Source organism: Lolium perenne, chromosome 2, assembly GCF_019359855.2.
Source record: "Lolium perenne isolate Kyuss_39 chromosome 2, Kyuss_2.0, whole genome shotgun sequence".
Taxonomy (NCBI): domain Eukaryota; kingdom Viridiplantae; phylum Streptophyta; class Magnoliopsida; order Poales; family Poaceae; genus Lolium; species Lolium perenne.
In genome coordinates this window covers 103,707,689-103,779,777 of record NC_067245.2, presented here as the reverse complement: position 1 = coordinate 103,779,777, position 72,089 = coordinate 103,707,689, and positions in this window count along the sequence as shown.

Sequence of the window (72,089 nt, the reverse complement as noted above, 5' to 3'; positions counted from 1 at the left end):
CATGGTAGGGATTCAATTCATCAAATTGCTCCCAAAAATGGCACAGCTGAAAAAGTACGCTATTTAAAAGATTCTATCGAACTAATGTGCCCTATTCATATACCGATTTAAAATAAAATGTAGGCCATGTTTACTATTTTCTCCACATGGACCGGGTTGTCCCACATGTCAGGCTCATTTCAACTCAAGGATTTTAATGATTATTAAAAATAGAACAGTTACTCCCAAATATGGCACAAACTGAGAGAACACGTTCCTTAAGGAATGTAAAATATAACCAATCTACCGGATTAACACAACGCACCATGTTTAACTCTTTTTAACTCGACAATTCTAATAAATACATATTGTACCATTTTAGTTCAAATTAATAACTCCCAAGTATTTTGTAATACTAGTCATCAGCCACATGAGGTGGACATATTCACAAGCATTCCATCTCTTCCAATGTAGAGAAAGAATAACTTAGTTCAACGCTAAATTTGGTGCATGATACATAACCTTCAAAAGGGTATCATTTGTCACTAGTGCCATCTCGAGAGGTAGAGTGTGTAATTTGTTGTACAACTTAAATATGGTTACATGTCCTTCATATTAGCTGATACACATCATCGGAAAATAGCTCTAATGGCTGCCAGTATTGAGTATGATAGTCATACAGCCACAATAAACGTCATATTGGTCAGTATTTTGGCCATATTACTCTTTTGGGGCCAAAACGGAGCCCTGATATTCAATATTTTGAACAAGTGTACCTTATTCTGCGTAGCCCTAGAAGGCAGGGGATACTATTTCATTATCTCAGAGCTAAAATTAGATGCAGGCTCTATGATTAAATGAACACGACTATGTTTTCTACGCTATGATCCATATTGGGGATTTTTGGGCCATATGGTGTAGAGCCTGCAAATTCTCTTCCATTATGAAAAATGAAATCTTGTGAGTTTTTTTGTGTTTGAATCCAACATCGCAATGACATCATTTATTTCTCTTTTGAATCATGTGTTTCAAAGGGCCCGTTGATTGCATGTGGAAGGCTTGTAAGTTGCAACAACTTTATAATATTCATTTGCCAAATTTTTAGAAGTCACTATCACACTAGTGAACATAGGACCCTATTGTGATACGTGATATGAGCCATACCTTGGTCTTCCTTCCAACATTCTATACAAATATTCATCAAAACCTTTGAGATTAGCGCAACAAGTGCAGATTTGGTTTTTTTGTGATATGTTCACCTTGGTCTTGGAAGAATGTCAAGATACAAAAGGAGGATTACCGAGAATGGCTTTCAAGATCTTTTTTGAAGCTTTTCTACTGCAGGGTATCTCCCGCAGCCCTTTATTAACCAAAAACCAGAGTACAAACTATGTACAGAAAGAGATGAAATTTTTACAACATGGTGCTAAGCCATGATGACAAGCTGTCGGCAAGAGAACTCTTCACCCTATACTTGAGCATGGTGATATCTAAGACAAATCCTACTTGCCAGCCCTTGAAAGAAAACCTCTTGTGCTCAAAAATACAGTTATTCCTTTGCTTCCAATATTCCACTAAGCTAGAATTGCCACTTCAGTAAAACATGGTCCCTTGAAAGTTTCCTTAGTGAAAGCCAAACTCTCCTCTATGGAATAATCTCTCCACTGAATCTGAAGATAATTCCAAATCCTGGAACTAAATTGGCATGCAAAGAACAAGTGCTTCCAATCCTCAAGAACATGTTGATGACATAGCACACAGTCATTATTATCTGTGACCCTCCAATGCCTCTGAATAATCATATCTTTAGTGTTAATCCTGTCATGGAGAATCAATCATGCAAAAAACTTGTGCTTGATCATACATTTAGACTTCCACATCATTTTGGATGGCAAATGATCATGCATCTGGATAGTTTTTTTTTGTAGAAAGAGCTAGAAGAATATATTCCTTTATTAAACTGCCAAGACCAAATATCATTGCCCTCCTGACTGAACTGAGTGATCAAGATATTATGTAGCTGATTGTACTCATCATAAGCTTCCACAGACAAGGGTAAATGAAAAGCATCATGAGTAGCTGGTAAACTCAAAAAATCCTTAACAGAGATTATTCTATCTTTAGCAAAGGAGTGTAACCTTGGAAATTCTACAGATAAGATATCATCTTGCCACTTGTCATCCTAGAATAAAACAGAGGAGTCAGAGTCAAGCTTGCATAATTTCATTCCTCTCCACAAATCCACTAAACCAATCACGCCTCTCCACCAAAAGGACCCAGATAACGTCACATCATGAGGTATAGTGTCATAATAATAAGCTTCCTTGATCAGCTTTACCCATGGAACATCGGCATTATTATAGAACTTATCCAAGTGCTTGAGGAGAAATGCCTTATTTTTAAGCTATAAATTAATATACCCAGCCCACCCTTGTCATTTGGTTTAAAAAATCCCAAGCAGCCAAAGAATTCACTCTCTCCTTGTTCTTGTCCTTCCTCCACAGACATCTTCTTCTAACTTCGTCAATTATCGTAATCACTCCCAAAGGAATTACTAAAGTGCACATGAAGTAAGTAGGGAGAGATGACAAAAAAGTTGACCAGAATCAAACTGTCCCCGTAAGATAGAAAATGCATAGTAGCTGAAGGCCTTCTTTCAATTCTATCAATAATTGGAGAAAAATCCCTAACACATGGCTTCATGGTTCCTATGGCTACACAAAGGTATGTAAAAGGCATAGACCCCAATTGGCATTCAAAAACCATAGCCATGTGCTCAACCTCTTGTTGAGAAAGATTAATGGGAATCAAAGATGACTTATGATAATAGACTTTTAATCCAGTGTACCCAACATATTTATTCAACAACTCTTTGAATAACAATAACTGATCATCTTCTGCTGGTAACACAATGATGGTATCATCTGCATACTAGACTATTGGAAAATCGACACCAAGGGGAATTGGCAGTCATAAAAGCCCTTCACTTAATGCCAAACAGACAATGGACAATGCTCTGCAAGAGATCTACACCAAGCACATATAAGAGAGGGGATAAAGAATCACCCTGTCTAACTCCCCTTTTGCATGCAAAAATATTTTCAGGAACCCCATTAACAAGCATAGAGGAAGAACGTGAGGATAAAACCTCTTTAATCATTCTTATGACAGGCTGGGGAAAACCCTTACACCTCAATATTTCCAAAATTGTATGGTGCTCAATATTATCAAAAGCCTTCCCAAAGTCAATCTTAATGATCACACATTTCCTTTTGGACTTTTGACATTGATGCATATACTCAAAAGTCCAAGCTAGGCAGTCATGTATAGTTCTAGACTTGATAAAACCATAATTATTACGGTCCTTTTTCTAAAGGTGCTTTTGTAGCTTCTTCACTCCGGCACCTTATTCTGTCTGAAATATTTCTTAACCCAATGCTAACGATTGATTGGATCATCCGATCCCTTTCTTAAAGAAAAGAATTATTACTACTTTCACATGGAGTGAAAGGGACGCCTGCTCGTAAAGCAGGAAAAACGTCTTTCTACGTCTGCGCCTCGCTAGAAGCTGAAGCTATCACACCAGGTAGAACAGAGACACTCGACAAAAGACGAGCAGCCCCCGATCGCGCCCCGTGATCGCAGCCTCTGTTCCCTTTCGTACTCGATCTTCTAGCGTTCTCCCTGGATCCAGGGATGACGGTATCGATTGAACCCGGGGTGGGTTCAAAATGGCATGGATACACCTAGTGATCTCATTTTGGAATCTATTAGCCACCAGCTTGGTTAAGAACTTGATACAAGTATTTGTAAGGGATATTGGTCTGAAATCATTAACAGTCTCAGGGCATTGCTTCTTAGGCACCAAAGTAATAAAGGAACCATTAATGCTTTGTAATGAAATATCTCCCCCATGGAATTCTTTACAAAGTTGAATAAAATCATCCATAATGATATGCAAACAATGCTTGAGAAACATGACATTACAACCTTCAAGGCCTGGTGCTTTATCCAATTTAATATGCTTGACCACTCCCTCAATTTCCTCCAGTGTATATTGTACTGCCAAGGACTGCAGATTTTCAACTGGCTAGATAAACCCATGAACATTAAGAGATTCAGAGGGTGGAAATGAAACATCCATCCTCTATTTGAAACATCGAAGAAAAGCAGCTGCTTTCCGTTGATGATCCTCTAACACAACACCAACTGCAGATTGAATCCCAATAATAGTATTATGCCTATAACGCTCAGCGGCTCTGGCATGAAAGTATTTGGTGTTTCCCCATTTACCTGAACCCATCTAATAGTGCATTGTTGTTTCCAATAATCAGATTGAATACCCATCAACTTTTCATGCGACTCTCCACAATAATTCAAAAGTTGAATTCTAGAACACTTAGTACTCTGCTATCCTCCAATTGATCAAAAAAATAGAATAACTGTATTACAATGTTCAATCAGGATTTTGATACAAGATAAACCTTTGACCCACCTTTTCAATTCATATCTCAAAGATTTAAATTTAGCTGAAATTTTGGCTGCAGGGGATTTAGCAAGAACTTGCTCCTTCCAAACTTTCTCCACCAAAGGGAACAACCAGGCTGTTTTAACCAAAAAAGTTCTCAAATCTAAAGATTTTAGACTTGGGGATCTGAGTTGCAATCTTCACGACACAAGGAGTATGATATGCCAGTGGGAATACCAAAGTATTTGGAAAGGATAAAGTCCATTCACATGAAGTAAAGAACCAATCCAGCTGCTCAAGAAGAGGTTGCTTTTGCATATTAGACCAACTGAAAGCTCTTCCTTTCAAGGGAAACTCAAACAAACCCAAGTGACTGATAATATCATTAAATAAGAAAATTTCATTCATGTCACCTCCTGGTTTATTCCTATTATCTTGAGATCTCATGAAATCAAAATCCCCCACCATTAATCAATTTTCAGTCAAGGGAATATTCAAGTTATACAACTAGGTGACAAAATTATCTCTTTCAAATCCCTTATAAGGGCCATAAACGCACAACATGGTCCAGCACTATGCAGTATCAGCCGAAGAGAAAGCAATTCTGATAGCAGATTGATGAATCTCAAAAACTTTACCATAAAACACTGAACTATTCCATAGAACAATAATTCCTCCAGATGCATCCACAGATGGTGAAAATACAAATTGATAAAAATGTTTTGGACAAAAACTTTGAATAAAATAATGATCAAATGATTCACACTTAGTTTCTTGAAAGAACATGATAGCTGCCCCACTTTCCACAATCTTATTATAAACTGTAGTGCGTTTGTCCTTATCATTTAAACCTCTAATATTCTAGTCAAGAACCAACCAATCAAGAAGCTTATGTGGTGTATTATCCATGGAAACTTGAGAGTGGCATTACACATTGCTCAACATATATAACTGAAAACAATCACATGACATATACAATTATAAAAGATTCGAGGATAAACACACAAGACATGACATAACTGAGTAACACATTGCATATAGTCCAAAATACTATGGGCAAGATCCCCATAATTCCACATGTCCAAAAGATGGCCCAGAATAAAACCACAGGAAAACCACCATAAGGGAAATATAAAAAACAACAACACAGAACCATAAACCCTGACCTTCCTATTCATTGGAACTTGCTGAAGAAGAATCATCTCTTGGAGTAGCCATAAGCTTCTCCAACGCCAGCTCAGACTCTGGTATCTCCACGAACTTCAAAGCCTGCTGCAACACCTTAACTGGAGTACCAGGTGATACCTCACTGTCTTGCCCTTTGGCTTAATTGATCTTGGCTTCTTCCTTGGCTTTGGCTTGTCCATCATAGGTAGCAACTTATAACCACCCTTCTTTGTGCAGCTCCTTGTGTTTCTTCTGGCAGACACATCAACCAAACTCACTACCTTCTGTTTCTCCTTCCTTGCTCTCTTCTTCTTAGGTGTTTCAAGCATAATTTCATCAACTTCCTCTGATCATGTACTGATGGAAACATCATAGACTAACAATGGCATTGCTCCAAACAAATCGAGAGGTCTATCAATCCTTGAGAAAAACAGACTAGACATCTTCCTCTGAGAAAATCATCCCAGAGAACAACTGGACTAGGCATGAGCACCCTAAAGAGTTGTACATTCTGAACAACAGCCTCAAAATTTGTTGTTGCCCCAGAGGGAGAATGGAAAGCTCATTCACTGGCTGTTCCACCTGAGGCATGACATTCACTTGTTGCTGAGGCCCTTGTCCTTGGACAAATTGAACACAAGAAGTACTTGCATCAGAGAACTGAAAAGAAACCGTGGATTGATCCTATGGTGGAATCTCATTAAGATTAGCAGGAGGATCTTATGGAGCATCTACAAATACATCTCTACACCATTATGGTTTTGTGTGTTTGATGACAACATGTGTGATAATCTAATGTGGTTTAGTGTGCAGATGTAATCTATATTGTTATCATATTGTGAAGAAATAAAAAGGGAATATTAATTTGTTGAAAACGAAGGAGAAGAAGAAGAAAGGAAGAAACCGAAAAGTCTAGGCCAGAAATTCCGAGCGAATTTAAGGCCCCCAAAAATCGGCAAAGGACTTAAGGGTCCAGAGCCACTGGATCCCCCCGAAAATTTGGCTGGAAATTTCAGTCGAGGCCAGAAATTGCGGGGGCGGGGGGCAGATATTCTGGCCCCAACTTACATCGGAATTTCTGCCCCCAGTTCTTCTCCAATGGCTCAATTTCGAGGGGGTATAAGTACCCCCTTCTTGCCCAAGCTAAGGTTGCTCGACCAGTTAATATTCTTCACCTCATGCTGAGCCACCGAAATCACTTGATCTCCTCCTCCAACCATCCAAAGCTCTTGATCTTTGGAGAATCGAAGGAGAAGATCCCGATCTACATCTTCACCGAAGCGATTTACATTTCCCCCTCATTCTTGAGGCCCCCTTTGCCAGTGTTCCTTTTGGAAACCCTAGTTGTTGTTGCTTGATTTGATCTTGTTGTTGTGTTGTTACAACTATTGGGAGCCTCTAAATTAGTTGTGCATGTGTGCACCAAGAACCTTGTAAAGGCCCGGTTTCCGCTTCGAGGAAATTCCTTAGTGGAAAAGTGAGCTAGACCTTTGTGGCGTTGCTCACCGGAGAATAGAGTGAGGCCTTTGTGGCGTTGGTTAGGCCTTTGTGGCGACCACACCCCTCCAACGTAGACGTACTTCCCCTCAAAATGTAGGAACTACGGGAATCATCCCTTGTGTCTCCGCGTTCTCCACTCTCGGTTACCTCTATCCTTTATTGCATTATTATATCTTGTCTAGTGATATCTTGCTTAGTTGTATACCTTGTCATCTAGGGAAATTCACATAGTTGCATATCTAGAGAATTTACCTTTGTGTCAAGCCTTAATTGAAAAAGAACTAAAAATTGGGTAGAACCTATTCACCCCCTCCTCTAGGTGCGGCATACGATCCTTTCAGCATCCCATCCCCCATGACATGCATTATCTTCTAGCCCTTCATTGTTCCAATTGCCCCAACCAAGAAGATTAGGAGCAACATTATCAGGTATCCAGTCATCATCATCAACATCATGATCAACGAGACCTCCAGGTCTTCTACGTGGATGGTGTGGATTTCCATTAATTGTGTGGCTCTCGTGATTCATCTCCAGGAAGAGCATCAACATGATCAATCAACATAATAAAAATAGGAACAATCCATGAAACTACAGTGCCACCAAAACGTTGAGCTGCACGAATAACAATGGATCTGAGAATATCACGAGCACTACCATAAGCACATCTAATCATAGTTCTAGTCGGAGAGGGATCCTCCCTGAACCAACCCTTCATCTTGCCAAATTTGCCAACTGACTCACGCAGGAACTCTTCATTGCGATAATCCATAGACATATTAAGCATGATAAGCCAGCCAATATTAGTGTAAGTAGTTGCATGAAAATTGTGGCCTTCATCATGCTTAACAAATCTTTGGGTTCTACCATGACCAAAAACTATGTGAAACAAACCCAACCCTACTGTAGATTCAGCAAAACTGATTACCTGAAACTCCAAGTCTTCAACAATGTGCTGCGCAACTTGTTCGAGCACTTCATCAATCTCATCTCCCACCGGCCGAGGAAGCACTTCAGCAATCACCCAAGATTCATGGCGGTGGGGAGGGGTTACGGACGCAGTCACATACATCCTAGAAGGCCTCTCATCTGCACCCCATGGTTCCAACACTTGCATACCTGTTGGAGCAAACCTCAATGGATCAACTGCAAAGTTTGCCATTGAAGCCGATGGCGGAGATGGAGGCGATGATGGTGGAGGTGGCGAGGATAGCGGGGGAGGCGAAGGCGGCGAGGAGGGAAGGGTTTCTACAAGAACAGGAGCGACGATTGGAATAACTGGCGGTTCAACAGAGGAAGCAGGCAAGGTGGCGCATTGATTTGATCTTTTGATAACCCAACGAAAAGACCCATTTGCCCCTGGGCACTCTTTACGAACATGTACAAGACGGTAACAACCCCAACACCTGAATTGATTAGTGCAATTTAATGTGCCATGTTTAAAGCTTAAGCATCTTGAGCATCTCCAGACCCGATGCACCATAAAATTAATCATACTCTCGAAATCATCCTTAGGCCCATCAGAGAAAACCGGAGGCCCAAATACAGTACCAAAGGATTCAAATCCATGGAACCCGCTAGTGGCACCCCATTTTCACTACTTTGATCAGTTAAATTTTCAAAAGAGCCAAAAGGAATAGAAATCCCATCCAAATTATTCATGACATGATGAGGAAGGATGACTCAAGAAGTGAGCCTAGCTCACTTGGTTAGGGAAGTGGATGTACAACCCAGCCACCCAGGTTCAAGTCTCTAGGGACGCGAATTTGGGTTCTTATTATTTAAAAAACAAAATCACTATAGGGGCTTCCCCTACTGTATTCCTTTCAAAAAAAGAAGGAAGGATGACTCAAGGCTTTCGAGCAACAAATAAATGATTAATTACATGTACTGTCCTCTTAGCCACATCACATGGCTGTCTATGCTTCCTCGTCGGCCCAACATACTTCCATTGCTCCTTGCATTCCTTCTGCCACTCACATAATTCATGTTGCCAATTCGGGCCTCCATATCCCCAAATATGAAAATAACACTTGAATTGGAAGCACTCATAAGATCTTAATTTAAGAATATGAAAACCAATAGCCTTGAAAGCCACAGTGAAGGGAAAAACCCTATCACATATCAACGATACCTTAATATCACCAGAATGAGCACCAATTGCCGCTTCAAGGGCCAGAGAAACCATATCCTCATCTAGACGAAAAGAAGCTCTCCCAAAAGAAACAGCCATCGTAAAATGTGCAGATCCAATGAAAGGATGAACCGATGATTGACACAAGGACCGAACCTCCTTAGAAAAAATGCCATTTGAAACATCCAGATCCAGAATGTGTGAAGCATGCAGCTCCATTGACGAAGGATCAATAGGGTTTTTATCCACAATGCGATCATGATCAGAAGATAACTTCACCTCCAGCAAGGAATGACTAATCAAGAGCTTTTGATCTCTTAAAATCAACCTATCATAAACCTTTACACGATGGCATGCAAACTAGATCTCAGATCCATCTCGGATACATTCAGAAGGAGAGAATTTACGAGCGTCAACAATGAACCCATTAGAAGCAAGAAGCTGGATCTTGCGTTCCTTGGGTGTCACCACCAGAAACCCCGAGTAGATGTGATCTTGCTGCTTGAGGAGAAGTGTAGCATATCGAGTCGTCCACCGCCAGCATGATGGGCTCGATATATCACCAAGAGACATGGAGGAAATGAAGGAAGAATGTGGAAGGAGGGTGGGAGAACGCCATCACCGGCATGGTGCCGGTGACTACGGGGTGGCGTGGGGCTGGTGACTTTCAAGATCTTTGATGTAAGATTTTGTTTTATCATGAGTCTTTGTTGTTTACTAGTGTTTTAAGTTATTTGATCTTCCAAAAAGAAATGCATCTAGTTTCTGTTGCACTTTTCTAGCAGAATAGTGCAGCTGCACTTTAATTTCTGATTTGCACATTTCTCATGTTTTAATGATCAACAAAATCAGTTCTTTCCTCAAACGAAAAATCTACATGAACGATTAAAATTACGATTCTCCCAGGAATAATGCTATGACTTCCCTAGAATCAGATGGATGGAAATATGAGGTGTCAAAACTTAGATGTTGTTTGGAGTGAGACATGTGATTGAAGACAGTGCGTGTTGGATATTCGGAGGCGGTGTGCACAGGACAAGCATAACCCCTTAGAGCATCCCCACTCGTTGGCGCTCCCCACGCCCAAATCCGGCGAAATTTTCGTCCGGATTGGATGAAGATTTGGCGTGGGGAGCGCCGAAGTTCCAGCCATCCCCCCGGCAGGAAACCCCCAACCTCGACCATTTGACATATTTCAAATAAATTCAACATAAAATTTAACAAGTTCGGCAAACAAGAGTACGAAAATTGCTGAAACAAATTCGGCGATAATCAGTACAATGTTTAACAAGTGCTGAAACAAATGAAGCACACAATTTCACAATTTTTCAAACAAATTAAGACAGACTAGTTGGCGTCGGCGTTGGCGTTGCCTCGGAGCCTCCATATGTGCTCCACCAGATCATCTTGCAGCAGCCGATGCATTGTAGAGTCTCGAATCTCCTGGCGCATAGCAACGAATCTCCACGAGGGGTGGGGGAGATTTTGAGCGACGTGGCGGTGGGGTTCGTGCGTCGAGTCACCGACAGATCGGGCCCTTCCCCGCTTTTCACTCGTCCGGAGTTCCCGAGCGCTCCCCGGGGGGCCGGGGGTGGCGTGGGCTCGCCGGATGGATGAAGGGCCAAATCCGGACGAAAACGAGGAACCGGGGGCGCGACTGGGCCGAATTACGCCGTTCGGATGGAAAAAACGCTCGCCGGGGGCCTCGACGGGGGCACGAGTGGAGATGCTCTTATGGTCAGAAGGTGGTGGTCAGATTCATGTAGGCGCGACAATGTGTCTAACATGTGAGATTTGTTATCAAATGGAAGATTTGGGCTTCATGTAAATAGATTAAAGAGTTGTGATTTCGTGAAAAAATACTAGAAATGTGTGATGTGTTGTTGAAGTCCACCAAAAACTATGATTTTGTATAACTAACTACAAAGAATTAATATATGGCATCAACTCTACTCATAGGTAAAGCTAAACAAAAAATTCTACATGCATGAGCACGAGTGGAGATTCATGGCTTGAGCTCCAACGATCCTTTGTTTTTCAAAAACAAAAAATCCTGAGTTTCAAAAAAATGAACACAAATATGGATGTACACAATGATGTAACCCACCACAAACATGAAAATCTCAATTTCCAATTTTTGATCGACACAAAATTTGACAAAAGTTTGGATCTGAGTATAGAGAGCAATGCATATTTCATATCTTCAAATTTGAACAGATTTTATTGTTTTTGTGTAGCACATAATATGAAGAATTTTCGCATTGTGATTTTGTATGCTTGTAGGATACAATATTTGCCAGGCCCAAAAAGGATCATTCTGGAGCCAGATGCATCTCGCATGAGCTCGTCTTATATTGGCTTCCAAGAACTATATAGAGTTTTTGCAAAGTGAGCTGTAGCGAAAAGTACCTTCGGCACATGAGCACCAGTGCTTTTAATTTCTAAAAATCATATTTCTTGGGTTTTAAAAAGTTCTAAATTAAATAACCCAATACATATAAACATTTCAAAGGTACGGTATAAATTTTGGACAAAAATATGTTGTATTGTGAGTTATACAAAAAAGATAAATTTCTGACAAATATATACCCCCTATGCACAACTACAAATTTGTTTTCCCCATAGCTCAAAATACATCGCAAATTATACCAAAACTTCTCACTATTATTCAGGACATATGTATGTATTCATGGAATAAATGTAGTGTCTTCGGCACACACGAGTGATCCTGATTTGACACAAACTGTATAGAGTTAAACTATAGCTAGCAGGCGCCCACTGTACTGCTTAATTTTCCTTTTTTGAGGGAAAGCGCCCGCGCTAGTGTTTTGTCGTACCTCTTGCGATGCACGGTCATAGCCGATCTTGTCACTCATGCCGTCACGCGGTCCAGTAATACCGTACAATAGGCCGAAAAGGTAACACCGGCATCTCTTCAAACTGAATAACGTGGAAATCAGGAGGTGTAGTTTAACGGTTAAGCTCACTGCGAAATTGACTGAAACTGCCAAAAGGTAAGACACTTTTTACATCTGAACTGTGCCGTCCATTGGCTGTCTTTTCATGAAAGTGCAGAAGATGTCTCTTGTCATCACGGAAATCTGCAAAGGGACGTTAAAGGCGTTCGTTTGCATTTCAGGAATCAGATTCAGCGGCCCGATGCATAGTGATTAGGATGTCTGCGGAGACGCAACGGTGCATATTTGCGTCTCGGATGCGTCGCGACGGATGCTACGCGGATGCGCCAAGTGACCGCTCGCTTTTCCAACGGGCCCGCCTAGCAGCGAGCCGTATCGATCGCATCGCTTCCGTGACCGTTGCTTCCGCGTCTACGCCGCAGCCTTCACCATCAATATCGTCGCTTCCTCTTCCGCACCAGGCCTTGCGGGCGGCAGCTGGGCTTCTGCGCCGCCAACAATGGCATCGTGTCCCGCGTGCATCTGGCCTTTAAAATTCGACCGACATCGTCCCTGCCATTGCCCACACCACCGACACATCCACTCTCACCCTCACGACCACGTGCCACCGCATAACCATGGGAAAGAAGAAGCACTACTTCAAGACATCCGGCAGCGGCACCAAGAAGGTGGAGCGGACGAATAGGGTGCCGCTGGCCGTCAAGGTGGCGTGGCTAATGCACCAGAGCTAGACGCCGTGCCACCGCTGGGGGACGTGCACCTTTCTGGCGGTGGCTGGAGGCTTAGCCACCTTCGGGTGTCTGTCTCGCTCGTGCATCTGCGCGAGCCAGAGAGGAGCACCGATATCCGATGCAGGCGGCGGTACCTGCCTCCGGACCTCCGTCCGATCCCGCCTTCGCCGTCGACTCTTATAGCTAGCACAGCTGGTGCGAGACCGAGGAGGATCCGAGGAGGAAGGTGGGCTTCCTCGGCGACCGGGACTTCCCGTTTGAGCGGCCACCACCGCCTCGTAGTCGAACACGGCAGCCGCCGGCGCCTCCATAGGACGACGACGAGGAGGACTACGACGTGCTGGCCTAACACAACGCGAAGGCCAAGGATGAGAACGACGACTTTGTGGCCTGCATTTTCCACGAATGGTAGGCGGCCATGGCGGAGGGCCGGAAGTTCAAATTCCCGGCGACGATGACCAACGAAGAGATCGAGAGGCTCGGCGTCCTCGTCTCGGAGGTGGACTGACCGGTGTAGCCGCCGCTTCCCTGGTACGCCACTGACATCATGCCGCCGGACCTCACGGAGGAAGAAGCCCTACAACGGGCGCTCTAGAACTTGGCCCCGCAACCGCCGCCTCCACCTCCAAAACCGGCGTACAATCTGTGGGCTGCTCCACCTACACCACCGGCGTTCAATCCGTGGGCTGCTCCACCTCCACCTCCACCGCCGGCGGCACCGGCGTATGTTCTGCCGGTTGCCAACTGGCCGTGGCCGATACTGGATTTCGCCGTGCTCGATGACGACGATAAGGAGTAGGCGCAGACGTCATGTTAGTTTATTTTTTTCTTTCTTCACTATGTAAATTATGTTTTTATGTTAAAAAAAGGCAAAATACAAATAAAAAAATGCGTCGTGCCGCTGTGGGCAACCCCCGACGCAAATGAACGCGTGGTCAATTTCGATCATTTGTACCGACGCAAACGAACGCGCACTGACATTTTGAACATTCAAAATGCGTTGCGCGAAGATTCAGAACCTCGCCCCTCACCGAGACGCCAACATGCCATATAGGTGATGATGGTGGAAGGGCATCTTTACCGACTGTTCTATATTTAATTAACTTAGAAATTTTATTCAAATTTAAGATTCTTTACAAAAATGGGTTGTCATAGGGGGAGGGAGGCGACGTGGGGCGCAACATGGCACGGGTTTCTGCGTCTCACATGCGGGCATGGAGAAAGCCATCTGAAATGGCGTGGCACGCCGGCGCCCTTCTCACCCCCTCCATGTAGAGCTTAGAGCATCTCCACCGGCACGTCCTATAGCGGTCCGATAGCGTTTTGTGGGCTGGTGTTGTTTTTAGGCTCACACCGGTACGTCCTAAAGGCGCCGGCTATAGAAGCGTCGGCAACCCCGTGCCAGCCCTTTCGTAGAGGGCGCAGATCGGACGCACCGGCCCTCGCGACACGTCAGAAAACACGCATGGGCTCCGCCTGGCAGCCAGACGCACCTCTTTCACCATCCCCTACCCACGCCCGAGCCGACTTCCACCCCTCTAGATCGCCACTGTCACTGTCGCCGTCGCGCCCCTGCTTGCAATAGACACCGCCGCCTGTCCAGGAACCACCGTCCATCGACACGGCCGCCACCCCCTCGACCGCCACCGCCGCACAACCGCCTCGCCCGCAAGGTGTTCGTCGGATTGCTGTGATGGACATTGACGACGATGATAGTGTAGCTGTTCACGAAGGAGCAGAACGCTGAGACTTTCCGGCGGCAACAAGAACAACTGATTCTGACGAGCTTGCTCCGTGTTCGCCAGCCTTTGTTCGCCGTGCCTCGGCGCGGTGGCTCAAAGCTAGGCAAGAGGAGGAACATCAATTGGCATCGTCAAGCCGGTGCAAATGCTGCTTGACACCTACTACTTCAACGACGACGGGACTTATCCGCCAAAGGAATTTCGGCGCTGGTTTAGGATGAACAAGGATCTGTCCATGAAGATTGTCTACGGCGTCAGGGGGTATGACAACTACTTCATGACCAAGCAAGATTGCACAGGTTTGTGGGGCTTCACCTCAATTCAGAAGTGCACGTCTGCAATGCGCCGTGTGTAGGGATTCGTAGCATAGAAAACAAAAAATTCCTACCGCAAGAACGAATAACAAGCCAAGATCTAATATAGTAGATGGTAGCAACGAGATGGGATCAACATACCCTCGAAGATCGCTAAGCGTTAACGAGATTAATCTCGTGGATGACATGATGTAGTCGATCACTTGCCGCCCTCAAGAGCGCGTTGAAGAACTTGACGGTGCTGCAATCGGGCAGCACCTCCGCACTCGGTCACACGTACGGTGTCGCTGAAGACGTCCTTCTCCCCATTCCATCGGGAAGCGGAAGTAGTAGATCCTCCTCGGAATCTCGGCAGCACGACGACATGGTGACGGTGGTGGTGGATTACTCCAACAGGGCTTCGCCAAAGCAGTGCAGGAGAGAGGTGGAGGAGGGAGTCGCTAGGGTTTAGAGAGAGGGGGCTAGGGCGCCGGCCAAGGCGCCCTTGGGTGGTACGGCTCAAGTGGTGGCCATCCCCTCCCCTCCTCTCCCCTTTAAATAGGTGGAATGCCCTAGGGTTCAATCAAAATCCACATTGGAGTCCAATTGCAAAACCTACCAAATTAGGAAATAGAGTCAAGGAGGGATTCCTCCCTTTCCTTGTCATGTGGCCGACCATGGTGGTGGAGTCCACCATGGACTCCACGTTCCCACCTTGTGGGTCGGCTAAAGCTGGTGGAGTCCTTGCCATAGTGAATTATCCTGGATGATTCTAGAACCTTCTAGAACCTTCCATAAATTCACCGGATCACTTCCAAACTTGGAATGTGGCTTCCCATGTATGAATATTATTCTCCGGACCATTGTGGAACTCCTCGTGATGTCCTGCATCCCATCCGAGACACGGAACAATATTCGAACTCCAAACCATATTCCATATCTACTTAAAACAACATCGAACCTTAAGTGTGTCACCCTACGGCTCGGAAAATATGCAGACATGATCGAGACACTTCTCCGATCAATAACCAATAGCGGGACCTGGAGATCCATAATGGCTCCCACATATTCAACGATGAATTCGTGATCGAAGGACCAGTAACATACGATGCGGATTCCCTTTGTCGCGTGATATTTTACTTATCCGAAGTTTGATCATCGGTATCTCTATACCTAGTTGAACCTCGTTACCGATAAGTACTCTTTAATCGTACCGTGATATGACATCCCTTGTGAACCAGTCGCATGATTGCAAGCTAATTAGATGACATTCCACCGAGTGGGCCCAGAGTATATATATCCGTCATTTGGATGGACAAATCCCACTATTGATCCACATGCTTTAACCTATAATTTTCGAACACTTAATGCCACCTTTGTAACTACTCATTTACGAAGTAGTGTTTGATGTCATCAAAGCATCCATCCGGTGTAGGTGATTATCATGATCTCATGGTCGAAGGATTATGTTACTATGTATCTTAAAGCTTGAAGCAAAATGAACTTAATGACTTGATCGTATGCTCCGCTTACTATGGGTGTATGTCCATCGCATCATTCACCTTGATCTTGTTATTAATAACATCCAATGTTCATGATCATGAAACTATGATCATCTGTTAATCAACAAGCTAGTTTAACAAGAGGCTTACTAGGGACTCTTTTATGTTTACAAAACACACAAGTATTAATGTTTCCGGTTAATACAATTATAGCATGGGATGCAAACATTTATCATAAACACAAAGATATAATAATAACTATTTTATTATTGCCTCTTGGGCATATCTCCAACAGTCTCCCACTTACACTAGAGTAAATAATCCAGATTACATGGTAATATACCTAACATCCATGGTGTTCTGGTGTAGGTTATGTTTCGCTCTACGGAGAGGTTTAGTCAACGGATCTGCCACATTCAGATCTGTGTGTACTTTGCAAATCTTTATGTTGCCGTCTTCGACATACTCGCGAATAGAATGAAAACGTAACTTGATATGCTTCAACTTCTTGTGTGACCTTGGCTCCTGTGCATTGGCTATGGCACCCATGTTGTCACAATAGATGGTCATCGGGTCCAACGCACTAGGAACCACACCAAGCTCAGTAATGAAACGCTTCATCCATATCGCCTCTGATGAAGTCTCTGAATCAACTATGTATTCCGATTCAGTTGAAGATTTTGCCTCAATGCTTTGCTTAGCACCCCCTCCAGCTCACTGTTGCACCATTCAAAATAAATACGTATCTACATTGTGACTTAGAGTCATCCGGATCAGTGTTCCAACTAGCATCGATGTAACTGGTTACTGATAACCCACAAGTATAGGGGATCGCAACAGTCTTCGAGGGAAGTAAAACCCAAATTTATTGATTCGACACAAGGGGAGGTAAAGAATACTTATAAGCCTTAACAACTGAGTTGTCAATTCAGCTGCACCTGGAAAAGCACTAGTAACAGGGGTGATGTGAAAGCAGCAGTAATATGAGAGCAGTGGCACCAGAAAATAGTTGATACTACTTCCAATGTCATGTAGAACGAGTATATGATGATAAGAGATGGACCGGGGTTCCCAGCTATCTACACTAGTGGTAACTCTCCAATAACAAGTGTTGGGTGAACAAATTACAGTTGGGCAATTGATAGGATTGAAATAGCATTAAGATAGAACATCCAGATTATTAATCATGTAGGCATGTTTCCCATATATAGTCATACATGCTCGCAATGAGAAACTTGTACAACATCTTTTGTCCTACCAGCCGGTGGCAGCCGAGCCTCTAGGGAATCTACTGGAAATTAAGGTACTCCTTTTAATAGAGCACCGGAGCAAAGCATTAACACTCCGTGAAAACATGTGATCCTCATATCTAAGCCTTCCCCTCCAGTTGTCCCAATTTCTGTCACTTTGGGGCCTTTGGTTCCGGACATAGACATGTGCATACAACTTGTAGATACAATCTAAGCAATAAGTATAGAGCTTAAATCTAAGATCATGCCACTCGGGCCCTAGTGACAAGCATTAAACACAACAAGATTGCAGCAACAATAACTTCACAAACTTTATAGATAGACAATCATAACGTAACAATCCATCGGATCCCAACAAACACAACACCGATTACATCAGATGAATCTCAATCATGTAAGGCAGCTCATGAGATCATTGTATTGAAGTACATGGGGGAGAGAATACCAACTAGCTACAGCCAGAACCCGTAGTCCATGGGGGAACTACTCACGGAGCATGATGGAGGCGGTGGCGTCGATGGAGATGGCTTCCGGGGGCACTTCCCCGTCCCGGCAGGGTGCCGGAACAGAGAGTTCTGTCCCCCGAATTGGAGTTTCGCGATGGCGGCGGCGCCCCTGGAGTCTTTCTGGAGTTTCGTCAGTTGGTACTGTGTTTTTAGGTCGAAAGGACTTAAATAGGCGAAGAGGCGGCGCAGGAGGGGCGACAGGGTGGCCCCACACCAGGCCGGTGCGGCCAGGCCTGGGGCCGCGCGGCCCACATGTGTGGTGGCCCCTGGCTCTCCTCCGACTCCCCTTCGGTGTTCTGGGGCCTCCCGGGAAAAATAAGATCTTTGGCGTTGATTTCGTCCAATTCCGAGAATATTGCCCGAACAGCCTTTCTGGAACCAAAAATAGCAGAAAACAGGAACTGGCACTGTGGCATCTTGTTAATAGGTTAGTTCCGGAAAACACATAAAAACATTATAAAGTGCAAGCAAAACATGTAAGTATTGTCATAAAACAAGCATGGAACATCAGAAATTATAGGTACGTTGGAGACGTATCAGCATCCCCAAGCTTAGTTTCTACTCGTCCTCGAGTAGGTAAACGATAAAAAGAATAATTTCTGTAGTGACATGCTACTTACATAACCTTGATCATACTATTACAAAGCATATGAGATGAATGAAGTGACTCAAGGCAATGATCTATAGTTGCTAACAAATAGATAACATATAGCAAAACTTTTCATGAAGAGTACTTTCAAGACAAGCATCAAAAGTCTTGCATAAGAGTTAACTCATAAAGCAATAAATTCAAAGTAAAGGCATTGAAGCAACACAGAGGAAGATTTAAGTTTCAGCAATTGCTTTCAACTTTCAACATGTATATCTCATGGATAATGGTCAACACAAAGTAATATAATGAATGCAAATAAGCTAGTATGTAAGAATCAATGCACAGTTGACACAAGTGTTTGCTTTTAAGATGGAAGGAAGTAGGTAAACTGACTCAACATAAAGTAAAAGAAAGGCCCTTCGCAGAGGGAAGCAGGGATTAAATCATGTGCTAGAGCTTTTTAAGTTTTGAAATCATATAGAGAGCATAAAAGTAAAATTTTGAGAGGTGTTTGTTGTTGTCAACGAATGATAGTGGGCACTCTAACTACCTCATCAACCAGACTTTCAAGAGCGGCTCCCATGAAGGACGTTATCTCTACCAGCAAGGTAGATCATCCCTCTTCTCTTTTGTTTACACATGTATTTTAGTTTTATTTATGGTTGACACTCCTCCCAACCTTTTGCTTTCACAAGCCATGGCTAACCGAATCCTCGGGTGCCTTCCAACATTCACATACCATGAAGGAGTGTCTATTTGCAAAATTAAGTTGCTTGCTGATGAATCAGAGCAAAACATGTGAAGAGAATTATTAATGAAAGTTGATTAATTGGGGGCTGGGAACCCCGCGCCAGCTCTTTTTGCAAAATTATTGGATAAGCGGATGAAGCCACTAGTCCATTGGTGAAAGTCTGTCTGAAGTAAATGACAAGATCGAAAGATAAAACACCACATACTTCCTCATGAGCTATAAAACATTGACACAAATAAGAGATAATAGCTTTTGAATTGTTTAAAGGTAGCACATGAAGTATTTGCTTGGAATGGCAGGAAATACCACATAGTAGGTAGATATGGTGGACACAAATGGCATAGGTTTTGGCTCAAGGTTTTGGATGCACGAGAAGTATTTCCTCTCAGTACAAGGCTTTGGCTAGCAAGGTTGTTTGAAACAAACACAAGTATGAACCGGTACAGCAAAACTTACATAAGAACATATTGCAAGCATTATAAAACTCTGCACTGTCTTCCTTGTTGCTCAAACACTTTTACCAGAAAATATCTAGACCTTAAGAGAGACCAATCATGCAAACCAATTTCAACAAGCTCTACAGTAGTTCTCCACTAATAGGTTTAAACTACATGATGCAAGAGCTTAATCATGATCTAATTGAGAGATCAAAACAATTGCCAAGTATCAAATTATTCAAGACATTATGAAGCACTTTCTGTTTCCAACCAAATATCAATAAGTGCAGCGGTTTTCAACTCCACCATGAACATTAAAATAAAGCTAAGAACACAGTGTTCATTTGAAAAAGCGGAGCGTGTCTCTCTCCCAAACAAGGATTGCTAGGATCCGAATTTATTCAAACACAAACAAAAATAAAAACAAACAGACGCTCCAAGCAAAGCACATATGATGTGACCGAATAAAAATATAGTTTCAATAGAAGAAACCTGATAAGTTGATGAAGAAGGGGATGCCTTGGGCATCCCCAAGCTTAGACGCTTGAGTCTTCTTGAAATATGCAGGGATGAACCACGGGGGCATCCCGAAGCTTAGACTTTTCACTCTTCTTGATCATATATCATCCTCCTCTCTTGACCCTTGAAAACTTCCTTCACACCAAACTTCTCATAAACTTCATTAGAGGGGTTAGTACTCAAAAAACTTGAATCCACCTTGGTCCTGTAGTGACACATTGCAAGAAATCAATAAAACATTAGCTACAGCTCTCCACGTCTAGAAAGCCTCACTTAAAGTCCACAAGAGACAATGCAAAAAACAGAGACAAAATCTGCCAAAACAGAACAGCCAGTAAAGACAAATTTTAAAAAGGTACTTCCGTTGCTCAAATCAGAAAACTCAAAACTAACGAAAGTTGCGTACATATCTGAGGAACGCGCACGTAAATTGGCAGATTTTTCTGAGTTACCTACAGAGAGCCCTGCCCAGATTCGTGACAGATAGAAATATGTTTCTGCGCAGAAATCCAAATCTAGCATCAACCTTCTATTAGAGACTTTACTTGGCACAACATTGCAATAAAATAAAGATAAGGAGATGTTGCTACAGTAGTAACAACTTCCAAGACTCAACAAAATAGTAGCAAAATAAACACATGGGTTATCTCCCAAGAAATGCTTTCTTTATAGCCATTAAGATGGCTCAGCAATTTTAATGATGCTCACATGGAAAATAGAAATTGAAGCAAAAGAGAGCAAGTTCAAAACACATTTAAGTCTAACCTTGTTCCTATGCATAGGAATCTTGTAAACAAATAAATTCATGAAGAACAAAGTGACAAGCATAAGAAGATAAAACAAGAGTAAATTCAAAATTTTCAGCATATAGAGAGGTGTTTTAGTACCATGCAAATTTCTACAACCATATTTTCCTCTCTCATAATAATTTTCAGTAGCTTCATGGATAAACTCAACAACATAACTATCACATAAAGCATGCTTTTCATGATCCATAAACACATAATTTTTATCAAGCTCAAAAATAGTGCGATTAAAACTTTCAAACACACTTTTATCAATAATATAACAAGATGCTTGATCAATCTCAAGAGATATGGGACTCATAGATAATGTCAAGACCTCTCCAATCCCATTTTCATTAGTTGTACAATTAATATTATCAAGTAACATAGGACCATCATCAAGAGCTTTATCATAAACATTTGCTACGCAAAATTCTTTAGTACCATGCATTTCGACATCAGGCACAAACAAAGCATTATCATAAGATTTATCAAAGTAGCATGGATTATCATAAATCACAATAGCATAATTATTCTCACAAGTTTTACTAATAGGAAATATTTCAAGAGAATCCACAGGAACATAGCATTCAACCTCTTTCGGTAAGCATGGAGGACAATCAAATAGTGTAAGAGATAAAGAGTTACTCTCATTAGAAGGTTGGCATGGGTAGCTAATCCATTCTTCCTCCTTTTGTTCATCCCTCTCCTCTTCTTTTTCATCCAATGAGCTTTCAGGTTCATCAATTTCCTCCTCTTTTTCATCCAATGAGCTTTCAGGTTCATCAATTTCTTCTTCCACAGGGGTTCCTGCAAATTGTGAGTGCATTCTTGTGCATTAATGAGTCTCTCTTTATAATCAATGATATAAGGATTATCAGTGTAACTTTCATTGCAAAAATTAAGGATAAAAGAGACATAATCTTTAAGGTCCTTACAAACAACACAAGTTTCATAATTTTTAACCATGAAGGATTCTATCTCAGAGGCTCCCATAAATATGACAAATTGTTCTACCTCTTCAAACCCAAAATGAATATAGCTATTCCGATTATAGTTCTTAATTAAAAATTCCTTACTAAAGCCACATTGAAATTTAAGATGTTTAGTGTCCTGTTGAGAGCAATAGTTTATATCATGGCGTTTAAGCAAGATTTTAGCAATTGTATTCAATTTTTCTATCACAGCACTCATCACTTTTCCCGCTCTTGATTCTCTATAATTATTATAATATTCTATAAGCTCCAAGTAGGTTGTAGGTTCTCCCATAATAGCAGTTTTTTAATTTTTAGGTTTTTCAAATTTTTATGGATTTTTGGGTATATGAGAAAAGTAAAACAAAACAAAAACAAACTAGACAAAAGTAAACTAAGCAAAGTTATACTAGACAGAAATAAACTAAGCACAAATAAACTAGGCAGAAGTAAACTAAGCAAAATAAAATAAAATAAAACAGAGAGAGAGGTGGAGTGTACTCCCCAGGTGAACTTATGAGTAGAGCTATGCCTCCCCGGCAACGGTGCCAGAAAACAGTCTTGATAACCCACAAGTATAGGGGATCGCAACAGTCTTCGAGGGAAGTAAAACCCAAATTTATTGATTCGACACAAGGGGAGGTAAAGAATACTTATAAGCCTTAACAACTGAGTTGTCAATTCAGCTGCACCTGGAAAAGCACTAGTAACAGGGGTGATGTGAAAGTAGCAGTAATATGAGAGCAGTGGCACCAGAAAATAGTTGATACTACTTCCAATGTCATGTAGAACGAGTATATGATGATAAGAGATGGACCGGGGTTCCCAGCTATCTACACTAGTGGTAACTCTCCAATAACAAGTGTTGGGTGAACAAATTACAGTTGGGCAATTGATAGGATTGAAATAGCATTAAGACAGAACATCCAGATTATTAATCATGTAGGCATGTTTCCCATATATAGTCATACGTGCTCGCAATGAGAAACTTGTACAACATCCTTTGTCCTACCAGCCGGTGGCAGCCGGGCCTCTAGGGAATCTACTGGAAATTAAGGTACTCCTTTTAATAGAGCACCGGAGCAAAGCATTAACACTCCGTGAAAACATGTGATCCTCATATCTAAGCCTTCCCCTCCAGTTGTCCCAATTTCTGTCACTTTGGGGCCTTTGGTTCCGGACATAGACATGTGCATACAACTTGTAGATACAATCTAAGCAATAAGTATAGAGCTTAAATCTAAGATCATGCCACTCAGGCCCTAGTGACAAGCATTAAACACAACAAGATTGCAGCAACAATAACTTCACAAACTTTATAGATAGACAATCATAACGTAACAATCCATCGGATCCCAACAAACACAACATCGATTACATCAGATGAATCTCAATCATGTAAGGCAGCTCATGAGATCATTGTATTGAAGTACATGGGGGAGAGAATACCAACTAGCTACAGCCAGAACCCGTAGTCCATGGGGGAACTACTCACGGAGCATGATGGAGGCGGTGGCGTCGATGGAGATGGCTTCCGGGGGCACTTCCCCGTCCCGGCAGGGTGCCGGAACAGAGAGTTCTGTCCCCCGAATTGGAGTTTCGCGATGGCGGCGGCGCCCCTGGAGTCTTTCTGGAGTTTCGTCAATTGGTACTGTGTTTTTAGGTCGAAAGGACTTAAATAGGCGAAGAGGCGGCGCAGGAGGGGCGACAGGGTGGCCCCACACCAGGCCGGCGCGGCCAGGCCTGGGGCCGCGCGGCCCACATGTGTGGTGGCCCCCTGGCTCTCCTCCGACTCCCCTTCGGTGTTCTGGAGCCTCCCGGGAAAAATAAGATCTTTGGCGTTGATTTCGTCCAATTCCGAGAATATTGCCCGAACAGCCTTTCTGGAACCAAAAACAGCAGAAAACAGGAACTGGCACTGTGGCATCTTGTTAATAGGTTAGTTCCGGAAAACGCATAAAAACATTATAAAGTGCAAGCAAAACATGTAAGTATTGTCATAAAACAAGCATGGAACATCAGAAATTATAGGTACGTTGGAGACGTATCAGTTACAGTGAGCTCTTGGTCACCTCCATAACAAAGAAACATATCCTTAGTTCTTTTCAAGTACTTTAGGATATTCTTGACCGCTATCCAGTGTTCCATTCCAGGATCACTTTGATATCTGCTGGTCAAACTAACAGCATGTGTGATATCCAGTCTTGTACACATCATGGCATGCATGATAGAGCCTATGGCCGAGGCATAGGGGATTTTGTTCCTCTTTTCTCTTTCTTCTGCCGTAGCTGGACTTTGAGTTTTACTCAATGTCTTACCTGGCGACATAGGCAAGAACCCTTTCTTGCTCTCATCCATTCTAAACTTATTTAGAATTTTGTCCAGGTATGTACTCTGTGAAAGCCCTATTAAGTGTCTTGATCTATCTGTATAAATCTTGATGCCTAAAATTTATGCTGCTTCGCTAAGGTCCTTCATTGAAAAACTTTTATTCAAATAGCCTTTGACACTACTAAAAAGTTCTATATCATTTCCAATCAACAATATGTCATCCACATACAGTATTAGGAATGCTACAGAGCTCCCACTTACTTTCTTGTCAATACAAGCTTCTCCAAAAGTTTGTATAAATCCAAAGTCTTTGATCACCTTATCAAAGCGACGGTTCCAACTTCGGGATGCTTGCTTCAGTCCATAAATGGAGCGCTGAAGTTTGCATACCTTGTCAGCTTTTTAGGATCGACAAAACCTTTGGGTTGTACCATATACAAATCTTCCTCAATGTCACCTATTAAGGATCGCCGTTTTGACATCCATCAACCAAATTTCATAATCGAAAAATGCAACGATTGCTAAAAAAATCCTCACAGACTTTAGCTTCGCTACAGTTGAGAAAGTCTAATCGTAGTCAACTCCTTGATTTTTTCGGAACCCTTTCTCGACAAGTCAAGCTTTAAGACAGTAACATTACCATCATCATCTGTTTTTTTCTTTTGAAGATCCATTTATTCTCGACAGCCTTGCGGCAATCAGGTAAGTCCACCAAACTCCATACTTGGTTTTTATACATGGATCCCATTTCGGATTTCATGGCTTCTTGCCATTTGTTGGAATCCGGGCTCATTATTGCTTCCTGATACGTTGCAGGGTCATCATTATTGTCCACCAACATGACATTTAAGGCGGGGTCATACCAATCAGGAGTGGCACGAACCCTCGTCGACCTGCGAGGTTCAGTAGTAACTTCGTTCAAAGTTTCATGATCAATATCATTAGCTTCCTCTCTTATTGGTGCAGACGGCACAAGAACATCTTCCGGTGATGCGCTACTCTGATTTTCGAGAGAAGGTTTAGTAACCTCGTCGAGTTCTACTTTCCTTCCAGTCACTTCTTTCGAGAGAAACTCTTTTTCAAGAAAGGATTTGTTCTTGGCAACAAAAATTTTACCTTCGATCTGTGATAGAAGGTATACCCAATTGTTTCTTTAGGGTATCCTATGAAGACGCATTTCTCCGCTTTGGGTTTGAGCTTGTCAGGTTGTAACTTTTTTACATAAGCTTCACAGCCCAAGCTTTAAGGAACGACAACTTATGTTTCTTATTAAACCACAATTCATACGGTGTCGTTTCAACGGATTTAGATGGTGCCCTATTTAAAGTGAATGCGGCTTCTAATGCATAACTCCAAAACGATAATGGTAAATATGTAAGAGACATCATAGATTGAACCATATCTAAGAGAGTTCGATTATGATGTTCGGACACACCATTGCGATATGGTGTTCCTGGAGGTGTCAATTGTGAAAGTATTCCGCATTTCTTTAAATGCATGCTAAAATCGTAACTCAGATATTCACCTCCGCGATCTGAACGCAAAAACTTAATCTTCTTGTTACGTTGATTTTCTACTTCACTTTGCAAATTCCTTAAACTTCTCGAAAGTTTTGGATTTATGTTTCATCAAGTAGATATACCCATATCTACTCAAATCATTCGTGAAAGTAAGAACATAACGATAATCACCACGTGATGCTACATTCATTGTACCGCACACATCAGTATCTATAATTTCCAGTAAGTCTGTAGCTCGCTCCATTATACCAGAGAATGGAGTCTTAGTCATTTTTCCCATCAGACATGCTTTGCATCTATCAAGTGATTCAAAATCAAGCGATTCAAGAAGTCCATCGGAATGGAGTTTCTTCATGTGTTTCACTCCAATGTGACCAAGACGACAGTGCCACATGTATGTAGAATTATCATTTAATTTATTCATTTAGCATCAATGTTATGAACATGTGTACCACTAGTATCGATATTTAACAAGAATAAACCATTCATCTCAGGTGCATGACCATAAAATATATTATTCATAAAAATTGAACAACCATTATTCTCAGACTTGAATGAATAACCGTCTTGAAATAAACAAGATCCAGATATAATGTTCATGCTGAACGCAGACACCAAATAACGCGGAGACGAAGATGTATTCCCGTGCTCCCTTCCTTTGCAAGAAGGTACGTCACGTTTGGATAGGTGGGGATCCCACGAAGGATTTCCCAACGCCACGAAGGCTCACCTTGTTCTTCAAGCCAATTCCACAAAGGATAATGACCCTTTACTTATGGCTAGTTTTTCCTCCACTCCGGAGATGGCAAGCTCCACAACCACTTCACAAGCTCCACGACGGAGAAGCCCGGGCCCCTTCACAATCTTCCACGAAGAGGTCACCGGGACACCAACCAAGACAACTAGGAGGTCACCCTCCAACAGTAACAAGCTCACGGTCTCTCACTCGAACGATTCGTGGTGGAGAGCTCAACACTATGCAATGATGCAAAGAAAGAACACCAAATGTGTTCAAATCCCTCACACTCAAATCCCACCAAAACAACAAATGCTAAGATGGAATTAGAGAGGAAGAACAATGGAAGAAATCAACAAATGACTCCAAGATCTAAGATCCCAAGAGTTCCCCTCACTTAGAGGAGGAATAGGTTGGAGGAGGTTGTAGATCTAGATCTCCTCTTCCAAATCCCTAAATAATATGCAAGAATCATGGGAGGAATGGGAGGGGAAGCACGCTCAAGAAGGTTAGCAATGGTGGTCAAAAACGTGCCAAAGAACCCTAAGAACAATGGGGAAGAACCCCATTTTATAGCCCCTCAAAAATATGACCGCTTGGGCAAAAAACGAGTCAACCCGGCACTGGACCCGGCAGGTACCGAAATTTTCGGTACCCTATCCGGCATGCCGGGCCAGATACCGGGCTGCCCAGCAGCAGCACTCGGCATGCCGAGCCACACGCAGAAAATGCTATAACTTTTACATCCGGATTCCGATTTCAATGATCTTGGGCTCGTTGGACTCACGAGAACGAGCTTTACAACATTATGCATAGAAACATCATAGTTCAACCATTGAGTAATAAAAATAATATAAAAGGTTTGGCCTATCTATAAAACATCAAACCGGTAAAACCTCCAAACATGAAAACGAGATAGAAGATGCATGCGGATTCCGCTTTCGATGAACTTGGGCTTGTTGAAAAGCTAGCAAAAAGCTCAAGAGCCTCACAAAGAGAAACACCAAGAAGCAACAAGATTTATGAAATGAAAATCATGCAAAGGGTCGATCTCCCTAAGACGATGTGATCATGTTACCCAACTGAAAGCCCCTCTTGATAGTGCGGCTATCTATCCTATAACCCGGTCTCCCAACAACCACCTTGAGACCGGTAAAAGGAAAACCTAGCAAGGCCATACCTTTGCCTTGCGCATTCCTCTTGATCTTGATGATAACTCTTCAAGCTCCACTCAAGCCAGAAAGCCTCACTTGATCATTGTTGCTTCATGAAGACTCACAAATGCTCCCCTATATACCATGATGGGAAAGCTCCATTGATGCACATCTTCATATGTACATTATCACAAAACGGACATCAAAGCTTCAAGCATATGATCCTTTTGAGATGCTCATCTTGAACTTGCCAAACTCAACCTTGATGATGATCACCACTTGGTCTCATCCTCTCATGGGCTATATTAAATCTCACTTTTGATGCACGCACATGGAAAGATACCTAACCCATATAGAGAAGACAAAGGCACACATATGGTGGGTTAGTTCATAAAGCATAATTGACAAAGCTTACCATACCACATGACTTCATGTGGCATATTCTTTATGCTTCATGTGTGACATAGGCATCCCCAATGGGCCTGCCGAAGATGGTACCCGGGGTTTACTGAAGGCCCACAAGTCGAAGAATATAAAGATTGGAAGCCCAATTGGTGTTAAGGAAAGTTAGAGTTGTATTAGGAAATATAGAGACTTGTAATTTCACGGGACGGGTTAGAAACCCTCCCGGACTCTGTAACTTGTGTATTACGAACCCCTCGGCTCCACCTCCTATATAAGGGGGAGTCGAGGGACAAAGAAATCATCGAATCAATTGTCAACAGAACCCTAGTTTCATAATCGTCGAGTACTTTTCGGCTGAAACCTTCGAGATCTACTTGCCCTCTACTTCCAACGAAACCCTAGTCTACAATACATAGGCATTGATAAGTTGATACCTTGTCAATTGGCGCCGACCGTGGGGATTAGAGGCGACAAGGAGCTGATCTCGATGGCACGTTCAAGATCGTCGACTTCGTCGGTAGCAAGCAACGCGATGGATCGAGGTAAACAGATCGAAACTGGTCTAGTTGATTTTGTTCCTCACCCGCCCTCCCGTTTGGATGCATATGCGTATCTGGAGGAGCCCATGGAGATGACGTTCGGAAAATTCCGATTCTGCGTCAAGAAACAAGGGTCGTATCGTCTCGAAATTCCGATTTCGTCGGGATCATCAGCGGTCGATTTCGATTCTTCATCAGACGAAGAGGAGAATTCGTCGCCACGCTTCATCAGCTCTACGGCAAGCGAAAAGCTCGCCAAGATCTTCAGCGACATGCCCTTCGAGTCGTCTGCGGACTCTGATATAAGCAACGACTCAGACAGTGTTGATACTTTCAACTTCATCGATAGATCTGTTGCTTTTGGAAAGGTCTTCGCCAATCTATATGATGGTGTCACCAATCCTGACAAAAATCAAAATTCAAATTATCATCAGATCTACGCAATTGAAGAAGCAAACCGAGCAGAGCCAGAGACGTCAGAGGCTTTCGACGATGCGGAAACCCATATGTCGATCCCGCTGATCTTAGGCGAGGTTTAGGCACTAAATATGTCGGGCCTGCACCACGTCTAAGGGTTCAACTCCCGCAAGAAGCATGGGATAGAGCCGCAAGAGCCATGGATGGTACAGAACCAATGACCACAACTGCTACAGCAGAAGAATTGCAAGCCTATCAATATAGACTCGCTCGTGTTAGCAGGGAGTTAGAAAAACAGACAGCTGCATTAAATAGAAGACAGGAGGCAGCTTCCGCGTCAAGCAGGCGAAGAGCAGATCTAAGTCGACAATCAGGAAATTTGGGAGATAGTCACAGAGAAGCTCGAAGGAGAGCAAGATCTCGGCTGCAAAATATACCTGAAGCTGAGAGGGAGAATTTAGTTCAAAACCTCGACATGTCTTTTATGTCAATCGACACAAGGGGAAATATTATTCCCAAAACACCGGAAGCTGGGTACATGGCAACGCAAGCTTTCATCCTCGCATCCAGACCACCTCCTGGGGATCCGAGAGAAGCATTGTATAACATGGCAATGGCAGGAGTTGGAGCCATGGGAACAGCGTTCGCAACTACACCTCCCGAAGGAACTGCAAGGCAAAATAGTCCACGACCTACTGCGGCAGTGCAGGATCCACCGAGAGCAAGTGGAGCAAGAGATTCGGCAACTCAGGCAAGGGTAGATAGAGCACGACAGGAGAGAAGAGAACATCGACGTTCGCCAGAAGTAGATGAGGAAGACATGTGTGGACTTCATGTTTCACGAGACGAGTTCGAAAAACTCGAGTCCCGTCAGGGTTTAAGTTACCCAAAAATTTCAAAAAAATTGATGGCCTACAGGATCCCGAGGATTTGCTTATTGATTACCTCGAGACGGTGAAGTTGATAGGCGGAACCAGGGCAACAGCCATGCAGAGCATCCAAGTACATCTGAGTGGAGCAGCACGATCATGGATAAAGAAGTTACCTCCGGGGTCCATCGACAGCTGGGATAGCTTCGAGGACGTTTTTGTGAAGAATTTCAAATCGACCTGCAAAAAACCCGCGTCACTCGAAGAGTTGAGGTCATGTAGACAAAAACATGACGAGTCAATGAGAAAATACATACAGAGGTGGAACATCATTAAAAACTCGGCAGGGAACATATCTGACGAGAGAGCAATAGATGCGTTCGTGGCAGGAATTCGACGAGGAGATTTCGTCGAAGACTTGGGTAGAACCAACCCAAAGACAGTATCAGCATTGATGGAGATAGCCAACAAGTGGGCAGACAGAGAAGATGCTATACATAACAAGCGACATAGATCGCCAGAGGAGGACCGTAGTCGAAATTTCCAAAATAGACGATGATTCTCTCGACAGTTCACGAGTTATGACGCTCCCGGCCAAATATCCGCTGGGTTCCGAGGAAACACTGGGAGCAACAGTCGAGATGACTATCAACGAAGTAGTGAGCAGCAAGGTGAAAACAGAGGCGATCCCCGTAATAATAGACAAAATAGTGGACCAAGTTTTCAGAGATCATATGTGTCTCCCGAGGATATGATGAATGGACCGTGTCAGATGCATTTTTATCTTGATAATAACGGGAAGAGACAGTCGGTCTTCAGAAGGATTGTAGAAATTTTCAAGCAATGTTGAGATTTGCAGGGCATGCCAATGTCCAAGTAGCAAATAGAAACCCCCAGGGGCCAAGGAGTGAGATCCACCTCCCACCTCCTCCCGCAATTACGGACGAAAATCGACACCAGCTCAGAATAGCGGCAGCACCACACCCACCTCCATATGTTGATCCTAACTCCAATGGCGTGGTCTCGATGATTCAGAAAGCTAGGCCATCTAATAGGGCGCAGAAAGTAATCTCGCGGCAAGTGTTCATGGCAGAGAAGATGCCTCCACCAACGATTGAGTATCTAAATTGGTCGGGACAGGACATCGGCTTCACAATTGCGGATCATCCGCAGCAAGTTCCTCGACCAGGGCAGTCAGCACTTATCTTGCCAGCGGTGATCGCAGGATTCGACGTATCTCGAGTATTCATAGATGGAGGTAGCAGTATAAACCTTATGTATGCAGATACACTAAGGAAGATGAACATATCCCTGGCAAATCTAAAACCAACCGACACACGCTTCCATGGAATCACGCCAGAGAAGCCGAGTTATCCGTTGGGAAAAATTAATCTCGACGTTCAGTTTGGGACCCGAGAAAACTACAGGATAGAAAGACTGGAGTTTGAAGTTGTGGACTTCCCGTCGCAATATCACGCCTTGTTGGGACGACCAACATATGCCAGGTTTATGGCGGTCCCACACTACACGTACCTGTTATGGAGGCTACCTGGACCTAAGGGACCAATCACGGTCAAAGGAAGTTTCGCGTTAGCTGATAAATGCGACAAGGATTTTCATCGACTGTCAGAAACTTTCAGGATGCAAGCAGAATATATGGCGTCAAGGCTCACAACTGACTATGATGTGTTACCAGATTCAGGAAGGCCCCTCAGGGAGCCAACCTTTAACACTGCTAAGGATTCCAAGGAGGTGCAGATTCACCCGACAGACCCAAAGAAAATGACGTCCATTGCAACAAACATGGACCTCGCATAGGAAAGCGCGCTCGTCGAGTTCCTCCGTGAGCACTGGAAAATCTTCGCATGGTGTCCAGCCGACATGCCAGGAGTACCCAGGGAACTTGCCGAGCACCACCTAAACTTGGATCCAATAGCGAGACCAATCAAACAACCTTTGCGGCGTTTTTCAGAACCAAACCGCAAAGCCATGCTGTCAGAGATTGATCGACTCAGAGAAGCTGGTTTTATTAAAGAGATATCTACAGAAGCCACTTGGGTAGCTAACCCAGTGATGGTGCCGAAGAAAAACACGAAAGTCCTTCGCATGTGTGTCGACTTTACGTGTCTCAATAAACACTGTCCAAAGGATCACTTTCCCCTCCCAAGGATCGATCAAATCATCGACTCCACGGCAGGATGCGAACGTCTTTCCTTCCTGGACGCATAATCTGGTTATAACCAGATCAGATTAAAAGAAGATGATGAAGCCAAGACAGCGTTCATAACACCTTACGGCGTGTTTTGCTACAGAACAATGCCTTTTGGTCTAAAAAACGCGGGAGCAACATATCAGCGGATGATGCAGAAGTGCTTGGCAACACAGATTGGAAAAAATATACAAGTGTACATTGACGATGTCGTCATAACATCAAAAAAGGGAACAACACTGATCGAGTATTTGAAGGAAACTTTCGACAACCTTGACAAGTTTTGCCTTAAGCTGAACCCGACGAAGTGTTCTTTTGGCGTCCCTGCAGGAGAACTTCTCGGTTTCCTAGTATCAGCAAGAGGGATCGAGGCTAATCCAGAGAAAATCCAAGCCATCGTAACGATGAGGAAGCCGACAAAGTTGAAAGAAATACAACAGCTGACGGGGCGAGTCGCAGCTTTAAGCAGATTCGTCGCCAAGTTAGGCGAGAAGGCATTGCCGTTCTACGCTTTGATTAAGCAAGGATAGAAGTTTCAGTGGAACGACGAGGCAAACAAAGCTTTCGAAGATCTCAAGCGCACAATCTCGACACCACCAATCTTGGTGGCGCCTAAGGAGAAGGAACCCCTCCTGCTATACATTGCGGCCACACCTCAGGTGGTCAGCACAGCTCTCGTAGCCGAAAGGGAAGAAGAAGGAAAACTCCATGGAGTACACAGGCCAGTATATTTCATCAGTGAAGTATTATCGCCTTCAAAACAGCGGTACCCGCAGTACCAGAAGCTGGCATATGGAGTGTTTACAACAGCAAGAAAGTTGCGACACTATTTTTCGGCGCATCCGATAATAGTGGTCAATGAGGCGCCTCTATCAAATATATTAAACAATCCAGAAGCTACGGGTCGTGTCTCCCTTTGGGGAATAGAGCTTTCCCCTCGGGACATCACGTACCAAAAAAGAAAAGCAATCAAATCGCAGATTTTACCAGACTTCATCGCAGAGTGGATGGAGCTACAAAATACGGGACCCCCAGATTTATCGAGAACCTGGACTATGAACTTTGATGGATCCGAAAGGTTAGAGGGAGCTGGAGCAGGCGTGATACTAATATCACCTGAAGGCGACAAATTAAAGTATGTCTTACGGATGACGTTCCCAAACGCGTCTAACAACGAGGAAGAATATGAAGCTCTCATACACGGGATGAAGATGGCGAAGGCTTGTGGCGCAACCCGACTGAAATCTTTGGCGACTCACAATTGGTGGCTCAGCAGGTCATGAATCAATGTGATGCAGTCAACGAAAGCATGATAGCATACAAGGAGATGTATAACGAGCTAGAAAATCTGTTTGATGGATGCAAAGTAAATCACGTCAGCAGGTTGAGCAATGATGAAGCCGATGTTCTTGCAAACATCGGGTCGTAGTGTCTCGCGATTCCACCAGGCGTGTTTTGGGAAGAAATAGCCGAGAGATCTACAAAGCCGACGAAACCAAAGAAGAAGGAGAAGGATGAGAAACCCTCGGGGGCTACAAAAGAGGTACTGGAAGAAGAAGGGGAACAGGAGCTAGTAATGATGGTGCAAATTCCATGGATGCAGGCATACATATCATACATCCTAAGGAAAACAATACCCGACGATCCAGTCGAAGCAAGGCGAGTAATTAGACGTTCCAAATCCTTTACTGTGGTCAAAGGGGAGTTGTATAAGCGAAGTATTTCGGGTGTGTTACAAAGGTGCGTCACACCCGAAGAAGGAAGGATAATTTTGAAGGACGTACACGAAGGAATATGTGGTCATCACGCAAGCAGTCGAGCTATCGCGGCCAAGGTTTTCAGAGCAGGATTTTATTGGTTGACAACAATCGAGGATGCGAAGGAAATAGTGCGAACTTGCGACGCATGCCAGAGATTCGCCGCAAAGCCTCATTCTCCGGCAGCAGAGTTGATGCCAATCCCGTTGTCTTGGCCCTTTGCTCAATGGGATCTCGATATGGTGGTAAAATTACACAAAGCCTCGCCAGGAGGGTACGAGTATATGCTCATCGCTGTCGATAAATTCACCAAATGGATAGAAGCAAAGCCGATAAATTCACCATACGGAGCGTTGGCAATCAAGTTTGTGAAAAGCATTGTCTTTCAGTTCGGAGTACCTCATAGCATCGTCACGGACAATGGCAGTAATTTCACATCCAAGGAATTCAAGGCATACTGTGAAGAGGTGGGCATCAAATTGCACTTTTCGTCAGTTGCGCACCCGCAGACCAACGGTCAAGTCGAGAAAGCCAATGGTATCATCTGCAATGGCATCAAGAAGCGCTTGGTAGGACCATTGGAAGAAGCTCGACATACTTGGCCAGAGGAGTTGCCGAGTGTGTTATGGAGTATCCGAACAACACCAAATACAGTGACACAGGAGACTCCGTTTTTTCTGGTCCATGGAGCTGAGGCAGTATTGCCGATAGAAATAGAGCATGACTCTCCAAGAGTCACAGAATACAACGAAGAAGCGTCCAGAAGAGCATTGGAAGACGATGTCGACGCACTCGATGAGGCTCGAGACGAAGTGTTATCGCGGGTCGCTAAGTACCAGCAAGATCTGAAAAACTACCACAGTCGACGTTTGCGACCAAGATCTTTTCAGGTGGGAGACTTGGTTTTACGACTCAATCAGAAAAGTCATGAAAAACTCGAGTCGCCGTGGCTTGGCCCTTACATCGTCACAGAAGTAATCGAAGGAGGAGCATACAAGATAAAGGACAAGAAGTCAGGAACTGCCGAGCCCAATCCTTGGAACGTGGCACAACTCAGGCGCTTCTACGCCTAGAGTCGAAATATAGTCCTCCTTGTAAAACTACAATGTACTGAAACGCCCGCGAGTTTTCAGACGCTCTCTTTTCCTTTTTCAGGGCACCGAGTGGGGCTGGAAAAGGTTTTTAATGAGGCGGACTCGCGGTGCTGCAATATAATAAGATAGTAGCGATATACATCTTTTTCTTTGACACGCTCGGGGGCTTATGCCCAGAAGATACAATATATATATACAATGTCGATGAGTACAACTTGCAAAATATTTCGCCTTGGTGCAAAGCACCTCGCAAAATAAAACGGCGATACAAAATAGCGATCAACAAAAAAGCTCGGTGGCTAACACCCGCAAATATAGTACACTCAATATAATTTATTCTGCCTTGGGTCAACCTCGCATTACAGTAAAAATAAATCGCCACCAAAACGCTCGGGGGCTTGACAAGGAAAAATAACAAATCTAGTGACTTTACAATATAGACTATGTTTACAACATACAAAGATACAACTCCTAGGCAATAAATTCTCAAGTGCTGCATAGTATATCATCTATGGTCATCCGTTCATTATTTACAGTACGAGTACTATGTTCAGCATAGCTGCCCTTCACGAAGAACTCAGCGTCCATCCGAAGAAGTTCATCCATCATATCTTCTGCTACAGGGGTCACAATATCATCAATTTTGCCAACGTTCCTCTTCCTTTTCGCCATCTTGGCCAGGCACTTGGAGACAATTTTACTCATGTCTAACTTTGGATAGCAAATTTGTATCATCATCATAGCAAATCTGGCGCCAGCAGATAATTGGGCACGCACAAAACCATGGATTCGAGGTGCATCCCGAAATTTTTCCATCAAATCAGGAAGGGTTTCTGGCATCTTATTGCGCGGGAACATGGTGTCGTAAACTAAAGACAACGTCCTTGTACAGAAGTCGAGAAATTCGCGGACCTGACTCGCGCGATCTTGAAATCTGACGATTTGGCGGGTACGTTCAGGTGTACCCCAAAAACTGGAACCATGCTCCAGTGCAAGTTTGAGAAGCGCATTAGATCGAGCCTCAACACGTTCATCCTCGGCAGCAGTGTCCAAAAAAGAACCTGTTTTAGTAAAGGAATCAGCAGGGAAAGAGAAGACAGCAGGAGAAAAATCAAGCACGACCAAGTTAATGAAGCATACCTGTCATATCCAAGCTAGAGTCAGTCATCAGCTGAAGCATGTAATTTTCTCGTGCAGAAGCTTCAGCAGCCTCAGAAACCGCAGTTTCCTTTTCAGCTATAGCATCTTGAGCCTGTTGAAGCGCAATCTTTTCCCTCTCGGAAGACTTTCGAGACTGCTCCATTATCATAAGTGACTGTTTCTTCATAGACTGGAGCTGTTGGCGAAGTTCTTCCAAGTCTTGTGCCGAACCTTTACTCGATGAATCTTCAGTAAGTTCGACAGCAACAGGTGTCTTCTTCAAACAGGACGAAGCAGGAAAAACATCGGAAGGACGAGGAGTTGCAGTATAGTTGTAAAAAATCAACTGGAAATAAAAGTTTTGACGTCAATCATCAAGCAAAGATAGATTTCCATTGATTCTCAAAGTATGTACATGGCTATTACAAAAGAAGGGTCCCTAATGAACTACTGAAGCAATTGTCGCCAAAGCTACTGTGGCGACAGCATTAAAAGAGACAAGTAAAAAAAGAAGACAAAGATGGTCTACTTGACCTCCGGCTTCGATGAACTAGGAGCGGGAGTTGGCTTGTATCCAAGGTAGGCGAGGATTTTCTTGGAATTTGGCTTGGCAGCCTTAATCAACGATTGCCACCTCTTGGTTTCCATCTCTTTGGTGTCGCCAACTTTCGTCCAGTCGACATCTTGTTGGCTGTCGGCGACCAAGGCAATAGTGCCATCAACACCAACCTTCAAACCTTCTTGGCGAAGTTTGAGGCCAAGATCTTCTTGAGGCTTGAAGCATTTGGCGAGAGCAGTAAAAGGCGTAGGTTCTTCTTTCTTCGGGAGGAAGTAAGGAAACAGTCGCGACAAACCAGTTCTGGCATCGGCAAGACCTTCACGCGCCTCATCTCCGTGGTTATCAAGGGGGGAAAGAGCATCGAGAAGGCGATCACCTTCAGGGTTCTCCAGATCATAATCCTGATCCATTTTCCCTAAGTGGGTCACAACAAGCTCGTTAGAGAAAAGCAAGACAAGAAGAATTTGATGATCCGAAAAAATAGAAGAGATATGATTACTTACTAACAAAATGTCGACTCTGCGACTCCAAGCGAGCAATAATTTCTGTTTCACGAGCAGACTGCTGAGCTATATTTTCGCTAAAAGAAGTTTCCGCGTCATGAAGTCTTTTTCGAAGATCTTTGACGGCGGCAGCATCTGCTTCAGCTTTCTTGCGAGCCTTTTCGCTTTGCTCTAGCTTGATAGCAAGAGCGTCAGCACGTTTGGTGGATTCCGCCAGATTTTCTGGCATAATCAATGACAGTAAAATGTTATGACAAAATATTGGAGTATGTTTAGCAGAAAAAGCAGGTAAAATATAAGGGAGTACCTTCAAGCTTCGCGGCATGGTCACGGTACCCGACAAATTGGGTACCGAGACGGATAAATTCCTTCATCAAAGGCTGGAGACAAGACCAAAGGAAAAAAGAAAAGTCAATATAGAAAGTAAAAGTTCGACAACAACTAGCAAGAAACAAAGGGGAGTTGGAAGTACTGAAATGCTCGGAACATAAAAAAAAAGAAGAGTGAAAAACTTACATCATCTAATGAAGGAGTCGTGGAACTACCAGTTAGCACGACAGGCTCCTTGGTTGGTTCTACCCTAGCTCTCTTTGGTGAAGCGAGACGAGCCGTTTAAATAGGTGTCAAGTGGAAGTGCAGTGATGTATGCAGCTGAGGCATCCTAACGAACGAACGATTTGAACCTTGTTCCTACACTGCCTGATCAAATCGATCAGGCACTTGCCATCTATCTTCATTGTTCAACTCTTTGATGAAAAGATGAAAAAACCAAAAAAAAGCTCTGCCCTTCCATCTCTTGGATCACTACTAGGAAAAAGGCAATCAGTGGCGCACCACATATAGCCTTCAGTGGCGCACTAGTGGTGCGCCACTGCTATCACGCCACTGCTAACTCCTAGTAGTGGCGCACTAGGGGTGCGCCACTACTAGCCTGGATAACAGTGGCGCACTGCGTGGTGCGCCCTTGACATGTCCAGCAGTGCGCCACTATTACTCCAAAGTGGTGCGCCACTGTTGGTCGCGGCGCGATGCGCCACCACTGTCTAGACGAGGTGCGCCACTGCTACCGTTTTGCGTGCGCCACTGTTTCAGCGAGGTGGTGCGCCACTGCTGCGTGTGGACGTGCGCCACTGCTATCTCCAGGACGTGCGCCACAGATGAGATTCCTGGTGCGCCACTGCTAGTCTCGGAGGGGATCACAGGGCAGTGCGCCACTGGATCCCGCGCAGTGCGCCACTACTACTTAGTGGACGTGCGCCACTGATGGGCCACTAGTGCGCCACTGCTACAAATTTCGATTTTTTTTTTGTATCCTGGCAGGTATTTATACAGGTTGTATATCACAAGCACAATACAGGATATAACACATATAAACAACAGCACAGCTTATCCATACATAGTTCTTCACATTAGCCCCACATGATTCACAAGATTTCACATTAGAGAAGTTACGAGGTTACAATGCAAGTTATGGGGTTACAAAGTCGCAAATGAGCTAGTGGTTACACAAGATCGATCATCTAAAGTACAATCACATAGAAGAGAGCTAGAGTCACTACTAGCACCATCCCGATGATAGTGGTCTTCATCCGGTTCCTCCTCCGCTCCCTCCTCTCTCCCGCCAAATAGCGTGCGTATCTATCTTCGGCCTCCGCTCTAGTGGTGTACCCTCTGTAGCTGTTACCGCTAAAACGGTGAACCTGTCTCCGACACTCCTCCCAGTCGTTGTAGACTCCGGGAACCTTGCCCTTGTACACGACATACCACGTCATATATGCACATATATGAACAAGCCAAAGAAACATTAGTGCACGCTCATAGATGTTTGCAACGAATAAGAGCAAACTCAAAAACGATCCAAGTAGTATGAACTAAAAGGCATGCCTCATACATTGTTGGTCGGAACAAATATCAACATTTAGGGAAGGGGTTAGCGAAACCAAGTAGGATGCACAAGAGATTGATACTTGTGTCATCGCACCAGGTTCACTAGCCCCTCCCCCAAGTGTACAAGTGACCAAACATTCTAATCATCGGCATTTTAAAATACGAAAGCAAATGGAAGAATGACAAGGGCCTCATACGTTGTCGGTCGAAACAAATATGAACATCCCGGGATGGCGTTAGTGAGGCCAGGTAGGATGCACAAGAGATTGATATTTGTGCCATCATACCAGGCTCACTAGCGACACCCCGGAGTGTACAATTGACCGAACATTCTAATCATCGGCATTTTAAAATACGAAAGCAAATGGAAGAATGACAAGGGCCTCATACTTTGTCGGTCGAAACAAATATGAACATCCCGGGATGGCGTTAGTGAGGCCAGGTAGGATGCACAAGAGATTGATATTTGTGCCATCATACCAGGCTCACTAGCGACACCCCGGAGTGTACAGTTGACCGAACATTCTAATCATCGGCATTTTAAAATACGAAAGCAAATGGAAGAATGACAAGGGCCTCATACTTTGTCGGTCGAAACAAATATGAACATCCCGGGATGGCGTTAGTGAAACCAAGTAGGATGCACAAGAGATTGATACTTGTGTCATCGCACCAGGTTCACTAGCCCCTCCCCCAAGTGTACAAGTGACCAAACATTCTAATCATCGGCATTTTAAAATACGAAAGCAAATGGAAGAATGACAAGGGCCTCATACTTTGTCGATCGAAACAAATATGAACATCCCGGGATGGCGTTAGTGAGGCCAGGTAGGATGCACAAGAGATTGATATTTGTGCCATCACACCAGGCTCACTAGCGACACCCCGGAGTGTACAGTTGACCGAACATTCTAATCATCGGCCAAATGCAATTAAGAAGTGCCAACTCAAACAAGAGATAAGTAGCTACTATGAACTAAATGGAATTCCTCATACATTGTTGGTCAAAACAAATTTTAACATTCAGGGATGGAGTGAGCGAGGCCAGGTAGGATGCACAAGACATGGATATTTGTGCCATCACACCAGGCTCGCTCGCTCCACCCCCAAGTGTACAAGTGACCAACCATTCTAATCATCGGCATATGCAAACAAAATTAACGACCAAATCAAGTGCGGAAAACGACAGAGCCATATATATAAGTTCACAAACATAGCCGAACTAGTAATTAATAGCAAGTAAAGTGCTGGATAAAGTTTATTACAACAGAAGCTCGTCTTTAGTTCACAACTACATAACTAGGCTCGCACATCAAGACTTTCTCGGAGCGTGGATAAAACCGCCGCCTTTCTTCAAGCACATCCATGAGCGGTAGTCGTCACCCTGCATTTGGAGCTTTGTGTCTATGTCACTGTTTGACGGCTGATAGCCGGCGAAGAACTCCCCCGCGCTTCTAACGACATCTTGATGGATGATTTCACAAAACTCTACTTGGATGCGGAAGAAGTCTTGCTTGATGCCGTCGTCGGGGACCCGCGCCAATTTGTTGGCCCGGTCTACGAGATGCTCAGGTAGCGTAAGCTGCTGCTGGTCCCGTATGAACTTATCCATGTGATAGAGGGCGTAGTAGGCATCCTTGTTACTAGAAGGCGGCTTCTTGACGCAGGGAAACTTTGTTTGGTGCTTGAACACATGCTTCCCGTACCTAACATTTGGCCTCTGCATGTTGCCTTTCGCTTTGACGTAGCCATTGAGAGCATCATCAAGTACGGCCTTGACATTCGTGTAGTCCGTGGTTGACTTACCGTCCGCATCGAGGTATGTGGCCACGGAATGCTTCGGGGTTATGGAGATGAGTGTGCAGGTTTTGTCTCTGCGTAGAACACATAATGTTTAAGAACATGACGATTGAAATCTAAAAAAATCACGAGTTAAGAACGGTACGGTGAGGGCCGGGGTGACTTACTCGGGAAATACAGGCAGGAGGATGTTACACTTCTTCTGGTTCGCTAGAAAGAAGTCTTTGAGGTATCCACTCGCGACTGCCCGGTCTCCGGCGGTGGCCAAGTGGACGGCACGCATGTAGAAGGGGTCGGCTATCGCGATGTCCGGGATCTTGTTTCTAATGATCCGCATCGCCTTGCTGAGCGAGTATAGGCGAATGAAGGTGTAGTGCAGCGGATAACTGTTCAACATGGTGAAGATGTCATCATACCGCAGGAAGATATTCTCCGCGAAGCCACTATCGACAAAGCCATGGCCCGAGGGCACCTTGGCAACATACACTGGGTATCCATTATCTTTCTCCCTGAGACGCCGCTCCTCCATAAACATAACACCGTCAACCAGAGATCGCATAGGACCGGGTGCAGCATCGTACAATCTTTGAACTAGCATCCGCTCACCCGACACATGCACCCTCGCCTCTATATTCTTGGGCACTGGTGGCCCGTCCTGAGCACGGATAGGTAACGGCTGGCTGGCAGACTTGTCATCCTTCTTCTTTCTTTTCCGTCCCTTCGGCTTCATTTTCTCGGGACTGCATTCTCCTCTTCGCAAGCCTTCTTCGGTGTGTTAGGACTGATAACACTTCTCACCTCGGCTATCGGCTGAGTCTCGGTGAAATCGGCAGCTGGAGGCGTCTCCCGAGAACGAGAATAGGCGCCGCTTGTTGCAATAGGTTTTCCTCGGCGGCAGCTTGAGAGGGTTGGCTACTGAGATCGTAGTCCATCACCCCAAAATCGAAGTTGCAGTCCAGGTTGGCGAACGTACTGTCCTCGTCCGGACCATCGTTCGGATCATGTGCCATCTGCATGTCCACATCAGCTGATTGCAGCACCGTTGGGGTGGTCTTGCCATGGCTTGGCACCGGCACGGCTGGGGGTGCTGTCTGTGGGGTGGTGTCCCTCGCCCCCAAACGAATCTGGCTCTTTGGCCAAACCATGGACCAATTGAAGCAATGCTGGAGGGTAAGGACCTCATCTTCGTCGGCACCATGGGGTTGAAAGGGAGGTAGCACGTCGTCGTAGCCGCTAAGCACCCGAACCAGTTGAATCCTATACACGTCGGGTTGCATGGGTTTACCGTGTAACTGACGGTTGCTCGGTTGAACAATTTTGGCCTTGGCAACATCGATCAACTCGCCGTTCACAAACTGCAGGAGAGTGCATGGGACGTCGACGGCGGAGCTCTGCGGAAAACTTGTAGGGCGTTAGGGATGGCTAGCTAGTCAAAGGCAAGGATATATATGGAAGTCATTGGCCAAGGGTTGGTTACCGTGATGGCGTCCAGCTCGGCTAAGGTCGAGGCACCGCCGGCGGCGGGCGTGCAACTGATGGAGTGGCCGCTTGTTGGCGCGGTGCCGGGCGGCGTATTATCCGCAGCGACGGGTGCATTGAGCTGAAGTAATGGCGCCGCGGGAGACACCAAGGTTGGCGCCGCGGGAGCCACCACGGTTGGCGCCGCGGGAGCCACCAAGGTTGGCGCCGCCGGAGCCACCAATGTTGGCGCCGCCGGAGACACCATTGTTGCCGCCTGCGGACTCACCGATGGCTCCACGCTGTGGGAGTTGCTGCCCGTGGAAACCGGGAACCGGGGAGGCCCCTTTTTCCTCCCTCAAACCCCGCGGCCACACCGGCAACCAAGGTAGGGATGAGGGAGCTAAGCGTCGTGCCCACTTGGTCCTCCACTTGCTGTCTTTGCGTCCTCTGTTGGGTCTCCACGATTTGTTGCACTTGTTGCCGCACTTGCTCCTCGACCAATGTCGGGATCTGCGCAACTTGTGCCTTGAGCTGTGCGACCTCCTTCTCATCGATGGTGGCCTTTCTCTCCTTTTTCCCCGACTTATAGTATTCTGACCATTTCATAGAGCATCCTTCGCCGACCACACGACCAGCCGACGTCGGCTTACTCAATGGATCCCTCTTCTTGTGGGCATTCAACGCCCTATTTAAAGGGTTGTCCCAAGGGGCACACTGCGAGGAGCTCGTGGACCCCGCGCCGCTACTAGCTTCCCTTTTCACTTTCCGTAGCGATCTCCTTAGCCTACGGGAGGAACATGCATGAACCATTTAGAAATTTGGATTCATCAATAAGAATGCAACCATAAAGGAGCTAATTAAGCGGGTGCATTCCTTACCAGAAGAGCCTCAAACTCCTTCACATCCGGAGTGGTGGTGAGCTCCTTTGTTTTCGGGTCAATACGGTACCGGGCCAGGAGAAAGTTCCTGGTTTGCTTGTTTGTGTATTGCGGGAGGAGGGGCTCGAGGCCGTTCTTCACACGCTCCTCATCCGCGGCGTCCCATTTCGGTTGCGCCACCCTAAAACCGCCAGGACCAAGTTTGTGGGTGCCTAAGTTCAGTTTTCGCATGTCCTTCCCCCACTGACTAGAATCCGACGTTGACTCGCTCTCGCACTTGATCTTGAAATCAGCGTAGTCTTGCTCGGTGATCGAGGGATTTGACTCCTTGATCTTCTCGTAACTCTCACCATTATTAATCATTTTCTTCACTCGGGTCCTCCAACTAGCGAGGGCGGTGCTCATCTTCGTGAGGGCGGCATTGTGCACTTTGTTCCGCATGAGACGCTTTTCTGAGCAGTCCACCGGGAACTCGTATCGTTCGTGTAGCTTCTTGAAGAGGAGGGTGCGCAAATTCGCTCGGTCAGGATGCCTGAGGTTCTCGGTGTTGATCGAGACCGTGCTCCGGAGGATGCACCCGAGTTGGGCCGAGTACCCTTTGACTAAATCAGGGGGCGCCGTTGGATGCCCAGTGGCGTTCACTTCGGTGAATGCTTGCTTCATGGTGCTGAGCACATTCGGGCGACGCTCCCTCCGTAGCTTCTTCGGTGCGCCGGTGTCATCCTCGGCGGCACCATCCGTGGTGTCATCCTCGGCGGCACCATCACTGGTGTCATCCTCGGCGGCATCGTCCGCTCGGTACTCTGGATCGGGGCCATCATCCTCGCCGTCGTCGCGGCGAGGTTGTGACTCCATCACCTCAATTTCATCGGTTAGCATCCAGAACGGCTTGCTGCCGCTGCCGCCGGCCTCTTCGTTGTTGGCCATGTTCGAACTAAGTAGGAAAAAATGCATAAAATTAGCGCAAGATTTCACGGAAAAATTGGGCATGACCTATGCTAATTTATGGACATATGAGTGCCCCATTTTCGCCGAAACGGAAATGAATCAACATTTCGGCGATAATGGGCAACTCTGTCGATCCCTGCACAAGAATATGACAAGCAGCAACAGAGAATGAACTAAACCAGAGAATGAACTTGTTCTTTTTATGAACTAAAACATCTTTTCACCCTTCCTTGCTTGCTACATCTGCAACAAAATAAATGGTAAAACTAAACTACAAAGAACTAGCTGCATTCCTATGAACTCCTTTTGTGAAATCAAAATTACAGAGAGTATTCCTGCACCTAACAACCTAGCAGCAGCAGCAAGCAAGCAAGCAAGCAACCTAGCAGCAGCAGCAGCAAGCAAGCACATATATAGCAGCAGCAGCCTAGCAAGCACATAGCAGCAGCAGCAAGCAAGCAACCTAGCAAGCACATAGCAGCAACCTAGCAAGCACATAGCAGCAGCAGCAAGCAACCTAGCAAGCACATAGTACCTAGAATACAGATGAAATCCTCATGCTGCAGTTTACGGTGTTCATTCCAAAACAAAACCTTGCAAGATATATACTATAGCAGCCAAACACAGACACAACACCAACTACATATTTACCATGAATTTCTTTGATCAGCCAAATGAAGCAAGTGTGCTATTTGTATGAACAGAACCACAAAACTAGATATGAACATGCCCACATTCAAGAATGGTTTCACCTTTTCCTCCTATTTTCTTATAGTGGAATACAAGTTCAATAATCACTCAATACTGCTTGATATATTAATGTAAAATACCTTAAACAGAGTCATATATTCACCTTATCCTAATGTAATGCTAGCAGTATTGCTCCTCTAAGGAAAATTAATAGGAATCACAAAATGATTAGGCCAAGCTATGTTGCATCAATGAATGCCAGTGCTCAAGTCATATAAAGAAAACTAAGCTAAACTCAAATGTTTGTGTTTTTCTCTCAAAAATATACAGAGCATCTTGCCTAGTCAATTTAGTAAGCTATATTGTTTCATCTAAACTATGAAGGAGAGGCATTTGATGCAGAAGCATAATGACAGAAGGAGGAGGTGGCTCACCTGCACGTAGAGGAACAGGTTGGCGAAGAAGTTGCTGGGGTAGCCGGCGTCGGTCGCGGTGGCGCAGGTGAGCACGGGGTTGGCCAGCAGCTCGATGGGGCGGAGTTCGAAGGGGGTCACAGACGAGGTCGCCGACGTGCTACTCCTGCTCCGCGGCGAGCTTGAGAGGATCTGCGTGGGGGAGAGAACGTGAGGCGGGTGAATCGAGGGGGAGGCGGCCGCCGTCGAGGGGGACGTACCTGCGCGACGTCGGAGATCAAGATCGAGGGGGCGTCGGTGATGATGCAGAGGAGGGCATCGGCGTCGGTGGCGAGGAGAGGAGGGCGTCGCCGGGGTGGCGAGGAGAGGAGGGCGTCGCTCGTGTCACCGGTGAGGTGGCGTCGGAGAGGAGGCCACAGTGGTGAATGGGCGTCGCCGGCGGAGAGGAGTGAATGGATCTGGTCGGGACGGGGAAGAGAAGGGGAATTTTGGCTAAGTCCCCAGACACACTTAGCAATAGCGCACCTCTAGTGGTGCGCCACTATGAGGCTTAACAATGGCGCACCTCTAGAGGTGCGCCACTGCCACTTTATGGTTTGGTCAAAAGAAAAACGTTGGGTGGATTGACATATCCCGAATCGTACCGCATTGGCTCTGTCCCTGGTTGGTTTGAGCCAAACCCTGCCGCCCAGGTTCGAACCCTGGCGGCCCCAATTTTTTTACTTTTCTTTTTAAATTGATTTAACACTATAATAAACATCCAAAATAGCATAATACACCAAAATAAAAGGCATAAATAATTATAATTATGTAGAATATTTAAAATACTATAGAATCTAGAAAATATCCAAAAATATAAATTATATGTCTATTTTGATCGGTACAATGTGTAGATTAACAATATGACATCCATTATTCATACAAGAAAATGATACATAATTATCTTTTCACAATCTTCTTGCCCTTCTTTCTCGCGGTTGAATAATTTAGCCCCGGAACTCCTAGACTTCTTCTCTTGAATGGACGGCCTTTAGGTAGGGTGGTCCTGCGCGCTTCTTCTTGTTGTGTATGGTTCTTCATCATCGTCGTCGTCATCTTCCATCTTCGGATCGCCGTACTGGTCAAGTCTAGCTCGTTGGCGGCTCCATCCATTCCGATATAATGCTCCTTTTGCCTCTCCTCACGACAACACGGCTGGGCTTAATTTTGCGGGTCGGTAATGAAGAAGCATTGGTCACTTGGGAAGCTAGTACCCATGGCTCATATTTCGCGGGGTGACCTTTGCGCCCGCTGTCTTGGATTTGGCTTCGGGTATATAACCATGGTGGTGAAATGCCGGTCTTCTTTTATGACGTTCTTGGCCCACCTGACACGGAACATCGGCACATTCTCTCCGGCGTAGCTCAGCTCCCAGATCTCCTCGATCTTTCCGTAGTATCTCTGCTTGACGTCACCGGTGTAGGACTCCATCATATCGTTACCCCGGAGTTCTGATAATCACTCTTCATGTCCTTTTCCTCGGTGTAGAATAATCGCATAACATATATATGTGCACACACACGTGTGTGTGCAAGACGATCGGAACCGGTCACACACAAAGCATAAAACCAACAAAGTGGTGCGCCACTGCTACGCCTCTAGCATCTCTAAAGGGGCTCTGGCCACCCCCTAGCAGTGGCGCACCTAATGACATGCGCCATAGGTAACCTACGTAGCAGTGGCGCACCACAGCAGTGCGCCATTGCTAAGCCTATCATCTCTAAACGGGCTCTGGACACCTCCTAGCAGTGGCGCACCTCTACAACGTGCGCCATAGGTAAGGAATGTAGCAGTGGCGCACCACGGAGACGTGCGCCACTACTAGGTTGGGGGAGGACCTGGCCTCCTGTCACCACTTACTTATGGCGCACCAGAATCAAGGTGCGCCACTACTACTTTTGTAACAGTGGCCCACCGTTTTGTGGTGCGCCACTGCTAAGTAGTAGTGGCGCACGGCAGTCATGGTGCGCCACTGATGGCAGTCTTACGGCTAGGCCTTTTCCTAGTAGTGGATAGATAGAGAGGGAGGACAGAGGCCTTTGGTGTCCCGTTCAGTCAAGAATTGGGGCTTCACAATTACTAGCCAATATTTATCTCATGCCTTTCCTCGTTCATGGTTCGATATTCTGGTGTCCTAGGCGTAGAGGAACCACACCAATCCATCCCGAATTTGGTGGTTAAACTCTACTGCGGTGACGATACTGTAGGGGAGGTCGGGGGCTCGCAACTGGTGTTGGATGCTCTGTGTTTTGTTGAGGAGGCGAAGTTTCGTCCCCATCAGGTTGAGCTTCAGAGACAACTAAAGTACGGGACGTGCTCGTTCGAGCAGTCGCGTCAATAGGTGCATTTTCATCCTCGTCGCCACTACAACAAATAAAGCGACAAGATAAGAAACAAAAGAGAAAATTATCGAGAACAAAACAACATAGAGCAGCAAGAACTTACGAGCTGACAAGAGCATCTTCATAAGGTTTGAATGTTTTCCTTCCAGCATCAGGAAAAACTTCTTCGGTACGCGAAGCACCGGCTTTGGAGGTGCCGGAATCAACAACCTCACCCCTTTTTCTCTTGTGTTCTTCGGAGAAGCAACTGGGGGAGAAGAGCGTGTCGATGCGGTAGCTTCGGTTTCAATCTCTTTTTCAGAGGATGTCACGGATTTCCGAGAACCCGCGATTTCACTCTCAGGGCGAGAAGTACCCTGGTTGTCATCGGTGACAACAGCCCGTTCTTCGACTTCCCCACCTTCGGGAAGGGAAGGAAGAGGTGATGCAGTTTTATGGTTCTGGACAAGATAGAAAAAGTTTCGACATGGATTTATGTCACTAACAGAAGTCGAAGAAGTAGCAGCACAAAAGAGAAAAGAAAAGAGTGCATGAATAAACAGATGACAAAAAACAGTACCTGAGGAAGCGGGTTAGTGGCGCTATATGGCGTCACACGGCAAGATGATGGGACGGTGTCCTTCTTGTTAAGAGACGAGATTTTTCGGACAAGCTTTTCTAAGTCCTTGACCGATAAATCTGTCGACAGGCGATCCACATCTTCATCGCCAGCATACATCCAAAGGGGATTTTTGCGAGCTTGCAGAGGCTGCACCCTAATCCTAAGGAAGTACGCCGTGATTTGGATACCCGACAATTCTTGTCCTCGGGTATTTTGGAGCTGGTGGATGCGCGTCATCAGTGCTTCTATCGCCGTTTTTTCTTCGTCGCTAGCCTCTGCATCCCAGGAACGACGACGACAGATTTTTTCGGCACCATCAAAAGGAGGGATGTTGTCTTCAACTGAGCCATGGTTCTCCTCGTGGATATACAACCATTTTTTGCACCACCCTTGAACTGAGTCAGGGAATTTGACGTCAAAGTACTCGATGTCAGGGCGGACGCAGATAACAACGCCGCCTATGTTATAGGAAGCATTGGCAGAGCCATTACGGCGACAGAGAAAAATGCGTTTCCATAAATCCCAGTTAGGCTGGACTCCAAGGAAGGCTTCACAAAGCATGATGAAGATGGAGATGTGGAGGATGGAGTTGGGAGTAAGATGGTGAAGTTGCAATCCGTACATAAAAAGCAACCCCCGTAGGAAATTGTGAATGGGGGCAGAAAGACCACGGATGAGGTGGTCGACGAAACTGACCCGATACTCCATCGGAGGGGTTGGATAGCTTTCTTCGCTGGGGAAGCGCAGCGCGTCTTGCTTCTTGCTGATCCCCAGTTTCTTCAGCAAGTTGATGTCTTGAGGGGAGATTTTGGATCTCTCCCACTCCGTGTTCCCCAGATCTTCGGTCGCCATCTTCGACTCCGGAGTGCTGTGCCTGGTGAGTCTGCGCGGTGGCATCAACAATGGCGTAGGAGCAAAGTGCGAGCGTGGTTGAGCTCAAGAACTGTGGGGCGCAATGGAGGATTTTGGCAGAGGAGAGCAGAGGAGCGGCGCGAGCGAAAGTGTGGAAGGAGGAAGACGATGACCTTAAATAGAGGTGTGGTGAATCGACGCACCATTGGATGGAGAAAATGTGGGATAGATGGTGTACACATGGACAAGGGGTAAAAACGCAATTTCACTGAGAAGGGAACGAACAGGCACTACTGTGCGTGCGCTAGGAAAAGTGGAGGACGTGTGTCCCCCACTTGCACGACGTGTCAACTTGATAAGAAATTTGGGCCCACGAGACAGAGAGAGAGCAGTTCTCGCGTTTTCCCGATATAGTGATCGTGGCTATCGTTAGTAATGATGTCACCTTGGCAAGAGAAAATCTCAGCTATGAAGATTCATAAGAATGGCGACAGTAGAAGATTATTGATTATTTCGAGAGCCTTTGGTCAAATACAAGTTTTTCCCCAAATGCTCGGGGGCTACTTTGGAAAAAAGAAAAATTCGAGTATGACAAAATAGAAATGGCAAGAGCCTATGACCAAATACAAGCATTTGTTCATAGCCTCGGGGGCTACTCCCATCGGGAGCGCTGGTCGCGCACCCGATAGATATGAGAAGTTCGAGAAAGAATGAAAATATATTGACATGATGCATTAAAGTGTTGAGCCTACAACCAAGCACTAGTCCTTGGCTGTAGCCTCGGGGGCTACTCCCATCGGGAACGCTGTTCGTGTGCCCGATGAAATTATAAAAATTATTAGAAAAAGGAAGAGAGAAGAAAAAAAGAAGAAGTGAGCATATTTCGAGTTATACAAATAACTCTACATATACTCCCATCGGGAAGGCAAAATAAGTCATCCGTTGACTCAATAAAATGTGCTATTCCAACAGCCGAAAAAGCACTCGACAATATATTCTCAGAGCACCAAAGTAGCGAATAATCTCTGAATGCCGCAAAACTTTGCGAAGGTAAGACCCCAGATCCGTTCTGAGCGGCGTGGCGCCGTCTCTGACGTCGGTTTGCTACTTTTTTCCGTATCAACAGATACGAAGAAAAATCCTAACGGACACGTTAGGTACCCGATAAAATATGACTGGGACTCGACAGAATGGTAAGACCTTAAGCGGCACCTGACGAAGTTTACACCAGTATCCCGAGATCATGTCCAGGGACGTGATCTTGAAGTAGGTTTTTGCGGATTGCCACTAGAGCAGTTAACTAGTACCTTATCCGTCAGATGAACTAGCCCCAACTACCATTATCCCTGTACAATATATAATTACATATCCAAAGATATATGATGAATCCGGCAAGGTTATTGAATGATTAAAGTTGGAGATTTTTCCTGATTCTTCGATTCAAGCAAAATCTCGGGGGCTACTGACATAGGCATCCCCAATGGGCCTGCCGAAGATGGTACCCGGGGTTTACTGAAGGCCCACAAGTCGAAGAATATAAAGATTGGAAGCCCAATTGGTGTTAAGGAAAGTTAGAGTTGTATTAGGAAATATAGAGACTTGTAATTTCACGGGACGGGTTAGAAACCCTCCCGGACTCTGTAACTTGTGTATTACGAACCCCTCGGCTCCACCTCCTATATAAGGGGGAGTCGAGGGACAAAGAAAGCATCGAATCAATTGTCAACAGAACCCTAGTTTCATAATCGTCGAGTACTTTTCGGCTGAAACCTTCGAGATCTACTTGCCCTCTACTTCCAACGAAACCCTAGTCTACAATACGTAGGCATTGATAAGTTGATACCTTGTCAATGTGTTGACCAAACTTGAATATATTCCTCACTCTTCGTATTGGTCAACCCTTATTCTCATGCTCTATCATACTATCTTGAGGTGTATAAATAACTATTCATTTATTTGCGTGCTCTAAATCTTAGTCAACCATAGCTCAACTTATGAGACTATGATGACACCAACTTACTGAATTCTTCACTTGAAATCAAGTACTCAAGATTTTGATCATTCATTGCTTAACACATAAGCTAGAGCCTGACTAATATTGAGTTCCACATAAGACCTCCATCTGCATTTCTTCTTCTTAATCATATCACATATATGTCTTCAAATCGATGATCTTGATGCTAATACTCAAGGTATATCTTCTATCTTCATGGCATCCATACTTGAATCCAACACATGGACTACAAGTATTACTTATGGAATATTCAATCTATGAATGATCTTGATGCCAATACTAAAGGTATATCTTTTATCTTCATGGCATCCATACTTGAATCCAACACATGGACTACAAGTATTACTTATGGAATATTCCTTCATATAAACTCAATGAAAATATTAGTCCATAGGGGTTGTCATTAATTACCAAAACCACGCATAGGGGCAATGTACCCTTACAGTCTCCCTCATTTTGGTAATTGATGACAACCACAACAAGAGGGTTTATATGGTGAATATTAGAAACACGTATGCAACTTATCCGAGAATAAGTTGAATACTAGAGGTTGTATTTGATATGGTCTAGTAACACAACGCTACTAGCCCATATCAAAACCAGTTCTACTCACACAACTACAACTAATGCAAGGGATGTGAGTAGAACCAACATATATAGAGCAACCTCCCCCACAATGTATGCACGTGTGATGAACATGAATTCATTGCATATATTGTCAAGATTAACCTTCGGGACAATTTCCACTATATATACAACCATGCAAGACATATAATATGGCGTGCATGAGAGGTAAAACACTTAAGAACAAACCAAGATTAAGTATAAACCATTTCCCTTTAACCCTCTAAACTTCTCCCCCATTGGCAACAAATGTCAAAATGGTTGAAAAATTTAGAAAGCCAATATAATATGAGTTCCTCCCCAAGGTGTGCACTTCTCTTAATTTGAGTGGAATCAAATACACATATCCAATGACGAATACTTGAAGGAAGTCAAAGTATATTGAGGCTCAAAGATTGCACAAAGATAACATTGTGAAGAAAGCTTCAACAAATAAAGCAAGCAATCAAAGATCCAATTTGGACAAACAAAAATATCATGATAAGAGAGATATAGTGCTCTAAATGAAATAAGAAAGCTCCCCAAGGTTTGTGCATAAATTAGAATAGTTGCATTTGAATACAATATGCACAAACATGGAATCCTCACTCCCTATATATTATTTGGAACACAACCAAGATAAAGAGGATAACTTTAGGCCAAAACATTTACGAGATATGAGTGCATGAAGATAAAATAAAATTAAGCCAAGCGCCCATAAATCAAGTCCTTACCGACACCACAAAAACCAAAAGGATTAAAAGACGTACGGCAAGGAACAAGGATATAAAGTTTCTAAAGTGGACAAGATGATCCATAAAGAAACATGCACAAACAAGAGGTTAATAAAATAAATAAGACATGGTATCCAAGATGAAGTCATAAAATATACCAAAGGATGTTTGCTTAAAAGCATATATATCCTATGGCTCCAATTTTCACTTATGGTATATGAATAAACTTCAACCAATAAAATCTCAAAAAACATCACAACTAACAATAAGGGAAGTAAAGCTAGTTGGAATGTTTTGAGAAAGGCAACAAGTATCATAAATAGGGATTAATTTTGCAATTTCATCAATATGACACAGAAGAGCTCTTCGAGGAATTGATATGCAATAAATTGGTAGAAGGCATATTTGGGATAGGTGAATCATAAAGATGATTTAGATATATTCCCATCGTATGCATCTTCTCCAATTACTCAAATGTACAATATTATGTTTTCTTTTAAAAGGATTTTTCTAGAACCGCAATATTTTCGAAATAAAGAATTACATGCCAAGATGCAACCTACAAGAGATTGGTTGCTATATGAGTATGCATGAATAAGATACTTGTTACCGAGATAGAAATGGCATGATGTAGTAGATAAGAGTTCATCGATCATCCTAGCTTGGCTCCAATTCTCATATGGTGACAACACATTCCTTATAGATGATACAAGCCTCCATTGCATCTCCAATGTACCTAAAACAACATTCAAGTCTTGGTCCCCAAACTTATTGGGTCCAAAGTGGTTAGGCTAACCACAATACATAGGACAAACTCCATATAAATATGTGCATATTTATAGATGAAATTGGAATTTCATGCACATCTTAGCCATTTAGGATTTGATGGAGTATACCCTATATATTGGATCAAAGAAAGCAAGAATGCTACAAATATAAACAAATTACATATAAGCATGCACAAATACTTTAAAGATCCAAGAAAGATATACTTTTGACAAAACACCAAATAAATTCAAGAAGGCATAAAGGTGTGACCAAACAAATTTGTTGTCCAAATTATATTAAAGAAGCAAATCACAAAAGAATTGTTCAACAATGTTCAACAAATTAACTAAGAGGAAACCCTTGAGCATAAAGGATGAAATAAAGCAAACACGCTCAAAGATTTTATCTCATTCAAGAAAATAAAACATAGAAGACGGAATGAGATAGCACACTCCCAAAGGAGCAAGGTTCCAATAAATAAACCAAACCCTCTACACTTTTCGCAATGGCACAATGTACCGTAAAGAAAAGGTTTGTCTTCCAAAACAAACACTTGATATGAATCAAAAGAATTTATCAAAAGATTTTTCAAAGGGACAAGGAACACACATGGGAGCAACAAAGATTTCTTGGAAATAAAATAAGGCAATAAGAATCAATCCAAGGTGAAGATGATCCATAAATTCAACCACATACAGGTTATAAATTGTCAAAGACAATGAGAATATTGGAATGAACTTCCGGTGGTATATTTCAAGGATTCGAGATCAACTTCACAAGATGCATATGGTTAAAGATATGAATTAAGAACCATGCACAAATAGAGATTATCAATATATCCAATCATGCAAAGCAATGATTATAATAACTTGGAGCAAACGATTTCCCAAATAAGATGTATAGATATGTCTTTGAGAAAACCGCACCAAGAATCTCTTACTCAAACAAAAACCAAAAGATAAGCAAAGGGAGATTTTAATAAGAGTGATATTGTTTGAGAAAACATGCCACCTAGGAATAAGATAATTAAAAATATCAACTCTAAGTGGCAAATAAAACGACAATCCAAGATGAAGATGATCCACAGATGTTACCACATACAAGGTTAGTAATTGTCGAAGACAATGAGAATATTGAAATTAATTTCCGGTGGTATATTGCCAAGGATAGTAAGGATCAACTACACAATAAAAGGCATAGGATTAAGCACTATGCACGGATGAAGATTCTTGATAGCTTCAACTAGTCAAATAATCACGCACAACAATGATTAGAGTAACTTGAAGCAAACGGTGTCCCACATAAGATATAGAGATATGTATTTGAGCAAAACCGCACCAAGAATTTCTTACACAAACAAGAACCTATAAGATGAGCGATAAAAGCTTTTTAATAAAAGTGGAGCTGGTTTGAGCAAACATGCCACCTAGGAACAAGATAATTAAGAGTATCAACTCTAAGTGGCATAACCTCATATGTTCACATTTTCTAGGCTTGTGATATGTACAAAACATATTGCTCCCCCATAATGTGATAAACATTTTTTCTAATCAAGAGGCAATTAAAAATCGACTAGAGATGATTAATGGACATTTAGAATTTGAATTTCTCATGAGTATGACACACCACAAAGTGACTAGATAGTCTTGCAATATCAATACTAAGTGGTGGTACCCATGTACACACATTTTAAAGAAAGAGAGATGCACAAGGAATATCACTCCCCCAAAATGGGATGTTCCATTAATCACTCAAAGAGAGCCAAATAAGATATCATCAAGATGCATTAGGCTAAAATAATAAACAAGTAAATGATGAGTCAAACAAACATAATTGAACACACAAGATAGGCAAGTAAGACACAACACATACAAACATATTTGGTATAAAACCAAACATGCGAAGGGGCAAGTAACTTACAATTAATATGAAGAGTTGAAGTACAAGTTACCGCAAAGAGGCACATTGGTTATAATATAGGGAGATGATTATCCTTACGACTTGGCTTGGTCAAAATATAATATATGAATATCCCTTAATTCTTCATGAAGTAGCCAGGTCTCCAATGCCCTCCACATACACCTATTGATCAAGTTTGAGCTTGTTGGTCCCCAACAAAGTTGGGTCCTAAGAGGTTAGTCAGAATAGGTTTGGCAACCCAAATGGTTCTTTTCTTGACACCAATTTGAGTTCCAACAAACTTTGCAAACACATTGCCATCCTTATCCTTCCCAAGAGAATAATCATCATCAACTATGATAGGGTTAGATAAGGTACCATTTAAACAAGAAGAAGCAAAGTGCCCCTTCTCACGACATAAGTAGCAAGTGTTCCCCTTACTCTTATTTATTGATTTATTTACTTGGGGAACTTTATCTTGGTTCTTCTTGGGAAGTGGCCTATCTTCAACTTGAAGTTGAACTTGTGATTGACCTTTACCATGAGGCCGCTTCCCTTGTTGCTTTTTACTCAAGTGCTTCTTCTTCAATGGGCATGATCTAACATGATGCCCTTCAACCTTGCACTTTAAGCAAACAATCTTGGTTGGATCCTTGACTTTGTCTTGGCCCTTATTATTGTTGATCTTTCTCTTGCAGTTTTTCTTGTTATTGGAGTTGAATCCAAGTCCACTCTTGTCATTGGGGGATTGTTGCACACTCAAAATCTTGTCAAGTGTGGATTTCCCTTCATGACTTTTTTCCAAGTCTTTCTTCAAAGAAAGGACTTTGGCCTCGAGCTCTTTGATTTCCTCTACATGGTTAGTGGAAATACAAGGACTAGAGGAAGTATAAGCTTTATTGTTATAGCAACAAGGCAAAGCAAGTAATCCAACACAAGGTGTATCAATAGTTTGTCTAGATGGATTACTAGGACTAGCACAAGGCAATATAGCATTTTGAGTAGAGGTTGTGCTAATTTCAACATGAGTCTCACAAGATGTTACCTTAGTGATACTAGCCTCATGAGATAACTTTATCCCATCATAGGAGATTAGGAGATCATCATGAGAGCCCGAGAGCTTTTTATGAATTTCTTCCTATTCCCTATAATTGCTAGTTAGCAAATCAAGTTGAGCCCTTAGCTCAACATTCTCCTTTAAGATAGATGCTTCACAAAAAGTAGAGTTAGTAGCACAAGCATCAACAATAGATTTTTCTTTTTCAAGCACATAGGATTCCATTTCTTGCTTAAGACCATTAGTTATGCACCTTTCATTTTTTAGCTCTTGTCTAAGGAGATTGAATCTCCTTTTCTCATTTTCAATATGAGATTCCAACTCCTCAATGGACTCATCCCTTTCATTGAGGGAGTCCATCAAGAAATCAAATTTATCACCACGAAGGGTGCATCTAACATTGTAAAGGCCTTTAAGTATAGCATCTTCATCTTTATTCATCACCATTACTCTCATCATTCGAAGATGTGTTGGGATTCAAGGTAGGAGTTACCTTTGGTCCCTTTGCCATAAGGCACATGTGCATACCGGAGGATGATGATGAAGATGTTTTGGAATCTACATTCATGAGAGTCTCATGCCTCATAGATTGTTCAATTTCCTTTACATTGTTAGACAACAAACAACTAGAGGAAATAGAAGCATTTTGTTCATGGCAAGAAGACAAAGCAAGAATATCATGATGGGATTTATGTAAGGAGTTTATACATGATATGCAAGGACTATCAACGCAAGGATGTAAGACATTTTCAGTGCTAGATGTGTTTAAGTCCAAAGATGAAACATTGCAATGGGATAGAGATGAAGAATCATCACCATTTAGCACAATATCAACATTGCAATTTTCCTCACCACTCACCATATCATTACCTCGTGTCTTGCTACATGTTGGTGAAGTGGAAGAAGATGAGAACTCATCACTGCCGGAGGTGGAAGCAACTTGGAGCTCTTCATTATGTGAAGGGGAAGAGAGCTCCTCGGAGACACCACCGACCATATGAGAAATGGATCCACCAAATATTTCCTTAAGCTTGATCCACATCTCATGAGATTACTTTCGCTTTATAAATATCAAGAACCTACAAAAATCTGGTCTCAAGGAGGATAAAAACTCATTAGATACTTGAGCTTCAAGATGTAATTTTTTCTCATCCTCTAAAGATAGATTTTTAGGATCCATCAGAGGAGAAAAACCTACATCTAGAAATCGCTCTATATTCGGATACACGGTCCTAAGATTACTAAGCATGCGATTTCTCCATAAAAGATAATCTGTGCCATCAAAGATAATTGTGTCATTGTGCACTATATTACTAGCTGACATCTTTACTCTCAAGGCGGTGAAGCCTTAAACAAGAAGAGACCTTGCTCTAATACCAATTGAAAGGACAAGATGTCGCCTAGAGGGGAGGGGAGGGGGGTGAATAGGCGATATAAAAACTCTGACGAATTTGGCTTGTAAGAATGCGGAATTAAACTAACGCTTATTTTATAAGCACAAACCCTAAATATGCTAGGCTCAACTAAGTGCAATAACAACAACTAGAGCTAAGCAAGATAGCACAATATATATATGAACAACAAGTGATAGCAAGATATAATAAATACTACAAGCTCGCTGGCTATCACAAAGGAGAGTAAACTCGGGTATAGAAATAACCGAGGCACGCGGAGACGAAGATGCATTCCCATGTTCCCTTCTTTTGCAAGAAGGTACGTCACATTTGGAGAGGTGGGGATCTCACGAAGGATTTTCCAACGCCACGAAGGCTCACCTTCTTGTCCAAGCCAATTCCACGAAGGATAATGGCCCTTTCCTTATGGCTAGCTTTTCCTCCACTCCGGAGATGGCAAGCTCCACAGCCACTTCACAAGATCCACGAAGGAGAAGCCCGGGCCCCTTCACAATCTTCCACGAAGAGGTCACCGGGACACCAACCAAGCCAACTAGGAGGTCACCCTCCAAGAATAACAAGCTCACGATCTCTCACTCAAACGAATCGTGCTGGAGAGATCAACACTATGCAATGATGCAAAGCAAGAACACCAAAGGTGTTCAAATCCCTCACACTCAAATCCCACCAAAGCAACAAATGCTAAGATGGAATTAGAGAGGAGGAACAATGGACGAAATCAACAAATGACTCCAAGATCTAGATCCCAAGAGTTCCCCTCACTTAGAGGAGGAATGGATTGGAGGAGGTTGTAGATCTAGATCTCATCTTCCAAATCCCTCAATAATATGGAAGAATCATGGGAGGAATGGGAGGGGAAGTGATACGTCTCCGATGTATCGATAATTTCTTATGTTCCATGCCACATTATTGATGATATCTACATGTTTTATACACATTATATGTCGTATTTATGCATTTTCCGGCACTAACCTATTAACAAGATGCCGAAGAGCCAGTTGTTGTTTTCTACTGTTTTTGGTTTCAGAAATCCTACAAAGGAAATATTCTCGGAATTGGACGAAATCAACGCCCAGGGTCCTATTTTTGCACGAAGCTTCCAGAAGACCGAGGGGGAAAGGAAGTGGGGCCACGAGGCGCCGCCACAACAGGGCGGCGCGGCCCAGCCCTAGGCCGCGCGGCCCTGGCGTGTGGGGCCCTCGTGTGGCCCCCCGCGTTGCCCTTCTGCCTACTTAAAGCCTCCGTCGCGAAACCCCCAGTACCGAGAGCCACGATACGGAAAACCTTACTGAGACGCCGCCGCCGCCAATCCCATCTCGGGGGATTCTGGAGATCACCTCCGGCACCCTGCCGGAGAGGGGAATCATCTCCCGGAGGACTCTTCACCGCCATGGTCGCCTCCGGAGTGATGAGTGAGTAGTTCACCCCTGGACTATGGGTCCATAGCAGTAGCTAGATGGTTGTCTTCTCCTTATGTGCTTCATTGTTGGATCTTGTGAGCTGCCTAACATGATCAAGATCATCTATCTGTAATTCTATATGTTGTGTTTGTCGGGATCCGATGGATAGAGAATACTATGTTATGTTGATTATCAATCTATTACCTATGTCTTGTTTATGATCTTGCATGCTCTCCGTTATTAGTAGAGGCTCTGGCCAAGTTTTTACTCTTAACTCCAAGAGGGAGTATTTATGCTCGATAGTGGGTTCATGCCTCCATTAAATCTGGGACAAAGGATGAGAAAGTTCTAAGGTTGTGGATGTGCTGTTGCCCATTGATGCTATGTCCGAGGATGTAGTTATTGATTACATTACGCACCATACTTAATGCAATTGTCTGTTGTTTTGCAACTTAATACTGGAAGGGGTTCGGATGATAACCTGAAGGTGGACTTTTTAGGCATAGATGCATGCTGGATAGCGGTCTATGTACTTTGTCGTAATGCCCAATTAAATCTCACAATACTCATCATATCATGTATGTGCATTGTTATGCCCTCTCTATTTGTCAATTGCCTGACTGTAATTTATTCACCCAACATGCTATTTATCTTATGGGAGAGACACCTCTAGTGAACTGTGGACCCCGGTCCTATTCTTTACATCGCATACAATCTACTGCAATACTTGTTCTACTGTTTTCTGCAAACAATCATCTTCCACACAATATGGTTAATCCTTTGTTACAGCAAGCCGCTGAGATTGACAACCTCACTGTTTCGTTGGGGCAAAGTACTTTGGTTGTGTTGTGCAGGTTCCACGTTGGCGCCGGAATCCCTGGTGTTGCGCCGCACTACATCCCGCCGCCATCAACCTTCAACGTGCTTCTTGGCTCCTCCTGGTTCGATAAACCTTGGTTTCTTTCTGAGGGAAAACTTGCTGCTGTGCGCATCATACCTTCCTCTTGGGGTTCCCAACGAACGTGTGAGTTACACGCCATCAAGCACTTTTTCTGGCGCCGTTGCCGGGGAGATCAAGACACGCTGCAAGGGGAGTCTCCACAATCCAATCTCTTTACTTTGTTTTTGTCTTGCTTTATTTTATTTACTACTTTGTTTGCTGCATTATATCAAAACACAAAAAAATTAGTTGCTAGCTTTACTTTATTTACTGCCTTGTTCTCTATATCAAAAACACAAAAAAATTAGTTACTTGCATTTACTTTATCTAGTTTGCTTTATTTACTGTTGCTAAAATGAATACTCCTGAAAACACTAAGTTGTGTGACTTCACAACCACAAATAATAATGATTTCCTATGCACACCTATTGCTCCACCTGCTACTACAGCAGAATTCTTTGAAATTAAACCTGCTTTACTGAATCTTGTTATGAGAGAGCAATTTTCTGGTGTTAGTTCTGATGATGCTGCTGCCCATCTCAATAATTTTGTTGAATTGTGTGAAATGCAAAAGTATAAAGATGTAGATGGTGATATTATAAAATTGAAATTGTTTCCTTTCTCATTAAGAGGAAGAGCTAAAGATTGGTTGCTATCTTTGCCTAAGAATAGTATTGATTCATGGACTAAATGTAAGGATGCTTTTATTGGTAGATATTATCCTCCCGCTAAAATTATATCTTTGAGAAGTAGCATAATGAATTTTAAGCAATTAGATAATGAACATGTTGCTCAAGCATGGGAGAGAATGAAATCTTTGGTAAAGAATTGCCCAACCCATGGACTGACTACTTGGATGATCATCCAAACCTTCTATGCATGACTAAATTTTTCTTCGCGGAACCTATTGGATTCAGCTGCTGGAGGTACCTTTATGTCCATCACTTTGGGGGCGGCTACAAAGCTTCTTGATAATATGATGATCAATTACTCTGAATGGCACACGGAAAGAGCTCCACAAGGTAAGAAGGTAAATTCTGTCGAAGAATCCTCTTCCTTGAGTGATAAGATTGATGCTATTATGTCTATGCTTGTGAATGATAGGACTAATGTTGATCCTAATAATGTTCCATTAGCTTCATTGGTTGCTCAAGAAGAACATGTTGATGTAAACTTCATTAAAAATAATAATTTCAACAACAATGCTTATCGGAACAATTCTAGTAATAACTATAGGCCATATCCTTATAATAATGGTAACGGTTATGGTAATTCTTATGGGAATTCTTACAACAATAATAGGAGTGTACCCCCTGGTCTTGAAGCTATGCTTAAAGAATTTATTAGTACACAAACTGCTTTTAACAAATCTGTTGAGGAAAAGCTCAATAAAATTGATATTCTCGCTTCTAAGGTTGATAGTCTTGCCTCTGATGTTGATCTTTTGAAGTCGAAAGTTATGCCTAATATGGATATTGAAAATAAAATTGTTACTACAGCAAATGCCATCCAAGTTAGAATTAATGAGAATATAAGATTAATGGCTGAATTGCGTGCTAGGTGGGATAGAGAAGAAAATGAAAAACTAGCTAAAGAGAATAATGTAGCTAAAGTTTGGACTATTACCACCACTAGTAATGTTAATGCTCCACATGTTGCTGCACCTCCTACTAATAATGGTGAAAGAATTGGTGTTGGCAATGTTTCTACTTCTAATGCAAAGCCTGCAAAACTGCTGGAAACTGCTAAAACTGCTGAAACTGCTTGTGATAAAACTGCTGAAATTTTTTCCAACATTGGGGATGATGATCCCATTGCTGTAGCTCATAATGATTTAGATTTTGATGATTGCCACATCTCTGAAGTTATAAAGTTCTTACAAAAACTTGCTAAAAGTCCCAATGCTAGTGCTATAAATTTGGCCTTTACAAAACATATTACAAATGCTCTCATAAAAGCTAGAGAAGAGAAACTAAAACTTGAAACCTCTATTCCTAGAAAGTTAGAAGATGGTTGGGAGCCCATCATTAAGATGAAGATCAACGACTTTGATTGTAATGCTTTATGTGATCTTGGTGCAAGTATTTCTGTTATGCCTAAGAAAATTTATGATATGCTTGACTTGCCACCATTAAAAAATTGTTATTTGGATGTTAATCTCGCTGACAATGTTATAAAGAAACCTTTGGGGAGAGTTAATAATGTTCGTATTATGGTTAACAATAACCTTGTCCCCGTTGATTTTGTTGTCTTGGGTATTGAATGCAATGCATCTTGTCCCATTATATTGGGAAGACCTTTTCTTCGAACTGTTGGTGCTACCATTGATATGAAGGAAGGTAATATTAAATATCAATTTCCTCTCAAGAAAGGTATGGAACACTTCCCTAGAAAGAGAATGAATTTACCTTTTGATTCTATTATTAGAACGAATTATGATGTTGATGCTTCGTCTCTTGATGTTACTTGATACACACTTTCTGCGCCTAGCTGAAAGGCGTTAAAGAAAAGCGCTTATGGGAGACAACCCATGTTTTTACTACAGTATTTTTGTTTTATATTTGAGTCTTGGAAGTTGTTTACTACTGTAGCAACCTCTCCTTATCTTAGTTTTGTGTTTTGTTGTGCCAAGTAAAGTCTTTGATAGTAAGGTTCATACTAGATTTGGATTACTGCGCAGTTACAGATTTCTTTGCTGTCACTAATTTCGACCTGCCTCTCTGTAGGTAGCTCAGAAAAATATTCCAATTTACGTGCGTGATCCTCAGATATGTACGCAACTTTCATTCAATTTGGGCATTTTCATTTGAGCAAGTCTGGTGCCATTTTAAAATTCGTCTTTACGAACTGCTCTGTTTTGACAGATTCTGCCTTTTATTTCGCATTGCCTCTTTTGCTATGTTGGATGAATTTCTTTGATCCATTAATGTCCAGTAGCTTTATGCAATGTCCAGAAGTGTTAAGAATGATTATGTCACCTCTGAACTTGTTAATTTTTATTGTGCACTAACCCTCTAATGAGTTGTTTCGAGTTTGGTGTGGAGGAAGTTTTCAAGGATCAAGAGAGGGAAATGATGCAATATGATCAAGGAGAGTGAAAGCTCTAAGCTTGGGGATGCCCCGGTGGTTCACCCCTGCATATTCTAAGAAGACTCAAGCGTCTAAGCTTGGGGATGCCCAAGGCATCCCCTTCTTCATCGACAACATCATCAGGTTCCTCCCCTGAAACTATATTTTCATTCAGTCACATCTTATGTGCTTTGCTTGGAGCGTCGGTTTGTTTTTGTTTTTGTTTTGTTTGAATAAAATGGATCCTAGCATTCATTGTGTGGGAGAGAGACACACTCCGCTGTTGCATATGGACAAATATGTCCTTAGGCCTTACTCATAGTATTCATGGCGAAGGTTGAATCTTCTTCGTTAAATTGTTATATGGTTGGAATCGGGAAATGCTACATGTAGTAATTCTAAAATGTCTTGAATAATTTGATACTTGACAATTGTTGTGCTCATGTTTAAGCTCTTGCATCATATACTTTGCACCCATTAATGAAGAAACACCTAGAGCTTGCTAAATTTGGTTTGCATATTTGGTCTCTCTAAAGTCTAGATAATATCTAGTATTGAGTTTTGAACAACAAGGAAGACGGTGTAAAGTCTTATAATGTTTACAATATGTCTTTTATGTGAGTTTTGCTGCACCGGTTCATCCTTGTGTTTGTTTCAAATAACCTTGCTAGCCTAAACCTTGTATCGAGAGGGAATACTTCTCATGCATCCAAAATCCTTGAGCCAACCACTATGCCATTTGTGTCCACCATACCTACCTACTACATGGTATTTCTCCGCCATTCCAAAGTAAATTGCTTGAGTGCTACCTTTAAATTTCCATCATTCGCCTTTGCAATATATAGCTCATGGGACAAAATAGCCTTAAAAACTATTGTGGTATTGAATATGTACTTATGCACTTTATCTCTTATTAAGTTGCTTGTTGTGCGATAACCATGCTTCTGGGGACGCCATCAACTCTTTGTTGAATATCATGTGAGTTGCTATGCATGTCCGTCTTGTCTGAAGTAAGAGAGATCTACCACTTTAATGGTTAGAGCATGCATATTGTTAGAGAAGAACATTGGGCCGCTAACTAAAGCCATGAATCATGGTGGAAGTTTCCGTTTTGGACATATATCCTGAATCTCATATGAGAACACTAATTGTTGCTACATGCTTATGCATTAAAGAGGAGTCCATTATCTGTTGTCCATGTTGTCCCGGTATGGATGTCTAAGTTGAGAATAATCAAAAGCGAGAAATCCAAAATGTGAGCTTTCTCCTTAGACCTTTGTACAGGCGGCATGGAGGTACCCCTTTGTGACACTCGGTTAAAACATGTGTATTGCGATGATCCGGTAGTCCAAGCTAATTAGGACAAGGTGCAGGCACTATTAGTATACTATGCATGAGGCTTGCAACTTGTAAGATATAACTTACATAATACATATGCTTTATTACTACCGTTGACAAAATTGTTTCATGTTTTCAAAATAAAAGCTCTAGCACAAATATAGCAATCGATGCTTTCCTCTTTGAAGGACCTTTCTTTTACTTTTATGTTGAGTCAGTTCACCTATCTCTCTCCACCTCAAGAAGCAAACACTTGTGTGAACTGTGCATTGATTCCTACATACTTGCATATTGCACTTGTTATATTACTTTACATTGACAATATCCATGAGATATACATGTTATAAGTTGAAAGCAACCGCTGAAACTTAATCTTCCTTTGTGTTGCTTCAATACCTTTACTTTAATTTATTGCTTTATGAGTTAACTCTTATGCAAGACTTATTGATGCTTGTCTTGAAGTACTATTCATTAAAAGTCTTTGCTTTATGATTCATTTGTTTACTCATGTCATTACCATTGTTTTGATCGCTGCATTCATTACATATGCTTACAATAGTATGATCAAGGTTATGATGGCATGTCACTCCAGAAATTATCTTTGTTATCGTTTACCTGCTCGGGACGAGCAGGAACTAAGCTTGGGGATGCTGATACGTCTCCGACGTATCGATAATTTCTTATGTTCCATGCCACATTATTGATGATATCTACATGTTTTATACACATTATATGTCGTATTTATGCATTTTCCGGCACAAACCTATTAACAAGATGCCGAAGAGCCAGTTGCTGTTTTCTACTGTTTTTGGTTTCAGAAATCCTACAAAGGAAATATTCTCGGAATTGGACGAAATCAACGCCCAGGGTCCTATTTTTGCACGAAGCTTCCAGAAGACCGAGGGGGAAAGGAAGTGGGGCCACGAGGCGCCGCCACAACAGGGCGGCGCGGCCCAGCCCTAGGCCGCGCGGCCCTGGCGTGTGGGGCCCTCATGTGGCCCCCCGCGTTGCCCTTCCGCCTACTTAAAGCCTCCGTCGCGAAACCCCCAGTACCGAGAGCCACGATACGGAAAACCTTACTGAGACGCCGCCGCCGCCAATCCCATCTCGGGGGATTCTGGAGATCACCTCCGGCACCCTGCCGGAGAGGGGAATCATCTCCCGGAGGACTCTTCAGCGCCATGGTCGCCTCCGGAGTGATGAGTGAGTAGTTCACCCCTGGACTATGGGTCCATAGCAGTAGCTAGATGGTTGTCTTCTCCTTATGTGCTTCATTGTTGGATCTTGTGAGCTGCCTAACATGATCAAGATCATCTATCTGTAATTCTATATGTTGTGTTTGTCGGGATCCGATGGATAGAGAATACTATGTTATGTTGATTATCAATCTATTACCTATGTGTTGTTTATGATCTTGCATGCTCTCCATTATTAGTAGAGGCTCTGGCCAAGTTTTTATTCTTAACTCCAAGAGGGAGTATTTATGCTCGATAGTGGGTTCATGCCTCCATTAAATCTGGGACAGTGACAGAAAGTTCTAAGGTTGTGGATGTGCTGTTGCCCATTGATGCTATGTCCGAGGATGTAGTTATTGATTACATTACGCACCATACTTAATGCAATTGTCTGTTGTTTTGCAACTTAATACTGGAAGGGGTTCGGATGATAACCTGAAGGTGGACTTTTTAGGCATAGATGCATGCTGGATAGCGGTCTATGTACTTTGTCGTAATGCCCAATTAAATCTCACAATACTCATCATATCATGTATGTGCATTGTTATGCCCTCTCTATTTGTCAATTGCCTGACTGTAATTTGTTCACCCAACATGCTATTTATCTTATGGGAGAGACACCTCTAGTGAACTGTGGACCCCGGTCCTATTCTTTACATCGCATACAATCTACTGCAATACTTGTTCTACTGTTTTCTGCAAACAATCATCTTCCACACAATACGGTTAATCCTTTGTTACAGCAAGCCGCTGAGATTGACAACCTCACTGTTTCGTTGGGGCAAAGTACTTTGGTTGTGTTGTGCAGGTTCCACGTTGGCGCCGGAATCCCTGGTGTTGCGCCGCACTACATCCCGCCGCCATCAACCTTCAACGTGCTTCTTGGCTCCTCCTGGTTCGATAAACCTTGGTTTCTTTCTGAGGGAAAACTTGCTGCTGTGCGCATCATACCTTCCTCTTGGGGTTCCCAACGAACGTGTGAGTTACACGCCATCAGGAAGCAAGCTCAAGAAGGTTAACAATAGTGGTAAAAAATGTGCCAAAAAACCCTAAGAACAATGGGGAAGAAGCCCATTTTATAGCCCCTCAAAAATATGACCGCTTGGGCCAAAAACGATCCAACCCGGCACTGGACCCGGTAGGTACCAGAATTTTTTGTATCCTATCTTGCATGACGGGCCAGATACTGGGCTGCTCGGTAGCAGCACTTGGCATGCCGAGCCTGATGGGATTCGATGCATAGAAAACAAAAAATTTCCTACCGCAAGAACGAATAACAAGCCAAGATCTAATCTAGTAGATGGCAGCAACGAGGTGAAGGTCAACATACCCTCGAAGATCGCTAAGCATAAACGAGATAAATCTCGTGGTGGATGTAGTCGATCACTTGCCGCTTTCAAAAGCGCGTAGAAGATCTTGACGGTGCCACAATCGGGCAGCACCTCCGCACTCGGTCACACGTACGGTGTTGATGACGACGTCCTTATCCCCGTTCCAGCGGGTAGCAGATGTAGTAGATCCTCCTCGGAATCCCGCCAGCACGATGGCGTGGTAGCGGTGGTGGTGGAGAAATCCTGCAGGGCTTCGCCGTAGCCGTGCAAGAGGGATGAGGAGGAAGGGGCGGCTAGGGTTTGGGGAGAGGGAGCTAGGGCTGCGACTTGTGCACCTCTTGGGGCTCCCCTTGCCCTCCTTTTATAGGTGGAAAAGGTCCTTGGGTCGTCCAAGACCTGCCCCCAAAGTTTGGTAGAGTTCCGGTAGGTTTCTGTCAGCCGAAACCTACTAGAACTAGGACTCTTTTGCCAAATGCGAATCTGCCTTAGGGGAAACTTCTTAACCCTTAATCTGCCTTAGAAGGTTCCGTAGCCTTCTGGTGCTTTATCATGTTTTGCTCACGGGAGAGGTTTTAGTCAACGGATCTGACACGCTCAGAAACGTATGTATTTTGCAATTCATTTGCGTCTGAACGCATCACTCATTTTCCAAATGAGTCGGCATTAATCGTATATGTTCGGTCTTCTGGTGGAACCTTAATTCCGCGGTCTGAAATATGTCACTAATATTGTCACACACAATATAGCTTCAAAGTTCTGACACTATCAGAACTACACCAAGTTCTCAAAGAACTCCTCGACTTAAACATCCTCAGTCATTGTCAAAAAATGACATACTCCGCCTTCGTTTGTAGAATCCGTCACAATATTTAGAACTCTTCTAAATCTAGCATTGTGCTACCTTTTAAACAACACTTAGCCTAACTGAGATTTGAAATTCATTTTTATATGTGACCAAACTAATATCGGTGCAACACTTTACATCGATTTGTTTGTCATTACCCCATACAAAACTATATATATATCCTTGGTTCTTATAAAGTACTCAAGGATATTCTTACTGTCGTCCAATGATCATCACATGAATCATTCTGGTACATGCTCATAACACTTTAGAGCACAGGTCATCTGATTGTGTACATATTATTCGTGATCTATAATCACTCATGTGTTTTTACTCATCGAGTGTCAAATACACTCAAGTCTTGTTAAACCTTCACATGGAAAAGAACACCTTCTTATTATTTTTATATTGAACTACTTCAGTATTCATTCTATGTACTTTGACTTAAACTTATTATGTGTTTCAATCTATCTTCATAGATCTTGACACTAAATATGTTTCAGTCCATATTCTTTCATTGAAGTTAATTCTCAATGAAACCTTTTTAAACATATAAGTATATAGTTACATCATTTATAATCAATGATATGTCCTCATAATATTATAACTATGTCTCAGCGCTCCCACTTAATGTCTTGCAAACGCAAGCATCTTCATCGTTTCTGATGAAATCAAAAAACTCTTTGACTATTTCATCCGGTGAAGATTCCAACTCCGCGATACTCACTTCATCCAATTGATGTTTGTATACTTATCTAGTATTCCACGGACCATCAAAACTCTTGGTTTGTATCTAGTATACTTCCTTCATACACACTTCTGGTAAGAAATGTATTTCTGCCATCCTACTATCATATCTCATAAAGAAATATGTAGCGATTACTAGAATAATCCACATAGACTATAAGCACCGCTACGGAAGATCTAATCTTATCGTAGTCAACTCTTTGAACTTTGTCGTAAACAACTTTTTGACAAGTCGAGCTTCTTCAAGGATATTCCATCCAAGTCCATCAATTTTATAGATCCATTTACTTTCAAAAAGTATTCACCTATCTTGGATTTCATGGCGCATAGCCATTTTAACGGAGTCAGGGCCCATCATAACTTCTTTGTATGTAGTTGGTTTATCATTGTTCAAAATCAATCCTTTGTCCACAAATCATTTATTTGATCACAAAGTAAACCATATCTACAAGGTTCAATAGGTACTTTGATCTCCATGACTATAACATTTTGTAGACATGGGAGCCATGATCGTCGTGGCCGCTTCCGGAACCATTTCCGATGTTGCGCTACTCTGATCATCATGCTCAGGTTCATAAACCTTATCAAGTTCCATTGTCCTCCCACTCAAATACTTCGCTAGAAACAATTTTTTGGAAATAAGTAAGAAACATCGACAAACACTTTTATCTTTGTCTCCATAGTGGAAAGAATTCCCAATCAATTCTCTGGGATAACCAACAAAGACATTCATCCGACTTTGGTTTTAAACTTATTTACTTATGCTATGCATACCAAAATTTAAGAAAGGACTATTAGGGTTTATACCCATGCCATAACTCACATGGTGTCATTTCAACGGATTATGATGATGCTCTATTTAGTGTAAAAGCGGTAGTCACTAAAGAATAATCCACAAAAATATAATGGCATCATTTTATTTTATCTCATCATTGACCCAACAAGGTTTGGATACATCTCTCGGATACTCCATCATCACTATGATACTCCAAGAAATGTGAGTTATAGAACAATTTCATAACTCTCTTAGATGTTCGCTAAAACTCGTAATTCAAATATTTCCACCATGATCCAATCATAGATATTTGACTTTTCTATTACGATGATTTCCACTTCATGCTGAAATTTATTTGAATCCATTCAAATGTTTCAAACTTCTTCCTTATCGAATAAATATATCCACATATATATACTCAATTCATTGTTGGAAGTTTTCATGAAGTAGAAGAATCTCCCGCACACAACTATGCCCAGTGAACCACATACATCATCATGCATGTTTCCACTAAGTTAGTTGCCCATTCAACTTTTGGCCTATGAACGGTATTTCAGTCATTCTCTTTAGAAAAGATTTGCAAGTGCCAAACGATTCAAAAATCAAATGACACCAAAAATCCATCTGCATGGAGTTTCTTCATGCGTTCCTTTCTAACATGACCTAAATGGCGGTTCCACAAATAAGTGGAATTCAAATCATTTGCCTTATGGCATTTTAGCGTCAGTGTTATGCATGTGCGTTTCACCATAAAGACTTATAATAACTTGTCCATCGTATATGGAATACTGTCAAAATTTGAACAACTCATTATTTTCATTTGACCAGAACAAAAACAACAATTATAAAGTTCTTTATTATAAATCTGAAGGGCTAGGTAGAATGCCAACGACGAACACAATAACACTTTATTTTGTTCCAGACGTGCATTCCTACCATATTCCTTGTCAGTCACTTAGGCCATTGTATTCTTGTATTGCGTTGTTTTGTATGACACCTCATACCAACCAATATGGTACAAATACCCAAGAATTTCATTGTGTGACCAAACAAGAAATACATTCATAACATGTATATCATCTATATACACCTGAGCTAGACTTTCTAGTCTTTTCTTTCTTTCTGCCAAAAATCTTTTGTAGTTTCTCTTTTAGCTTTCCTCATTCTCAGAAAACACTTCACCTTCAATAACTTCTAGGTCCATTGGTCAATTACCAATAACCTTGAGGTTCTTACTTTGAAGTTGATCATCACATGACAAGTGTCCCAGATTTCACTATTAGTAACTTTTAATGTGATGAACAATTTCACTCATAATTTTATCCATCAAATCATGACGACTTTCCGAGACCATGTCTGTACATGCTAGGCTCGTAAAGTTTAACCTTAGTATTCGCATGTGCAAATATGGCTTGCACCCGTTGTATGCACACGTAGAATCTATAACACCCGATCATCACGTGATGCTTCGAAACGACGAGTCTTAGCAACGGTGCATACTAAGGACGATCACTTCATGGATATGCGAATATCGTTAGTGCCCAACTAGTTGGAGGATCGGGACGCCTGGCGTCTTCAACCTTCGTACATTCCCATAAAACTTATGAGTTTATGTAGTCTCACCAGATTATATTCTATCATCTTGCAATAAGGTCTTAGATATCACATATATCTCATACCTCGCTTATCTCTGAAAACTAAATTTCCAGCTCCTTACTTTTCAAACGGATTTGAACTTCAAGTTTCACGGAGACAAGATGATTTTAGGTACTAATTGAAACCATTGTTCTTTGAATCAGCAATGTGAGGTTTACTAAAAGTTTGCAAAAGGACTTAATCATTTCTTGATTCTTTAACAATACGGTACCAGTCCGTAAAGTTACTTGTCACACTTAACAATATTTCTATCTCAATTACAAGACTAGCGCATCGTAGAAAATGGATGCCAATTCTACAAATTTAATTCAAAATAATATTCAGACTATGTTCATGATAATTAGTTCATGTTTTAATCTAATTACTAATGAACTCCCACTTAATACAACATCCCTCATAGTTGTTTAGTGGTACACGATCCATATCCACTACACCAAAACCGATCATCACGTGAGATGATGTAGCTTCAATGGAGAACATCAACATGTTGATCATATCATCCATATGACTCGTGTTCAACCTTTCGGTTTCCTGTGTTCCGAGGCCATGTCTGTACATGCTAGGCTCGTCAATCAAACCCAAGTATTTCCACGTGTGCAACATGGCTTACACCCATTGTATGTGAACGTAGAATCTATCACATCCGATCATCACGAGATGCTTCAAAATGACGAACTGTAGCAACGGTGCATACGAGGGGAGAACACTTTATTATCTTGATACTAATGTGAGGGATCATCTTATAATGCTACCTTCGCGATCTAAGCAAGATAAGATGCATAAAGGATTAACATCACATGCAATTCATATGTGATATGATATGACCCTTTAGTCTTTGCGCCTTTGATCTTCATCTCCAAAGCACAGACATGATC